The sequence below is a fragment of the Notothenia rossii genome (genome assembly GCF_949606895.1).
Source record: "Notothenia rossii genome assembly, chromosome: 11".
Lineage (NCBI taxonomy): Eukaryota > Metazoa > Chordata > Actinopteri > Perciformes > Nototheniidae > Notothenia > Notothenia rossii.
The window spans coordinates 35,340,570-35,411,872 of NC_136910.1; the positions used below are offsets into that span (position 1 = coordinate 35,340,570).

The 71,303-nt window shown below is 41.3% G+C and overlaps 4 protein-coding genes across 10 annotated transcripts; 1 reads left to right on the plus strand and 3 right to left on the minus strand.

Annotated features, from left to right (window-relative positions):
• Positions 1-5,161: 5,161 nt before the first annotated feature.
• LOC307024747 (uncharacterized protein) lies at positions 5,162-21,465 on the minus strand. Of its 4 annotated transcripts, none has more exons than XM_079659126.1 (31): positions 21,342-21,465; positions 19,191-19,393; positions 18,487-19,114; positions 18,255-18,358; positions 18,046-18,111; positions 17,389-17,616; positions 17,069-17,202; positions 16,866-16,960; positions 16,700-16,754; positions 16,460-16,594; positions 16,088-16,315; positions 15,423-15,486; positions 15,148-15,337; positions 14,948-15,057; positions 14,443-14,821; positions 14,156-14,290; positions 13,606-13,642; positions 13,388-13,501; positions 10,738-13,294; positions 10,458-10,606; positions 10,114-10,373; positions 9,489-9,552; positions 9,256-9,409; positions 9,037-9,154; positions 8,915-8,948; positions 8,718-8,822; positions 8,352-8,631; positions 6,887-7,100; positions 6,528-6,805; positions 6,189-6,402; positions 5,162-6,107 (listed from the first exon to the last, which is right to left on the minus strand). In XM_079659126.1, the coding sequence occupies exons 2-31, from the start codon at positions 19,385-19,387 to the stop codon at positions 5,994-5,996; spliced, it is 7,440 nt and encodes a 2,479-aa protein (XP_079515252.1). In that variant the 5' UTR covers positions 19,388-19,393; positions 21,342-21,465; the 3' UTR covers positions 5,162-5,993. The 4 variants fall into 4 exon arrangements, with proteins under 4 accessions (XP_079515252.1, XP_079515251.1, XP_079515250.1 ...); XM_079659125.1 differs by having other exon boundaries at positions 10,114-10,370; positions 18,469-19,114; XM_079659124.1 differs by having other exon boundaries at positions 18,469-19,114.
• An 808-nt stretch (positions 21,466-22,273) lies between these two features.
• Positions 22,274-30,634, minus strand: dab2 (DAB adaptor protein 2). Of its 4 annotated transcripts, none has more exons than XM_079656657.1 (15): positions 30,405-30,634; positions 27,493-27,739; positions 27,235-27,374; positions 26,963-27,061; positions 26,755-26,886; positions 26,553-26,636; positions 26,249-26,275; positions 26,115-26,165; positions 25,941-26,003; positions 24,526-25,137; positions 23,872-23,995; positions 23,124-23,762; positions 22,856-23,043; positions 22,687-22,770; positions 22,274-22,590 (listed from the first exon to the last, which is right to left on the minus strand). In XM_079656657.1, the coding sequence occupies exons 2-14, from the start codon at positions 27,623-27,625 to the stop codon at positions 22,705-22,707; spliced, it is 2,358 nt and encodes a 785-aa protein (XP_079512783.1). In that variant the 5' UTR covers positions 27,626-27,739; positions 30,405-30,634; the 3' UTR covers positions 22,274-22,590; positions 22,687-22,704. The 4 variants fall into 4 exon arrangements, with proteins under 4 accessions (XP_079512783.1, XP_079512781.1, XP_079512782.1 ...); XM_079656655.1 differs by having other exon boundaries at positions 22,687-22,773; XM_079656656.1 differs by lacking the exon at positions 30,405-30,634 and adding an exon at positions 28,657-28,805 and having other exon boundaries at positions 22,687-22,773.
• Positions 30,635-47,820: 17,186 nt separating this feature from the next.
• Positions 47,821-55,861, plus strand: c9 (complement component 9). The gene is made up of 11 exons (XM_079659128.1): positions 47,821-47,973; positions 48,080-48,170; positions 48,631-48,781; positions 48,861-49,002; positions 49,458-49,596; positions 49,700-49,924; positions 50,007-50,247; positions 50,336-50,455; positions 53,976-54,151; positions 54,698-54,923; positions 55,016-55,861. Exons 1-11 carry the CDS (start codon positions 47,906-47,908, stop codon positions 55,165-55,167), a joined length of 1,731 nt encoding a protein of 576 aa, XP_079515254.1. The 5' UTR covers positions 47,821-47,905; the 3' UTR covers positions 55,168-55,861.
• A 5,410-nt stretch (positions 55,862-61,271) lies between these two features.
• On the minus strand, positions 61,272-63,370 carry gas1b (growth arrest-specific 1b). Its single transcript, XM_079656807.1, has one exon. It carries the CDS (start codon positions 62,933-62,935, stop codon positions 62,162-62,164), a length of 774 nt encoding a protein of 257 aa, XP_079512933.1. The 5' UTR covers positions 62,936-63,370; the 3' UTR covers positions 61,272-62,161.
• Positions 63,371-71,303: the final 7,933 nt, after the last annotated feature.

Below are 71,303 nucleotides of genomic sequence, written 5' to 3' on the forward strand. Positions count from 1 at the left end.
GTAGGGCGCCGTCCGGCGATCATGTTGGCCTGCCTAACCCCAATGAACGCCGTCAGGCTCGGCTCCAGAGCGGGGGTGGTTGGGAAACCATCCTCCGTGAATCCCTCCACCTTAGTGAAGGGAACAAAGGTGGACACCGGAGCCCTCAGGGTCCTTGGGTTCGCCACCGCCCCCTCCTGGTTCCTCCTAATGGCGGGGAAGCGCGGCCAGACCGGATCACTCCTGCCCGTCTGAACCCTGGAAAAAACTCCGGCCATGTCGTCCAGAGCCACCCTCTCTCGACCTAGGGGAACGGGGAGACCTCTGCAGGCGGCCGCCCTGCAGATGATCTCCGGCAGCTCCACCATGATGCCACCTAACGCCGGCAGCGCCGAGGCGACGGAGAAGGGGACCGCGTGCTCGGCTGCCAAACCAGCACCCTGCTCCGACTCTCAGAGGAGGGAGGGGAGAACCGCACGGTGAACCATGGAGGGAGACGGGGTAGGAGTCGTCGGACTCCTGCCCGGCACTCAGCTCCAGGGACATGCTGCAGTCCACGTGCTCCTGGACGGGCCAATCGTCCTCCTCGGCCGCAGCAGCTAGAGCGTCCGCTAGGGGTTTAACGGTATACGTACCTGTACCGAAATTATTCGGTACGGGCCCTTCGGTTCGGTAGACGTGTGTACCGAAGTTTACCGAACGAATATAACGTTAAACGTAAAAAATTGAGAACGTGAACAACTTTTTGGAAGTAATCTCAGGTGCTGCGTCGCAGCATTCAGAGTCATTTGCTCGCATTGGGTTGAACGCGTCATAGAGCGAGCAAGTCATTTTATTGGACGAGAGGCATACTATGAGAGCTGTTCACAGGGATGCGTTCAAATGTAGTCAGTAATTTGAGGAACTGTCGAAATGGCGAACGCAGATAAAGTTGAGCTCGAAAATCCTCCAGCATCATTGAAGTCTCCGGTTTGGGAACATTTTGATTTCGCTGTTACGTACAAGGATGACGGACAAAGACAGGTGGACCGAACCAAAGCCGTTTGTCGGCATTGTTCAACTAAAATTGGTTACGCGGCTGGCAATACATCAAACTTGCACACTCATTTGAAAAGGCATCGCCCGAACGTGAATAGCACCGGTACCAAAAGAAAAAAGACTGAAGTGCAAACCCAACTCCCACTAGCATTTAAGCCTCCACCACTCGCAAAAAGTTTAGACCGAGCCAAAGCTATTACAAACGCCAAATATCCTTATGTTGCCATGTTAGCAAAGCGCTACCTGGCTGTATCTGCTAAGTTAGTGCCAGCAGATCTGCCATTTCGGCAAGCAATGTGGACAAGTTCATTTTTCTTTAAAAAAAAACATGAAAATACAATGACAAGCAAGTCATAATGTCAAACTGGCTGCTTAGGTACTAATGTTCAAAAACTGATTATTTCAGTTCATCGAAATGCTGCACCTTAATGTTTATTTTATTATATTTTGTATTTATTTGAGTGAATATTCACAGTTTAATAATAATTAAAAGCCCAAAACTAATAGTTTATGTTTTGTGAGTACTAGTACAGTAAAGTTCAAATACAGATTTCAGTTCAACGAAATGCTGCACCTTAATGTTTATTTTATTATATTTTGTATTTATTTGAGTGAATACATTATTCACAGTTTAATAATAACTAAAATAAATAAATATATATTTTATGTTTTTTGTTCATTTTTTCTGCTGTACCGAAAACCTACCGAACCGAACCGTGACCTAAAAACCGAGGTACGTAACGAACCGAAATGTTTGTGAACTGTTACACCCCTAGCGTCCGCTCTTCGCTTCCTGTCGGCTGATGGGAGACGGGCACAATGTGAGCAAGCGACCTGCTGGCTGAGAGCCGCGTCCGCGTGCTCTGGCCCCAGGCAGGATTCGCACATTGCGTGCTGGTCGTAGCTCATGATATATCCTGAGCCACATGAGGGACAATCTCGGACGCAGTTGTTGCTCTTGATGATTAATGGTTCTTGTTTCTGTGCTTCAGAAGCCATATACGAAATAGAACCGCGTTATCCAATGGGAATGGACGCTCACATTGCTCTCCGTAATACAATAAAGGGGACATTGTGGAAGCTATTCAGTATTTTTCACATTTATTTAATGAATTTATTTGTTATTTTTTGTTTTGTAGAATCAATTAATTTACAGCCATATTATTTAAGTCAAGTTGTGTTCCAGCTAAAATGCTTTTATTTTGAAGGTGATGGGTCAATTTGGGCACACAACTGGGTTTATTTAAGTCAATCAGGGCACAGCAGCAGTAGGAGGGCACCGGGAAGGTCTATGGTTTTTACCAGTATCAGGGCTGAGTTCAGCAAACATTTCAACACATTTTGCTCTATTGTTCTTGCCAAGGTGAAGCTAATAAATACCACAAAAACGTCGATGCCTTTTCTGGACAATGGACTCATTACCAACTCATTATCTGCGTAAGATCCACTATACCTGGTTCCTCAGTGGCCTTTTGAAGTTTTATTGTTGTTGACAAATAGCCACTACAGACATGATTAAATCGGAATATAATGTTCTTTTAAAAAACGTTAACTAAAGGGAACAATCTATTTGACACAGCTGAAGCTCTGGCCTTCCTTAAAAACGAACTAATTTAATAAAAATCACAGTTGTATTACACACAATGCACTGTTTTCGTAACTAATGCACCATAATACATTCTGACGAAAAATACAATTATTATGAGTACAAATAAAATAAAAGAAGCCGCCCGTGAGTTACTACAAGCTATAAAGTAGATTTTAAAAACGTTTTATAGAATAAAAGCTCACTGCTGGGCGTTGTAGAAATGCGTGTGTGCACCACGACAAAGCAGCCTCATTCACTTTACATTGGGGTTGTTTGCGGGGTGCAGACACGTAAATGTAGCAAAGTTTGTGACTCCACCACGCAATGCGGTGTTAACGAGTCGTGCATTCTGGTGAGATCAGGTTGGTCCAGCTGGAACCCTTCAGGGCTAAGCTCTATTAAGGTAACATATGACAAGGTGTCTGTTGTTGGAACAATGTTACCGTTGTGTTTGTCTGTCACACCCATGGTCACACCAAATGACATATTTTCTTTGATAGGTAACACAAGCAATAGTGTATAGAGCGATGGAAAAAATGTCCTGATGTAGTAATGGAATTCCTTGACAAAATACTGTATTGATAATCCACAATATCATATTTTCAAAGAATATTTTTTATGAGAGGTTTCTTGTTGAGAATGCTGGTTATTTTACGTTGTTGACATAATGTGTTGTGGAAATGATGAAGGATTTTTCATTGTATTTACACTATAAGAAAACTGTTAACATGTAGAACTTCAGTAGACCTTGAAAACAACTTCCCCTCTTTCAAACCCCCAAGTTCTGTTGCCCTTGGTTTGGACCACACCCATGTCTGAAGTCAGCTTTAATTCTGATGTCAACAACACACCTCTTGCTTTGTTTTATGACAAAACAAAGTGAGAGAGGCACACAGCAATGTTGGCAAGATGACACTAACATATTAAGCTGTGAATAATACAAGTTGTACATGATGTTGCAGCTATATGAGATTTTGCTAGATTTATTACCAGCCGCGACACACAGGCCAGACATAGTGTAGCAGGAAATACCACCAAGGCGGTTTTGAGTCTGTTGCCAGGTGATCGTATTTCTATCTGTCTGTCTTTCTATAGACATATTTTCTCACCCTGATACAGTTACAGCTGTTCCAGATGCAGACAGGAAACTTCCCAGGTGTGTACACAAATCAAAGTTAAAGCAGAGTTCAAAGATTGTCGTCCGAGCAAGGGGGCCGTTACCAGTAATGAGAAAGGGGTCCCCGGACCCCCAACTCGACATACACTTGAATACATTAAGGTCCTCTGGAGGTCCTCTGGAATAACAAATCAGTAACATCATACACATGTTGCCATTATTGGTATAATAAACAGCCTCAGCAGGGATTTTAGTTTCACAATAGACATCATTACTGTAACCCATTGGTTAACAGGGCATTCTTTTGAGGTTTACTGTGCATTACCAAGCTATGTGGGGGGTGAGGTACAATGGTACAGCTTGAGGGATCAGAAGGCTGCTGCATACTTCAGCCATGTTTTCTGAGGCTAAGCCATGTGCATGAGTAGTGATTTGGTTGTGGTCCTGAATGGTTACATAACATGTCACTTGTTAGACACTTTTATCCAAAGCAACTTGCATACTCAATACTGTTGGCAATCCCCACAGGAGCAATTTGGGGTGAAGTTTCTCAGGGACACAACGACATGCTGACTGCAGTGGGGTTTGAACCTGTGACCCCCTGATCTGAACACCAACGCACAATCCACTGCACAACATGCCTCCCTAACCTGTTGTTCACTCAACTGACTCTGAATAACATTACAAGGTTCGTTTGTACCATATTTAAATACCATCAAATAATAGAAAGGGCCCACTGGAGCCTAATGATGACAGGATTCATTGTGATCAACAATATAATAGGCTATGTATTAAACTGGCAATGATTAATGAAACCTAAACTATAAACAAATAGTTGATTTCAAGATATTAACATGTAAAATAAAATGATATATATATATCTTGAATAATAAAGAAACAATCATACAAACATTACTGTGCAAACATTATGTACATTTCTGAGATGTATGAATCATCAATGCATAAAATACAAAATAAATACATTTCCCCGACTAACCTGGATTTTATCGCTCATGTTCCCTCTGTACAGAGCCTCAGAGGTGCGCTCCGGTCAGCAGGCAGTACAGTGAGTGGGGGACTAATCTCACAGCTGACTGAGTCCCACAGTGGACCTGTGGACAGAGCGGTTACTCAACAGGGAGATCAACAGTCTTAAGCCACTACAAGAGGTTGCAGCATGAGGGATTAGTATCAATCCTTAGGTTTCTTTAAGTCAGCTGTATCACATGCAACAATGACTAGCTTCATTTACAATCATAATAGTATACCATACCCACTGCACATTAACAATATCTTACAAATGTGCCATTTACATAAACAAACAGTACTTTTAGTTTCTAGAGCTTGTATGAATCTGTAAGAAAATCTCAAATGAGTTCAATCAACATTACATTTTTTAGCAAACCAGCATCTTAGATGAAAGACTAAATGAAGCGGTGTTGGAAGAATACATTTTATTCAGACCTTACCTTACATGTGTTATTTTAATGAACTTATAAAACATAACAATAACACATGATGTGCCTTTGTTTCAAGTATCAAACATAAAAAGAATGCTTTGAATCTGTACAAGGACCTCTTTAACATTGAACTGAACAACATTATGTACAGTACAACAAAATGTCTCAATGAGAGCTTATTTTAAATACAAGTTGACTACCTTAACCTTACATGGGGTGTGTTTGTAGGAAAGGAAATTCAGTTTTCGAAATGGAAAAGCACATTTTAAGACATTGTTTTTTGTCAAATACAAAAACATGAATTAACATTTGCACAAAACTGAATACACAGATGAGGCATTATAAAAAGGTAATACTTTTTAAACGTATAACTGTACATGATGTCAAGTAATCCGGGTTTTTTCATGGAACAGATATGCAAAAGAACAATCAAAAAAGCCAGTGTGCAATATTTACATTTTCCCAGGTAACTAAAAAAAGGTATCTGAGGCGTGAAACATAGTGGATTATTGTAAAAATCCTCATTAAATGAAACAAGTGATTTACCAGCTTTTGAGTTATTAATTTGTACAATTTAATATTAATTATTTGATACTGGCTTTTTTAAAATAATTTTCAGTCAATTGGAACAACTGTAGATATTCAAAGTGCTTGTGTAAGTATAGCAAATATATCTTAATTTAATTACAACTGAGAGCAAAAGCAACAAAAACAACTTAGTTATAAATTAATCTATAACTTAACACAACAGAAATGTAAAAAGAGCAAACCACCCGCGGGTTCCTCCTCTTTCCCAGACTCTTCACAGCTGTCACCCCTCTTCAGCATCTGTAAAAATGTCACTTAGGAAGTACTGAGAAACACTGGTGGGCTCCTCCTCTAGAGAACTGCTTTCCATATATTCACTTGGCTGAGAAGTTGAACCCTGAAAGAAAAACGATATATTGGTGAGTTAAAAAAATGAACTGAATCAAGATGGCTCCCTATCCACCTCTGTCATCCTTACCTCAGCTGGACAAAGGGAAGTGCTAGGACTTTGCTCTGAGCGTGGTCGGCTGTGCTCTGAAGCATGTTGCCCCGGGTTCAGAACGGGTTTTGGGGTGACTTCACATGGTGTTGAGGCTACAGCTGCCGGGGTCGATTTTTTTCCTTTTGCAAGAGGAGTTTTCACCTTAGCGCTCTTAGAAGCTGCTTTGCCAGGGTCAGAATCCTTTGCTTTTCTGCAAGTTAAATGGAGAAAATAAATTAAGTCGCATCCAAGTACAATTGATATATACCAACATGAAAACTGGAGGATTTATCCAGATCTCAACCCAGGATTTTTCTTATAACCGTTTTTCCTCACCTATTCCGACTACTAGTCCGTGTAGTTTTTGCTCCTGAGCCGGTGCCCTCAGGGTCCACAACATTTGTCAGAGTCTCCTTTTCCACTTCTACATGATCAGCCCTTCCTCTCTGTGGCTCAGTGTCGTCAGAAGGCTCTAACTGCTCCGTGGTGTCTGTTTGGATGGGGAGGGACTCAGCATCTGTAAAAATGTCACTTAGGAAGTACTGAGAAACACTGGTGGGCTCCTCCTCTAGAGAGCTGCTCTCCATATATTCACTTGGCTGAGAAGTTGAACCCTGAAAGAAAAACGATAAATCGGTGGGTTAAAAAAATGAACTGAATCAAGATGGCTCCCTATCCACCTCTGTCATCCTTACCTCAGCTGGACAAAGGGAAGTGCTAGGACTTTGCTCTGAGCGTGGTCGGCTGTCCTCTGAAGCATGTTGCCCTGGGTTCGGACCGGGTTTTGGGGTGACTTCACATGGTGTTGAGGCTACAGCTGCCAGGGTCGATTTTTTTCCTTTTGCAAGAGGAGTTTTCACCTTAGCGCTCTTAGAAGCTGCTTTGCCAGGGTCAGAATCCTTTGCTTTTCTGCAAGTTAAATGGAGAAGATAAATTAAGTCGCATTCAAGTACAATTGATATATACAGTGGGTCAAAAAAGTCAGCCACCAATTGTGCAAGTTCTCCCACTTAAAAAGATGAGAGAGGCCTGTAATTTTCATCCTAGGTATACCTAAACTGTGAGAGACAAAATGAGAAAAAAATCCAGAAAATCACATTGTCTGATTTTTAAAGAATTTATTTGCAAATTATGGTGGTAAATAAGTATTTGGTCACCTACAAACAAACAAGATTTCTGGCTCTCACAGACCTGTAACTTCTTCTTTAAGAGCCTCCTCTGTCCTCCACTTGTTAACTGTATTAATGGCACCTGTTTGAACTCGTTATCAGTATAAAAGACACCTGTCCACAACCTCAAACAGTCACACTCCAAACTCCACTACGGCCAAGACCAAAGAGCTGTCAAAGGACACCAGAAACAAAATTGTAGACCTGCACCAGGCTGGGAAGACTGAATCTGCAATAGGTAAGCAGCTTGGTGTGAAGAAATCAACTGTGGGAGCAATTATTAGAAAATGGAAGACATACAAGACCACTGATAATCTCCCTCGATCTGGGGCTCCACGCAAGATCTCACCCCGTGGGGTCAAAATGATCACAAGAACGGTGAGCAAAAATCCCAGAACCACACGGAGGGACCTAGTCACTGACCTGCAGAGAGCTGGGACCAAAGTAACAAAGGCTACCATCAGTAACACACTACGCCGCCAGGGACTCAAATCCTGCAGTGCCAGACGTGTCCCCCTGCTTAAGCCAGTACATGTCCAGGCCCGTCTGAAGTTTGCTAGAGAGCATTTAGATGATCCAGAAGAGGATTGGGAGAATGTCCTATGGTCAGATGAAACCAAAATATAACTTTTTGGTCAAAACTCAACTAGACGTGTTTGGAGGAGAAAGAATGCTGAGTTGCATCCAAAGAACACCATCCCTACTGTGAAACATGGGGGTGGAAACATCAGGCTTTGGGGCTGTTTTTCTGCAAAGGGACCAGGACGACTGATCCATGTAAAGGAAAGAATGAATGGGGCCATGTATCGTGAGATTTTGAGAGACAGCCTCCTTCCATCAGCAAGGGCATTGAAGATCACCTTTTTAAGTGGGAGAACTTGTACAATTGGTGGCTGACTAAATACTTTTTTGCCCCACTGTACCAACACGAAAACTGGAGGATTTATCCAGATCTCAACCAAGGATTTTTCTTAAAACCGCTTTTCCTCACCTATTCCGACTACTAGTCCGTGTAGTTTTTGCTCCTGAGCCGGTGCCCTCAGGGTCCACAACATCTGTCGGAGTCTCCTTTTCCACTTCTACATGATCAGCCCTTCCTCTCTGTGGCTCAGTGTCGTCAGAAGCCTCTGGCTGCACAGAAGGCCCAGGAAGCTCTAACTGCTCCGTGGTGTCTGTTTGGATGGGGAGGGACTCAGCTTTCTTAGCAGCGGCAGTCTTGCTGGTTTGTTTCCTCTTTGTCGTTTTGGGCTTCACCTGCGGTTTGGCCGTTTCTAAGAGAATGGGGTACACGATGAAACAACATGTGCCCAATATGAGGATAGTGTATGTTATAAGTAAGTATTAAAGTAACTCATACCTCTTCTTCTAGTGCCTGTTTGTCTTTCCTTTGTCGGAGGAATTTCAGTCTCATCTTTATTCTGTCCAGTCTCTTGCACTGTAGATGGATGAACTGTAGTTCTCTCTGTTCCCATAAACACAAATAATCCACATTTACTATCAGAAATACATTTGTCATTCGTTAAAATAAATAACAGAATAAGGCAATCACCCTACCATGTGGGTCCACTTGATTCCCCTCAATTGAACCCTGGTGTGTGTGAGAAAATAAAAAGTGTGACACATACAGACATTTCATCACATTTTGGCTACAAGTGGTTCCTTGCAACTTCACTTACATCATCTGGGTCTTTCACATGTATGACGCCTGTCTCATTACTGTCCTCCATGGGCACAGGCACAGTGACATTAGGTGGAGGCTGCTCTTCTGCTGTTGCCAAACTCTCTCCAGGAACACTGATGAGGAGGGAGGACAGTTGTAGAATCACACATCAAACAGAGTCACATCTACGCCTGCATGAGAGAAATGACCATCTGATAAAACAGCAGGCACTAACCTCTGTTGCTCTATTGGAGCATCTGTTACAGGAAGAGAAGGGAGGGGCTCAGGCACACTGTCCACCCCCTCCCCAGATGAGCTGACTGGGATCTCGGTCAGAGAGAGGATGAAGAACGGTTCATCTGGATCAGCAGGATCCTGAGGCAACATCACTGAGAGTGAGAGAAGTGTTAGCCACCACCATGATGCATGTACTGTAAGTAATAAACATTACAATATCAACCAACGTACTGTCTGGAAATATTGTGAAGCTGGGATGACCTTGGGTCCCTCCTGCACTTGATGTTGATGCATCCTGGAAATGTGAAAGCAGAGAGAACCAATCAAGGATTCATCTTTTAATCAGAGGTACTTGACCAAGATGATATTCAAAGGTATGCCATATGATTTTGTGTAATAGTTGTATTGTTGTTGTACAGCGATCTAGTGGCTGGACTATTTAACCATTAACTTTTAGGTAACTGCTTTATAGCTACTATTTGTATTGCATTTTCAAATGCAACATCTAGTGATCAGTTGTTACAGCTGATAAAATAATTTTCTTTTGGTTCTTTAAAGAAAATACAGAATATTTTTTTAGTATAATAAACAATATTGTTTTTTCAAATAATTTGATCTATTCTACAATCTTTTTATACATAATTTACCAAATGCAGAAGTACCACCTGAGGTACAAGCGACTATTATTGGGATTCACTGCAATAAAATATAAACTGGGTTCAGAGACACATTGTAACAAAAATAATATTGCTCCATGTCATAAGCACGGTCAACTATCAATAAGGAATTTCAACGCAAAAATATACTGCAATCATAGTGCTCAAGATACAACTTTTCATGCATATCATTATCTCACCTGAGTACCTGAGTCAGGTACTAGTGTCGTGCAACCAGTAGACAATCCAGAAACCTCTACAAGGGGTTCATGTTGACTCAGTTGTTCAATTACTTTTGTTGAGCTTCCCAGTGAAATATCAGCATATTTTGGAGAGGGAATTGTGTTACTACTTTGATCAATGGCGCCCTCTAATGGTTTCAGGATGTCAGGTAGGACTTCAGCCACAAGTTTGGGGCAAACTGAATCATCCCCACCTTCTGAGAGAATACCAACATCTGCTGAAAAGAACCACCACAGGTGTTAAACAAATAAACTATAGGGTGATAGATTGCAGTAGTTTGAAAAGCTAAATGAGGTCAAACCTGCTTCTGCTTGTTGTGTATTCTTGACATGTTGTGGAGGCCGTCTGCTGCGTCCCAGGGTGGGTTTGGGTCTAATAAGTCGGCCTCTACGAGTCGGGGGAGCTTTTCCAGAGGGAGAGTCTGTTGGCTCTGGCTGTTTATCATCAGGGCTGTAATTGGAAAACAACTTTTATTTTCCGAGAATAACAAATCATTCCTTAATATTTAATGTAAAACAAAAGCGTGTAAATGCAACATGACAACAGTAGTTGAATATTCCGGGATATGATTCATTTCTTACCTTTTGACACTTGTTTCATTGGTTTCAGAAGATTGTTGAACTGCATCTTGACTTGGTGCCTCGGGGTCATTTTCTGTAGGTGGCTCCTGAGTGCTTTCTTCTGGATCTGGTGTGGAGTGTGTATTAGTAGATTGCATGGAGACAATTTGGGACTCTGTTGAACCATCTCCTGAAGACTGGACATCGGAAACTGTTGTTGGGCCATCCGTTGGTTGTGTAATTGTCTTTGTAGCTTTAAAGAACATGTCCTGTTTGCACTCACTTTGCAAACCAGGTCCTGCGTCATTATTATCAGAAGGCTGTTGTTCTGTGGTTAAAGAGGTTTTCATATGACACTGCTTTGCTGGTTTACAAATATCATTTGACTGCAGTTTTGAGCGTGTAGTTCTAAGAGATGATCCCAAATTGGGTTTGGGTTTGACCTTTGGAAAGCGTTGCCTTCTTTGTGAAACACTTTGTTCAGAGCCCTCTGAGCTTGATTCTATCTCACATGCAACATTTTTGTTTTGTTCTATGGTTTTAGGAGTGGAGTCTAATTCCAATGATTGTACTGATACTGACGCAGTGCTATGGCTAGGTTGTTCAGAAGGGATGGTACTGCAAGATGGCTGTGCCTCTACCTCTGCTGTTGTCTTGTCAGGTAAATTAGGTCTTGAAGTTGGGCTGGAGCATGTCTCTGCCTGAGGCATGGGTAGGAATGGGTCTTTAGTGACTTGAGGCTTTGACTGCGCAGTTCTCGACATCTGTGATAAGTTGCATCTGGGTTTGACTTGATGTAAACATATTCTAATAGTCTTACAAGAAGATTTGACTTCACTCGCTTCTTTCTGACTGACAGGTAACTCTATTACTGGTGTAACAGATGAAGCAAATTCTTCAGTTGACTCAGATGCAGGCTTTGTGTCTCTGGTTTCCTGTCCCCTACTGGGTTCAAACTGGGCCTCAGAGAGGTTCTGGGTTTCTGAGGCACTCTGTTGTGTTGTTGTTGAGCCTGATACAACTTCAAGGTCTGTCTCTTTCTCCTCAGTTGTAGACAGTTCCTCTGTAGGTTTAAGAGTTATCCCGAAATCCAATGATGGTCTACAATCTGAAGAAGGGCCAGGACTGTGACTTGGTTTTTCAGAAGGAGAGGCGGTGCAAGTTGGCTCCGCTTCAACCTCTGCTATTGTTTTTTCAAGGAATCTGGTATTTGGAGTCAAGTCTGAGTCTTTCTCTACGTTGTCTTTTGAAGTTTGGCCTTTAGAACGTACAGTCCTTGATGTCTGTGCTAGGTTGAGATTGGGTTTGATTTTCTGGAATCGACTTTTCCTTGCCTGACTTGTAGATTTGACTTCACTCCCTTCTTTCTCACAGACGGGTAACTTTTCAACAGGTGTCACACATGTAGCAGGATGGTCTTTGCTCTCTTGGACAGAGCCTTTGATGGAACCTTGTCCAAGCTGCAAGTCTGTGGCTGCTGCGTTAGATTTCAGTGGATTATTACATCTACTCTCAGATTTCACATCTGACATCAGAACTTCATCTGTCAACTCTGGAACATGAGGAACATCACTTTGACTTTGTTTTTCAGTTGAGGTGGTGAAAGTTGGCTCTGCTATTATTTTTTCATGGAATTTGGTAACTGGAGTTGAGTCTGAGTCTTTCTCTATGGTGTCTTTTGAGGTTTGAGCTTTAGAATGTATGGACCTTGATGTCTGTGTTAGGTTGGGATTGGGTTTGACTTTTTGGAATCGACTTTTCCTTGTTTGAGTTGCAGATTTGACTTCACTCTCTTCTTTCTCTCTGGCAGGTAACTCTTCTAAAGGTTTAACACATGAAGCAGGATAGTTGCTGTTTGATCCTTGTCCAATCTGCATTTCAGCGACAACTGTGTCAGATGTCAGTGGATTATTACAACTCATCTCAGATGTCCCAACATGAGACATCATATCTTCATCTGTTGACCCATATGTTGGCCTTGTGTCTCTCCTGTCTGGTTCCCTTCTGATTTCAAACTGGGCTTCAGAGATGTCCTTGTTTTCTGAGGCACGTCGCTGTGATGTTTTTGCACCCGATACACCTGAGAGTTCTTCTGTGAGAATAGGAGTAGAGGCTAAATCTACTGACGGTTTCATATCCAAAGCAGGACTAGGACAAGGGGCTTGAGAAAGGTCAGGAGCATCCGATGGGCTTTCTTCAGCTGCCCTTACTGTTGATGTTGCCGGTTGTGATTTTGACTGAGCAGTCCTTGAAGCTTGGCCTAGGTTAGGTTTTGGTTTCACCTCGGATAATCGTGCTCTCCTGGTCGGTGGAGAATCTGTCTTTGAGGTCAATTGAGAGATAGGATCCATATCAGAACCTGTCCTCTGATCACTGGATTCAAGAATGGGGATGTCATTATTGTCAATAATGTTTTGTAGCTCCACTGTGGTAACAGTTTCGGACGTTTCTGTGACTTCATTAACAGAAGTTGCATACATAACAGGAGTGGCACGGTTTTCCTTTACTGCATCAATCTTTGTTGCAACCTCTTCTTCTAGCTGTTCTCTGGTTTCATTCAAACTGTCTGATGTTGTCCCTGTAATTAAACATTGTGGCACATTTTAAATTATTTTGATTTAATCTTAATAGAATGCAATATAAAGAACCTCATGTCTGCTTTGTCTCTTACCTGTTAATTGATCTTCTATGGCTATTTGATTCTGTGCTGACTGTGAGAGGTGAGCCAGGTTCCCAATTGTCAACAGGGTTTGAGCAGCCTCATTGTAGCTCTCGTCCTCAGATACTTAAACAAAATAGGGCACCAACACATGTATGAGACTTTGACTTCTTAATATAAAATATTAATGTTTGCCACTGGGAACTACTCAGAATACCTGTTCAACCTACCTTCTGCATGGTCTATAGAAAGGAAGTCAATAACATCCTGCAAGGGAGACAAAAGAGTTGTCAGTCACATCAAAAGCATTCCAAATAAGCCAGACTAGTTGTGAAAGGATGTGATGTATATAAAAACATGTATTATAGTAGCCCCAGTTACACTTCTTTGTCAGTCTACATCATCTCTGTCAATTGATTACATCCGGACACCAAAATATTTCGTTGAGGTGATCCAGCTTTTGCAACATAGTTGAAACTTGAATGTCTTGCTTTTTCATTGAAACATTTACCAAAACTAACTTTGATGCCAACATAAGTGTCTGATCCAGGCATCCAAGTTGTGTTGTATGTATGTAACATAAATACAATAAAACAAAAAAAAGGAGATTTTCAAATATAATGACGTTGCATTTAATCAATGTTGACCCTTAATAACTAATCAAATTATGCTGATTGATTCAAATGACGTGTTTTTAAGATTAGATTTTAGAATTATAAGTGCATCTCAGGATAATGATTTAATTTTACTGGCATTACATTTGAGTTATAAGACACTTACAACGAGCAGGTCCAGCTGATGTTCGCAGGGTTCAGCTGTGCCTGTTTCTTTTTGTGCCCACTCGCAAGAGTCATCAGGGCAGAGTGCATTTTGGGAGATGCCCAACACATCAGGCATAGTGGCCAAGATATCAAGCTATATGTGGGATGGGGGGAGTCAGATTGGAGGGTTTGAATTATGGAATGAAAAACCATGCATAAAGAAAAACACAAAGATGCTAGTTATGTATGAAACAAAATTAATGGTGTGCTTCTGTGCAAGACATGATAGTAAACCGTTTTTCATACTTCCTCCATTGTCTCTTCCACTTCTGAAATGACAGGATGTGGGGAGCGCAGAATGGCAGGCACAAATACGGGGGCAGAGCTGTCCCTACTTGGACTGCATGCAGCGTGCTGCTCCTCCTCCAACTCTTCTTCCTCTCGCTGCTTTTCATCCTCCTCATCACTGTATTCCGACTGAGAAGCCCTGAGGGTGACTAATTTAGGCTTTTTGGACTCTTGGGATGATTGCTGCTTTGATGATCTTCCCCTCTTGGCTGTGGATTTGGGTTTAGGCCTGGCAGCAGAAGCAATGGACGCATCTGGCGAGGCAGGACTGGTTTCAGATGCAGCCTCCTTGGCAGAGTAATTCAAGGGCTTGGTGGGTTTAGGCACTCTTCCATACCTATCAAATGCAATTACACACTGATGAGCTGCTTATGTTTTTATTATATCCTAGTATTTTCTTTGGAAATAGTGTTGTTTCTGCATACCATGTAAGAAATCTGAAAATACAGCAGAGATATTGTACCTGGTAGGTTTTGGAGGTTGAACGGTTGCTTCCTCCTCTTCAGATGAATGACCATTATTGGCTGACTTACTATTTTGGTCTTGCCTTGAAGGTGATGCAACTTTTTTTACCTAAAAAGGTTAGCATAACTTTCAGTGAGCCAAAGTCACAGTATGAAGAAATATCTGATGACTCTCAGGTGAAAAGGAAAATGTAACAACCTGCTCTGTGGATGCTCCATCAATCACACTCTCCTCTCCTTTATCTGATGCATCATCGTTGGTCGTGGAGGGAGGTGGGGGCTTTTTACCCCTCTTTCGGCCCAACGGCAGCAGTGGTTTTGGTGCTCTACCTCGTGAAAGTTTGGCTGGCTTGATCGTGCCATCCTTGGCTCCCTCAGTCTTTTCAGACCTGAATATTGGGGCAGAACATGGACTTTAATGCCAACTGAAGATGCAGAATACTCTATTTGAAACAATATTTTAAGTTGTATTACATGTCTGATTTTGGACAGTCCTCAGAAAGTGCTGCCTCTATGTCTCCAGGTATAAAGGCCTCATCTGAGCATATGAAAGAAAAAGAAGAAATCCGAAGAAACATTTCAATTTCTGTGCCGATACAACAATCAGGGTTCATACACTTTTTCACCAATGATTTTCCATGACTTCTTCATGACCTTTGCCTACTTTTCCATGACCAAAGAAATTACTCTTTCTCAGCGGTACCACTGAAAATGGTTTATTTTAACATGGAACAGGAAAATAAGGTCTGCATATGAAACATGTTGTGCCTATCTAAAACAAATCAAATAGGCTTACTAGCTTCTACATGCTAAAGCAACTACAATCTCTCACCAGCAAAATACCTCAACAGTTAAATGCCATTTTACGTTTCATTACTATACAGTATTTATTATCATTATAGGATTACTATTTCGACGATTAAATAAAATATAAATGATATTTGATGCAACTTTAGTTACATTTCCATGAATTTTCCAAAACTTTGGGAAAAATATTGTTTTCCATAACTTTTCCAGGGCCTGGAATTAGCATTTTGAATTTACATGACTTTTCCAGGTTTTTAATGACCGTAAGAACCCTGAACAATATATATCCACAAGTTTCATCAATACCATTTTTATAAAATAATGACATGTACCTTGTTCATTGCTCTTTTTATCCGTTTTGTTTTTCTTGTCCTTTGGTTCCTCAGTTGAGGTATTCTTTATTTTGCGTTTTTTCTTCGACTCAACAGCAGTGGTTCCCGCCTCATTACAGAGGTCCTCATTCTCCTTCTCTCCCTCTTTCTCCAAATCAGGATTTTCCTTCTGCTCTTCCTCATTTTCCCCCTCCACAACACTCAGCTTCTTCCCAGCTTTCTTTCGGCCTGTAGAGGAAACAGATGATTGTTAAATTGAGACACACAAAGGACCAAAAGTGAAAAATGAAGCCCAGATGATGTCTTGTACAAAAAACGTTATGAGGATATAACACCAAACCCCTATTGAAAATAGAAAACAAGTATAATGACCCTTTTCTCTTTTCTTGCTCTCCTTTGGAGGTTTCTTCTCAACCATTGCCTTCAGTTTCTTCCTGTTTTTCTGAACTTCCAGTATCTTTTCTAACAGCTTAGAAAAATACTCAATGTCCAGTTTGCGCCTTTCTCCTGCAAAATGTGGCAGTAAATATGACATTGAAATAAATGCAGGTATTGCACATTGAGAACGATAGTAATTCAATATGATATTAGTATTGTTTACTGAATACTTACTGAAAGCTTTGTCAATCCTCCAGGAATTCTCTCGCTCTTCTTTTTTAAATTTGTTCTGAAAGTTTAAAATCAATGCAATTAACACAAACAACATTTTATAAAAGAGTAATGAGCAGTGCTTTGCTTCTATACATGATGTTTTATAATAGCTGTTATTATCACTAACCTTTATCTCTGATCGTGCTCTCAGAGGAAACAGTTGGCAAATCATGGAAAAGTCTGTTCCCACCATACTAATTGCCAGAAAGAACATGTCTGTCTCTGTTGGAAAACAGCAAACAATCATGACATCAAGGCATTGAATAAATGTGTGCTTTAAAAAAAGAATTACCATTCTTGTTTCTTTTTCTATTATCCATATCTTCCTACCTTCGCTGGACCAGGGTTTGCAGTAGGTCCCTTTCCTGAAGCTTGAGTAAGTTGTAGTGGAGCCACGCTCAAAGATGGGGTCTCGCTCATTTGCTGGATTTGGCCCTTTGGCTCGCTGGACTTCCACGGTCAAGCTGAGACACAAGTTGAGAGGTTATGATTAAGACCACAATAGATTCCTGCATCTGCATTATCTCTATATGGATGCATTTGTTGATAATGTTGGACAGTTCCTCTCAAAGTAATGAAACTGTTGAGTCTACAATAACTGAGAGAATGCAGTAGATAGATAATGATATGTCCTGTAGAAGTCTACCAACCTCTCTTCATCAATGATCAGTGTGCCGTCCTCTGCAACTTTGACCTGAGGAACCATCACAGCATCATCATCCTCCTCCTCCTCCTCCTCTTCCTCCTCATCTGCCACTGCCACTGCCACTGCCTCTGCCTCTGCCTCTGCCTCTGCCTCTGCCTCTGCCTCTGCTTCCTCCTCACACTGGCTTGGCATTTTTGGGACGAACTCGGGTTCCTGCACTTTCTCTGGGACACTGCAGGGATACATCGCAAACATCAGACACAGGGAAAATGTATGGAATGCAAACTACGGTCTAAAAATGTCCACACATCGAGTGTTTTAGTTTGATATAAAACATATCAGAATTATACAATGTGCATGTATCATTGGGTTTCTAATAAAATAAAAACACACTTTCGCATTTAATGGCTCTTACACTAATTAAACTCATTTGAGTTTAAAATATATTCTCAATTTCCACTTTTGTAAAGACCATGATGTATTTAAATGATTTTCAAGAAAACAGGACAGAAGAAGCATATATTTTTGTCATTGTGTTGATCAAAATAAGGATGTTAAGAATGAAGGTAACACTGTATGTAGGTGTATGTGTATCATCACATGTCCAACATCATTAGAAAAAAAGGAAATACATTTGATAAAGATGATGGGTTTAACTTACTTTTGTCCTCCTGGAGAAGGTGGGACCACAGTCTCATTCTCGACAACTGACTCTTCCAAACTGGATCTGGAAAAATTGCAAAACGATGGTCACACAGGACAAGGAACCAGAAAACAGCCTTCATGTGAAGAAAGATAAAGGATAATCAATAGAGAGGATGCATGGATTACATGTTACACAAGGTTGAGTAAAGCAGAGAAGACACTTACGTCATGGGGTTAGACTGTGGTAGATAACGGATGAGGTCCCTCATGGTCATTTTGGCAGGATCTAAATCAAATTCCTTTTCCCTTTTCTTAGATCTCTTGGTTTTCTGCAACATCAGATAATACACCAAATCAACATACAAGTCGAACTGTACAATAGTAATAAGTATGTAACCAACACTAAGAAAGTGAAGAAAATGAGGAGAACGATACTTACTGAATAATCTGAGTTTACCTTTTCTTTGTGCATCTCCTCTCTGAGCAGGTCTCTGAGTTTTTGGGCCTTTGCAAGCCTCTGTAAGTCTGAAGGGTCATTCAGGAGGCGACTCAGGGAGAACGCTGGTGTTGACAGTGACAGCCTACTCTTAGATGACATTAGAGTCCTGGCTTTCTCTGATATTGCAATAGCTTCTTTGTCTGGTAGAGAGAGAGGCACTTTATCCGGGAGACTGAAAGAAGCTTCATTTCCTTGACTGGCTGAAATGTTTTCAAATTCTTTGCCAGTGTTCGCCAGCAACGATTTATTTTCTGTAGAGTCCTCAGTTGTAGGTACAACTGAAGGCTCTGAAAGGATGGTGGTTGGTTTGGGTTGAATTATTTGCTGCTTGCTCTCTTCTGAAGGTCTCCGTCGCCTTGGGGACTGCAGTCTCTGAGGGGCTGATGCAGTCCCAGTTTGGCTGGACGTATTTGGCTTGTAATGGTCTGAAACAGGGGTTTCAGAGGCTGCCTTGACAGGGGTTCTTGTTTTCCGAGCAGCAATGGAGGGGCGGCCTGGGGCCACTTTAGGCTTGAAGGAAAACCGCTTCCTTCTCTGGAGGGCTGCTGAGGAGCTGGTACCTTCCACATGTTGGTCAATACCATCCCTATAAAGAAACAACAATAGTTATTGTTTGTAGATGACAAAAACATTAGGCGAGCAATGTCATTCTTATCACTCACCCTGGGACTGTAGGTGTTCCTGATGGGTTCACAGCAGGCTTGTTATCTGTAACAGCAGAAGCAGTGGAGCTCTCACCAACGTCCTTAGGGGTCTCACTGGTCTCCTGATTGGCTGAAGGGGATTCCTGAGCTGTTGATGCTGTTTTTCCTGTAGCACCAACATTGGGCCGGATACTAAATCTTGACCGACGGAACATTTTGACCTGAAAACACACAGGAAGTCAAAGCTGCATTGGTATTCCGGCAACAAAACCCTTAAAAGTGCAAATAAGGAGTGGAAAACATTTAGCCTTATCATGTGCTCAGTTCTTATAAGACACGTCCCCTAATATCTTATCAGCACAAGTATAACTGCTCATTTGACCACATTCAGATCACTAAATCAATACCAATAATTTTTGCAAAAATTTCTCCATGTTTTAACCTATTCAATTTACCACTGCTGCCATATCTTTCATTACATTACATTTAGCTGACGCTTTTATCCAAAGCGACTTACAATAATTGCATTCGACCAGGAAGATACAACCTTGAAGAAAACAGAATCATATAAGTACATCAGGTTTCATAGAGCCAAACATTTCCAGTGCTACTCAACTGGCTTTAGATAAGCCAGCCCTTTATTAGTATATAAGTGCTTTGTTAGTAATTCTATCGCTCGAAGTGGAGTCGAAAGAGATGAGTTTTCAATCTGCGCCGGAAGATGTGTAAGCTATGTGCTGTCCTGATTTCAATGGGGAGCTCATTCCACCATTTTGGAGCCACGATAGCAAACCCACGAGTTTTTGCTGAGGGGAACTTGGGTCCCCCTCGCAGTGAGGGTGCAGCGAGCTGTTTGGCCGATGCAGAGCGGAGTGCACGTGCTGGGGTGTACGGTTTAACCATGTCCTGGATGTAAGAAGGGCCAGATCCATTCGCAGCATGGTACGCAAGTACCAGTGTCTTGAAGTGGATTCTAGCAGTTACTGGAAGCCAGTGAAGGGAGCGGAGGAGTGGTGTGGTGTGGGAGAATTTAGGAAGGTTGAAGACCAGACGAGCCGCTGCATTCTGGATGAGCTGCAGAGGTCGGATGGCACATACAGGTAGACCAGCCAGGAGGGAGTTGCAGTAGTCTAGGCGTGAGATGACGAGAGCCTGGACCAGAACCTGCGCTGATTTCTGGGTCAGCTCAAACGCATGTAAGAAGTAATAGTAATTTGTTTTAATAACAACTTTTCTGAAAGATTACATTTAACTTTCACGGGATTTACACTACATAATAAAACACACTTTGTGGTAGCACACTATTAAGTGGCTCATTGAAAACCAACAGTGTCAGCACTGATATGTGGGTGTAGGTGTGTGTATGAGTGTGTATTGTACATTTTTTATTTATTTATTTATTATCATGACTTGCTCTTATCTGTATTCAGTGATGTCATCTATTGTAAATATGTACAATGGTATAACAATGTTGTGGTATTTTTATTATTGCTTTTAGGATGTCTATCACCATCTGGCAAAGGGACTATCGATGAAAACTAGCCTTTTGGCTAATTTGAGTACTTTTACATGTTTGTAATATGTTGATTAATGTACACTGTCCGTTGTTTTAAATTTTAAAAAAAAAATGTAAAAAGAAAATAAATCCTCAGATATACTATTGAAATACGGACTTATGCATGCAATATACACTTTCTTTCCCAGGGGCCATTTGTATTATTCTAAGAAATTATGACTACGGACTATTGTTTTGATGAGGATTAGCTTGCATTTATTTAAGCATGACTACATAGTGTGACAAAGTACTGTTACCTTATGTTAGCAGGAGCAATAGCGAGAATACATGCAGCTTTCTGCAAGCCTCAGCTATTCTATCAGCGGCAGGACTAGTGACGTTGACAGTTTGTAAAGATAATCACAAGGAAATACGCCCCAGCAGTTTGAATACGTTAACACAACCTAAACTCAGTCAATAAGTATTACAACGAGACAATAATGCGAAAACAATGCGAAAAGTGCACAAAGCTGGACTAAAACTCGCTTGACAACACTTTTAGTAAGCGGGTCCTCCTCACTTGGACCGTTGTATTCTTCATATTTTAAAGCTGAGGCAGTTACATTTATATTGAGTTACGTCAAAAATAATTAAATCACCTTGAAATAACTTACCCGTTCAAAAATATCTCATTTGCTGGGAGAAATAGGCTTACATTTATCGAAGATAGCTACCTGGTAGCGGACCCCATGCACAAACTAATCCGCCATGTTTTTCATGACGTAATACTTTCGTGAGGGAAGGGGGTTGTGGGAAATGTAGTCAGCTCGCTGCAAAACGACTGGCTGAGGCAAGAGAGTGAGGTTGTTTTGCAAGGATTTTCTTAAAGACTCTGAGCAGCAATGTTATGAAACTCTTTGAAGGCTTTGAAAACATTAACTGTAATATCATGCTCAGTATATAATAAGTAATTACAATATTTTTTAAGCAAAAGCAACAATGTACCAATCCAAAAATAACCCTAACAAATCGCGTGTTTTTTGCTTGAGAAGTGCAGAAGAATTAACAATCCAATGTAGCTACATTTCAAATTAGGAGGTTGCTAATTATGATAAATATATATGTAAGCAGCTTTTGGTGTTGGTTATTTTACACACAACTTATATTTCATATTTGAGCCTACCACTGGAGAGATCATTGATTGTGTTTTTTTTCCTTATAGTTTTCCATTTTATTCTAACTTAATTTACATTTAGTTAAAATGTCAGAAAGATACTTTCTAGATATAGGCCTAATGTGTTCTTAAAAAATATATACATTCCCTATTTTGTAGTACTTTAACTTTAGCACAATTTAGAGATTGCATAGCTTTAATAAAGAGCATTTCCAAATGGGTTGTTTTTTTTACAACCTGAATTTTTCTTGTTTCAATGTATACAACCCATAAGGCGGCTATTTGCATATGCTTGTATATATCCATATTTATTTTGTTTAATAATATGGAACTTCAGTGATCGACAAAGCCTATGATCTAAGTCTGTTGAACCTTAAGTGGTTTCCAACATTACTTCACTAACTCAGTCTGAAAAAGTCAATGAACAACTCATTATTGAATTCTTTTTTTTTTAATACAGACAGCATCAGCAGTGAAACTCTTTGGACGTGCTTTTTTTTTCATACAATACATTTCTATCTTCAGCAGATCAGGACAAAACATTTATATTTTTTAATCAGTGGTCTTTACACATGGGGAACTACTGATTGGATAGTAAAAGCAACACCATCAGAGGTCGTGGTGTAAAGGAAGGGTGGGCTCGGGACAAGAGTTAGAAACGCTCATCATTTGGATTGTCTTGCGCACGTTGTAGCAGCTTGTCCCAAATATTTTATTTGACGTGAAGATCTCCACTAGCTCCATTTTAACTGGAAGGGCAGAGAGAAGAAAAAACTGTGAAGATAATATTTATCCTCTTTAGATTAAATACATTTTGTAATAATCAAACATAAATGCAAACTTACTTATAGATAAAGTTATGGTCAAGCAAAGGGATTTCCAAAAGGATCCCCAAAATCTGCTGTTGATCCAGAGTTCAGCACAGCAGTCTGCTGTCAAATAGAGAACAGGAATTAAAATTAATTACTGAGAATCTAGAAAAGTGTGTGTATGCATCTGTGTAAAACTCTGTACCATGGCTACAGGCGGCCCTCCAAAGAGACTCGAATCGGGGGCCCCAAATGCTTGATCAAACATGTCATGTTTGGGTCCCTGGGCTTGGGCTGAATTATTTGCAATGGGAGCAGAAGAGAAGGCGGCATCTAGCAGGCCGGGGTTAAAGCTTGGAGCTGCAGCTGGCACAGGAGCTGGTTTAGAAACATCTAACAACAGACACATTACAAGGACACTATTAGTGACAAATCTCACACATAGTCAGCTTCCAAAATGTTAGGTGATTTACCATTTACAACGGCGGACATTTGATTGATATCAAAGTCATCATGATCAGCATTATCCTGCGGCAGGCCCACTTTATTGTTAAAGTACTGATCGAATGCCCCGGCTTCGTTGCTGCCTGGGGGGGGAGCAGCGTTTGACACTAGGTCTCCTTTCCTCGCTGGGATGGCAGGGGGCTTGGCAATCTGGAAGTCCTTGAACATGTCCTTTCCACTCTTCTTCTCTCTATCTCCAAGAGGGTCCAGAGATGTGAAGGCACAGTTCTCTACCTTTGGAGGGGCTTCCTTAACAGGTGGCCTAGGAGGGGGGCGTGCCGGACCCTGCTGGTCACCCATTCCGGGGAACTGGCCAGGCTGGAAAGGATTGGTCATGGCGGGCTGACCCCAACCTGGAGCACCTGGTGGAGGCTGGCCCCAGCTGAGGTGAGGCGGGGATAAGGGTGCAGCGCCGAACTGAGGGGGCATCTGCTGGCCCCAGGCTGTGGGAGGAATGGGTAGGCCACCGAAGGCAGAGGGCTGTGGATAGTTAGGCCTCTGGCCTGGAGCTCCTGGCATGGGGAACATGGACGGTGCAGCGGCGGGGGCCCCCCACATGCCTGCAGCAGGGACGCTTGTGATAGCTGGAGGACCTAACTGAAGATTCCCTGGATATAAAGAAAAAGGGATTTCAAAGTTTAAAAGGGAAGGAAGTGTAAAGCCTAAAAAAATACCGTATATCTGAATCAAACACAATGTTTCCCTCTTGTGTATTACCCAGAGCAGCTATGGAGGAGGGGTAGGAGTTGGCGGGCGTGCTGTTGAAATAGTCCCCTGAGGAGGGGGGTGCTTCAGCTTGAGCAGCAAATAGCTCTGCTCCAAACAGATCGCCTGCTGCGGACTATTCAAGAAAGTTATAAAATAGTATTATATACTTTATACATTGTAAAAGTTTCATTTCACCTCGTGACACAGTTGTAGACATGATAACTCATAAGATAAAAAGTATAGTAGAAATTAGGTTTAAACAAAAGTTTACTGCAATTATGTAGTCGAAAGTACTACATTACCTGAACATTGATACGACACATGCTTTGCCACTTACCACTGCGTTTATCGCTGATGCATGAAGGTTAGAAAATAGATTTAGAGCAGAAATGACAAAAGGTAAAGTGGATTGTTCAGCAGCACAGTCAAAGTGTCATTTATGCAAGACAGTTAGAGAAGCATGTGACCACCAGTGCATGCACGAAGACAGAGTGGATCCAACCAGGAACCCTTAACCTTATCCAAACGAAAGCATCCTGTCATATCCTGTCAGACACCAGTGCATAACCCAAGAAAGGGATGTGTTAGCAACCTGTGCATTCAGCCCATTTAAGGCATCACACATGCAAATCTAGCATGATTCATCTAGCTATGGAATTTCACCTTTGCACTCCTTCGACCTCGTCCAGCCTTAGAGCTCTGCGGAGGCGGACTTATGAAAACTGAATCCTTGCTATGAGCCAATGGGGGTTGTGGGGGAGGAGTTATGTCATTAGAGACAGGGGAAGTGTTTAATGATGATTCAAAAAAAGGGTTTTTAGTTGAGAGAACTGTTCCAGATTCATCCATCATGGTGATTGTGTTGCTCTGAGTTATTTTGCCCCCTAGTGGCCACTGTCCGTTACTGAGAGCGAGGATCATGGTTTTACTGGATAACCCATTTATCTGCTGACTGAGGTGTTTGGGGTCTCCATTCAAACCACTGTTAACAATTGTTGTGCAAGTGATGCCAGCAGTGCCGTTTAGGTGATTACTGGTGGGGGGGGAGATCTGTGAGTTATGGGGTTCTGACCAAGGGGGTGATAGCGGGTCATCTCTGAAAGGGTCACTGTCTGGGGTTGGAAAGTAGCCAAATCTTGATGAAAAGGGATTCTCTGTTTGGGGAGATGCCCTATGGTCAGGGGCAAAGGAAGTTACAAAGGACGGTCCCTTTATGCAATTCTGATTGCTGTCAACTTCAGCAGAAAAGTCCAGCAAGAGCATATCATTAGATTCCTGGTTAACATGAGAGGGGCAGAAAAAAAGAGAATTATGAATCAGTTCTGCAGAAGGAGAAAAACACATGTGTTAACAAAATGAAAAATGAATCACATGGTGTGAAAAGACAATTTAAAGCTGCTACCTGTAGAATATTTACCTCAAAATGAAAAAATGTCACGGTAAAGCAAAGTCCAATTGAAAAAATTGACTAATTGCTAACTTGCCTTTGTCATCAGCAAGGTTGAAGTCAGCACTAACTCCATGATCTGAAACTGGGCTTGTGAATTTTCCCAGAAGTATTACCCTTAGAAGACTCCAGGTGACACAAACATGTCTTACAAATAGATTCTACTTGTAGCAGCTTTGGAGGTTTGATGAACAACAATGAGATTGGTACAAGAAGTTAAACTCAATTCTTAAAAGATCCTCATGAACTGTCAAATCTGATACAACTGATGATTAAACAAAAGTGTAGCCTTTTTAGAATTGAGTTTACACACATGGAATGATCTGGAAAGTGCTGAGGCTATTGAATGGAACCATATTTTGTTTCCTAAATCAGATTTTAGAAACAGGTTTTCAACATGAGGCAGCATGTAGCAAACTTTATTCTATGAATGCATCTGTACCTGGTTTAAAAACAAATCTTACCATAGAAAATAAAAAATGTAATAAAAGTTTTCAAGGGCCTACAGTCAACATTAAGGTGCCTGAAAAGTATACACTGAAAGTGGAAATGCCCAGCTGCACTTAATTTCCTAAGCATAATTCCACTATGTTGCCCAGCTAAAGGGAACATTTTATGGCACCACACTTACATTTGGAGCCCGGATGTCTGGAGGGGTCGACATGTCTCCAAAAAGGTCAAACTGCTCCACTGGCTGGATGTCAAAAAGAAACAGAAACATACAGTATTTATCCAGCTACTATAAATCAGAGCTATGTTATTTAATGTTAAGCACTTAACAAAAAACAGGAGCGGACAAACTTACTTGAGCAGTTTTTACTCCACCATCTACACCTAGCAAGGCATCACTTCCATTCTAAAAGAAGAACAGAAAAGCAAAAGGTTAAGGCAGGAGTTAGAGAAATCATTTGGGGAAAACAAGCGCTTCCAAGTGCTTACCTCAACTACAGCGCTGCCATTTTCCCCCTGTAAACAAGAGGTAGACTGTTAATGATTAACGTATTTTCGTAATTCAGTGAGACACGTGTCATTTCACATCATTTCAATGGAATGTCTGAAGATGTGATTCATTGAAAGAACACAGAGAGGCAGTGTTGACATTCAGGAGGTTTTACAGTGTACTGTATACCCTTCCCAGATGGCCACATTCAAATGGTTTTCTCTCAGAAAGAACAAGGTCTCACAGTCCAACTTTTGAAAGGAAACATATTTTTCCAGTTTTAAAGTCAACTGCTTCCGTTACCTTCTGTGAGGCCTCTGCCTCTTTCTTCCGCAGGTTGAAGATGACCTGGAAGAGATCTTTCAGGTCAATGACCAGGGGCTCTGCCTGTAAGGGGACAGAAACACATTGTCATTGTTGCACATCTGTCTTGGTAGTTTTTTTTATCTTCACAAAGCGAGTGTCAATGCTTGAGTTTTTGTGTCTTTTTATTTGCAAATGTTACCTGTTGTGCAGTCTTTATGGCAAAAAACTGATGCTGCCCTTCTGCTCCACACACATATCCAAACGCCCTGTTATCTGTGACATCTCTGGCGATGAAGGAGATCCTGTTTACCATGTGCTCATGTTCAATCACCTTATGAGGACAAATGCTTTATTAGCAACACAATCTAATAAACCATGTGATGTCACTGTAAAGGAAGGAGACTTACTCCCGATTTCTCATCGATGATCTTGATGCCCGACATGGAAATGTTGACCCAGATCCTCTGTTTGTGTTTGCCTTGGGACCGAGCAGCTACTGCCATACCCTAGTATCAAATAAACAATACAAACTATTCAGATGTTCTATCTTTTGTCATAAACAACCAATGTCTGTTCATGATACCAACCGCAGATGACATTTAAATCGCCAACTTTAAAAACACCATCCACTAAATACTCCATTAATCTTATAAATAGCAGGGCTCAGTCCTTTTTGTACCTTAAGTTTCATCATGGAGTCCTGGCTCATCTTGTCTCCTCGGGCTTCTGAGACATCATCGACTCCAATCAGCTTAGCCTTGTACCTCACCCCATCCCCCTGAAACCTGCCCAGCAGGTATTCATCTGTCTTTTCTGGAGCTGCGAAAAACATCAAGAAAGGATGATTTCTACAACATACGACCTCAAACATTGAACAGTCAAATGGATGTCTTGATCACAGCACAATAATCTCAAAGTGTGTTTTTAAATCACTCACCTTTCTTCTTATCTTTCTTGAATGGGACTTTGGATGTGGCTGTTGATGGGGAGGTGGGAGGAGTGTTGAGGGTCGTTGGGGTGACGACGCTCGGATCGGCAGGAACCGGCGCGGTCTCCACCTCAGCAGACATGGTGTGGAGAGAGGAAGGTCGGGAGTAAAGCAGGCAGCAGCTCCTGATTCAGGGGCAGCAAGGTCAACCAAACAGAGAGTCCTAGCACCCACACATGCTTCTCTTGTTATTTGTCTGGAGGATAAAAAGAGAAGTGCATGTGAGGAGAGGAAAAAAAAAGAAGAAGGAGATAAAAAGGTAAATATGCACTTATTCTGGTCAAATTAAAACAAAATACTGTGTTGAGGAGGCATAAAACGATGAGTGAAAATACTTTTTTTTACTGCTAAAGGTTTGTAGGTAGCTGCTGAAAAGATGTTTGGCACATCATAAACAATCAAATATGTTAACAATCCACAGTAAACATTTACAACCATAGAGACACCCTTCAAGGAGAGAGGCAAAGCAGACCCATGACCTATAAAACATCATAGGACAAGATCACAGAAAACACACTTTAACCCTGCTTTATTCATGCTGTGTCAGATGTTCAGCCCCGTAAAAAGAGCGTATTATCCTAAAGATAAAAAAGATCCAGAAAACAGTCACCTCTTTACAAATATTGTTCTCCTGCCATCCAACGGTACATTTGTTTAGGGAAGCTTTTTCAGGACGCGTAACTAGGACAAAGAAAGACGCATTTTGAAATACAGTCACATGATGCGAGTTGTTGTCAGACCCATACAAATGCCATCAAATAAGCACGATGTGAAACTATGACAAGAAGCAACATGCTAGTCGCATTCATGTGTACTGATAATCAACAATAACATCATTAATGTATCTGCCAACACACTGAAGAATCATGAATACCTTGGCACTCACTGTGCCGGAAACACAAGGCAATGTCACATGAGGCAAAAACAACATCACAGAGGACTGCAGCGGACACCACAGCAGCTGAGATTCACCTATATATCCTCAACTATGTTATGTGGGACGGATTCTGTTAAATCAAACAAGCCCAGCCGAGTGCAAACATTCACATGCATTCGGCACATCAAGTAGAATACAAGCGAGGCAAACATGGCTCTGCTGGGACATATACGTACCCTTAAGACCGGCACCGGACGCTCCACTGCCTGCACTGAGAGTAAAGAAGATGGGAGCACTGTAGGACGGGCCAAAGGTTGATGGTGGGCAAAGGTTGGGCGATTACCTGTGGTTAATCTTGCGCTAACAGAGCAAAAGACCTCGTGATTCCCAGCTAAGCAACTATAAACACAAATTGCAGTTGCAATAGCCTTTGGAATGATGACTTAACCACAGCATTTCAAAGTAATCTATAAAGCCAACACTTATAGATGATGTGGAATCAGGGAGAAATGAGTCCCATATGACAACAAGCAAAAATGCACCTGTGGGATCAGTTTTCATATTGTGAGAATATTCAAAACCAGTCCAGTCCAGAGGTACTGTTCATGATGAAATCGATCAGGCCGGTAAATGTATTTGATTCAAAAAGGAAATTAGAGCCATACGGATAGGATAACTGATGGGATCGCTGAAGTCATCAAGTTCCAACTGTTGCCTCTATGAATGTCAGAGTATGAGAGTATACAGATATTCAGTAAGGGAAATCAGATTTAAAATACAGTGGGTGAAGAAAGGCTTCCAATTGAGTGCATTATTTTAAGAATGAGCTTGATTGCTGTTCGAATGAGGGTTTTATCCTAAGAGCTAAAGTCCTGCTGTAAAACAATAAACTTATTTTCCTCCATCAGTACCATATTTGAATTTGAGACAGACAAAGAAAATAAGCCCTTTTCTGTTTTGTTTGTCATGTTGACATTCCTGCAACCGCACAGATTCTTGCCGATATGTGGGTAAGTGTTTTAAAACAAGACATAAGCCTAAACACTTGTTGCTCAGTTTACACATAAGTGTGACACAGGATTGCACTTCTAGTGGTGTCAGAGTCCTACCTGGAGGAAAGGCTAGTAAAAAAAAAAGTGAAATGTCAGCGATTCATCGCAGATTTAAGTTAAAGGATTACTTTGAACAACTTCCTCAAAAAAGGTAGCCAGTATGTTACCAGATGAAGGGGAAGAAAAAAAAGCTTTTTATAGAATCCACCACTATCCCGAAACAAATAACATTTAGCCACAGAATTTACACAAGTGAAAATTCATATTTGTCAGCAGAATAACTGCAGTGTAAGGGCAGACATGTCACAATCCTTGGCCGTCAGGAAACGTAAACTACTGCACATCTGGAGGAAATCAGGGAATGACTCAGTCTGCAAGTGAATGAGATGGTGAAATACCACAGGCCCACTGTGGACACAAAGGCCATGCAAACACTTTCATACTAAATTGAAGTTGTTTTGCACTTAAACTACGATATAGCTTGGCCTATATGTATGTGGACAAGAGATGCAATTAAAAAGGTTTCGAACATCATGGTTTCCTAATGGCTCAAGTTTAAACACGGAAATGTTTGTTAACAGGATGCTGCCACAAGATTCTCCTGGAAAGAAAACTTGCAGAAAAGAGATTTGAAATGGTTTGTTATCCCAGCAGTTGGGACAGGAAATGAAAGGAGTCCAAATGAAAACATGGAATTAAGTTTTACCTCCCGCAGAGATGTGTAGGAAAGAAGGAGTTAATGCATAATTGATGTAATGTCTGTTTGAGACAGAGCAATCCGCACAAAGCTGCAACCCGTTATACGTGTGGCTTTTACAGGCAAAATCAAATGGAAACATTTATGTAGCTACTTCAAAATGACTACCTCTAGTTCTTTGCTGGATTCCTTAATTAATGCATGGATGGAAAATGTTACCAGCACAGAGACCTACCTGTTTGAAAGCGCGCAGTGTGATGTTACAATCCTGCTGTCGAAACACTGACTTTTGTCCCGTAATGCCTCCGCGGCTCCGGCTCCGGCTCCGGCTCCAAAATGAGTAAAAGCCAAACACAGCTTTCGGAAAAGAGTCAGATGTTTTCCGCTAAATGCCGTGGACAGAAAGGAGAGACTGCTGCAAACTCCCAGTTTAACCCTTCACTGACTGACAGACCTAACTCTCTGCACATTTCAACTGGCCGGGGGGGGCGGGCTCTTTACGTGGAGGAGGATTTCTCCACCGGTCATATGACCTCACAGCGGGTCGTGAAAGATGTTGTGTCATAAGAAAATAGATCTGATTTCCTTTGCTTTTTTTGTAAAACACACTTTTAAACAATTTTGTCGTGCTTGCATCACTTATTTAAAAGTCTAGTACCTGCAGCTTTAAACACATTAGGTTCCTTCTTAGAAACATATAAATATGTTGAAAATATTTGACAATGTTGAAGCAACAACAATTATTACAGATACATCAATCATATTTTTTTGTCAAATTTTATTTTATAATTCCAGTAAAGTGTAATTCCTCAGGGGGGGGGGAATCATAGGGGCCTGGTTCTTCCTGAGCCTCTGCTGGTCAGGAACCTTCTTTCCAACATTATCCTGGAGTCCTTTATGATTATCCTAGCCTTATTCTTGCAGAGCCTGGTGTAAATTAGTGGGCTGCACATTTCTGTCCAAACCTGACCCAAGTCAGAGAGAGTATATAACCAAGCCCAGCCCGAACCCTACGTGCATTATAACATTTACAAACAGTAGGTCCTTAAATTACATTTTTACACTATATGTTTAGAACTCAAAGCACCATGATAAGTAGGTGGAGCCTGATAATCATTTGTAAATGTCTTTACTGATGCTCCTTGCAATAGTAGAAATTCCTTATTATTTAAGGGGATACACGTTTTATTATGGCTCTCTGTGATGTGACACCACTCAAAGCTTTACATGGACACATTGACATTAAGGGGGTTGTAACCCCTTTGTTTCTTCCAAAAGTGTTCCTGTCAGAAAGTCAGGACCCAGATGCACAGTTGTCATTGAGATTTGTGTCAAGCTTTGGGAGATCTGGTGTTGAACTTGCTGTAGTCAATAAACAGCATGGTGGTGTGCTGGATGTGTGCTGTGGTGTCTCCTGTGGATTGGGTCCAGTGTGCTGGCTATGAGAATAGATGTAGTGTTGACCAGCTGTTCAAAGCACAATTAGAGCTGTTCACTCCAACACATCAGAGGTGAGTGATGGTGGGAGGGAACATTCAGGCAGGCTTCTCTGTTTTTTTGGGGCACTGCAATACTGGTGGGCATTTTGGAACACATTTGTAGGACAATACTGAGCCCATGACATTTTTTGACAAGGAATTGCTTGATACAGAACATTAGCTGTCAGCTTCCTTTAGCTTATTGTTTTGGTTTTAGGGCCTGCGACTCTAATGTTCCTGTTTTGGTCCACAGTCACCGTTCTCATTTAAGCAGTAAGCCCTGAAAACACTCTGTATGGTATCTTGCTTGGCACCAAACATCAGTCAGAACATTTAATGACCTGCTGGTGAACATAGTGGAGCATTCAGATGCTAAAGAGCCAGATATTTTCCTGAGGAGCTGGTGGAGAACAAAAACAGCTATGAGTTTAACGTTAAAGGAGGGTACATACAACACTTTTAACTTTGAACATTTAAGTTGGTGAGATACATTAATCCATATTTATGCTAATGTAGTCTTATAGATCTGTAAATTAGGCAGTGTTATTGTTTTAAATCTTTCGGTGTTGTATGAAATGTGAAATATGGTAATCAAGGCTAAGAAGAAGCATCGTGCTCTTGATACCCAACATCTGTTTTGGAAGTTGACTTAAGCGTTGAATGAGTTTCAAATTTTAAATTCTCACTAATATGTTTTAAGCCATTCGTGCACTAAACATCATATCATTAAATGTTTAAGGAGTGAGGGGAAGTCCAAACCAGAGGGGATACTCTTCTTTTGCTAACACAGCACATTTTCTAAACGAGCAGGCACTATATTTCCTCTGCCATGCAGTGTTAGTGCATAACTGTAGTTATATGGTTGAAAATGGGTCATCAACTTCCTCAGTATAAATGCCTATTTTGCTTTTCGATACCATGCAGTGATTAGGCTGTGTAATGACAGTTTTTATGTTTGCTGTTCTAAGCACTGAGTGCCAGTTATGACATTCCCAGGAAAGTCACACAGGAAGTGCTTTGTTCACTGTTTGCAGAGGCATTAATATATGTTTGTTTGGCATAATTAAGAGAAGTATGGGTTGTTAGTATAAACAGGGATAGCCTCAATTAAAAAGATAAAGCGCTCTAGCTGCTTCAAAAGAAAATCCTAAAAGATGGAAGCAAATTATTGGAAAAGGATTCACCAACATACTGTATATAAGCACTGCGATCAGCATTAATATATGTAGGGATGTCAATGTGGCTTCTTCCTGTGTACTGGTAGTAGGTTTCACTTCTGTAAATACATGTTTATGGTGAACCGTCACCTAACAAGAACTTATAATGCAATTATCAGGCAACTTTAACATGACTTATGGTGATTGAAACACCACTTAAACATCCCACAGCTGGTGTCGGTTTCACTGCAGCTCAATAAAAGCTGAGCCATCGGCATTATTGGTTTGTGATAATGTTACTGTTGGCAGCATGCTGGAAAATACTGATTAAAAACTGAGAAAACTTTTTTCCTATTCTAATCCATTGAAGCAGCGTCAGAGAACCAGTATTCATTCTTACATTATTTAAGACATTTCTTCACACACTATAACACATCAGCAGTAGGGTCAGACACTAAAAGGATGAGTACATTTAATACAAAATAAAATAAAATGGACCTTTTTATAGTGTTACATTTACAACATTGTATAACACAAATCATAAATAGCAGCAGAATCCTTTATAATACAAAGATTTGGTTTGTTTGGTATTTTTCCCCTAATTGTCCAAGGTGAGTGTTTGAGGAGCCAAATAAAAAGTGTCCTAATTAGTCTGATTAGTGAAAGTGGTAGAAACATCTGGAAGTTATCTTGCTGCTTACTGTTTAATGTCTTTAATTGAATATTACCAACCTGACTTCACTGCATCCCCTTTTGGGTGTTAGGGGGCTCACTATTGGAGATTTAATTCTTTTTCAAGGAAAGCAAATAAATAACTCACATATTCAATCCCAGATTAGCAATTATTTTATAAACTTGATTATGCGTTAAAGACTGAAACATGATATCAGTCACAACATGAGAACAGACAGATGTATTCATTACATCTGAATGTACTTAAATCTATCACACTAAAGTAGGTTTTATATGAAGTTCTGGCACCACAAAAACTGCAGGAAATGCAATTTATTAAGCAAAAAAATTCAAATTATATTGTCTTATGTTAAAAATATTTACAGTAAAATGTATGTTGTACGATGCATGCTGAGAAATGACAGAGAAAGGGACAGAGGAAGGACGTCCTTCCTGCCTTTGTATCCTGTGTTCTGCTGACAGGCAATTTTCAGGAGATGAGCTCCTCAGAAGGCAGATAGCTGAGCAGTCTCTTTTCCCCTCAGTCAGACCACTGGAATGATCTTTTTTCATAACCTCTTATCAAACATTTAATATCATCTGATTTTTGTTTAGAATTGCCGAACCCCAGACATAATAGCTGACATTGAAAATGTTATATTGTGCTTTATGCCTTTAAATAAATAAATATATATATATATTGTGTACATATTCACGTGACTTCTCAAGATTATGAGGTGGTCATCCTTTTTCTCGTCAATGACGTGCCTATTTGATCCAGCATCACTGTCTGATGACATTTGGTTAAAATTATGAATTCCCTGTTCTGCTGAAAATGATTCATGTCTGTTTTGATCAGTGGCACACCCAACGCAGCCACACATCTGCATACAGGACGACATGTTGGATGTAAAACTTGATAGTTAAGGAAAGTCAGCACATGCACATTAGTTATTTTTATGATAGAATGCTGACAGAGACTATCAAATGGGAAGTGTCCTTTTCCTCAGTTTATTACAGGAAGGCCACAATCCAAACATCCAGCATTTAGGGCGTGAATGCTGGAACCGGCTGCCACCACAACCAGAACCTAAGATAGCCACTTATCTCCAGTCCATAATTGAGGTAGTCTTAGATTGTATCCTCTCTGTCCAACTCTGTTCTTTGAACTCCCAACTGCCTTCACTACTCTTGACCATTTCAGTCTAAAAATAACAACATAAAGCAGTAAGACAAGTGGCAATACGTCATCATATTCTGTCTCACAAGATGACAAAGTCAACAAAATGTGTGAATTACAGTAAAGCGAGGCTGTTCCACAGTGTTTCCAATCCACACAGTTCCAACCTTCCTCCCCCCTAAATAACAGGAAGTCTTTTTAGTCAGGAGAAATATTGGCCAAGCACCTTACCTACCCTCTGGTTTCCTGAGAGAGCTGGGAGGAAACCGCCGAACATTGTAAAAGTGGTGACCTTAGCACATATTTGTGCCTCTCCAGCGGGCCGTGACCACATAGCCCCTCGACTACCCCAGCTCTGCCTGCAGATACAAGGAAAGAACCGGCACAGGGCGGCCCCCAGGTTGACTTTGGAGAGATCAGGGAAGAGTCCCAGTGTTTATTTAAGTCAGCAGAAAATACAAAATCACCATGCTGAATACTAAGGACTTAAAAATCTGTTTTATTCTCTCTAATGGATAAATATGAAGGATTTTTCACTGTTAAACTTCTGTGTTCATGAGTAATAATTCACATGATTATGATACATTAGCTAATTTGATCCTATTCCTAATGAGCCAATCTATATATTCACTATTGTTTTCATTTGTGTACACTGAGAAGTGTTTGGTTTTCTCTTTTTTGTAATTTAAACACACTGCACTCCCTCCTTTTGAAGAACAAAGTACTGCAGACTCAGCAGAAGCCAGCAGATCACATGACAGATCATTATGTGCAACAGTTTAAAACTTCCTGTGCATTGTGCAAGGTTCGGTTTTACTATATGTATTTAAGAAAACAGTGTTGACTTGCCAGAGAAAGGTATCAGCGCGACTATTTGTTTACGTAAATTCTTAAAGTCCTTATATTAGTGTGTTCCATAGCCCTGTACACAAACAGTGCTTGGTTGTCACTTGTCATGAACACACAGTACTACAAACTGCTGTTCTCGGTTCGATGTTGCCACCTTGTGGACAAAGGGCTGCACTTCAGAATCTGTGCCAGTTTTCATAACAACTTGGATCAGTGCAGTTACAGGGAGTGTGTGTACGCGGTTGGTTTTGATAGTTTCCCAATATCACATGTTGACCTAAATGTGCACTGAAAGTCCAGCCAAAACGGCTCCTTTAAATATTTGCTCTGCTTTCCTACAAATCTGCCCGAATGATTGCATAATCCTGAAAACACAGAAAATAACAGATTGTCTCCAATGACTGCAAGCATTCTTAAAATGAAATGACCTTTGGCCTTTTGTTTAAACCGTGTGCCTACACGAAAAGGGACATCATTATATTTATATACATTATATAAACACATCTTTACACATGTGTACTGCCATGTATTGCAATGACTATGCTTCACTATTTGCAGTGCACATTTAAGACTAAGAAAGGAATATGAAGCATAGTTATTTGCCGTTGAATCACTCATTGAAATAGTAAAAGCATTAGAGCAATTTTTTTTTTCATTTATATCTTGTGAAATGTTTCAATAATTATCTCAAAAAATATGTAATGCTATGAGAAACCTTAAGATTTTCAGTCATATTGTTTTGCAGCTACTCCTGGTAATAGGGGAATGGTATTTTGAAATCACAGTAAACAAGAAACATAAACTTCAACATATAATTTCGCAATATTTAGTTATAGTCAGTTTTGTAGAGTTTGTATTCTTATGTTTTGTTGGTAAATGATGGTATGGTTTAATAAATCCTCTTAAGCCCCAAGCCTGTTTTTCAGGTTTCAGGCTCAAAAATGACATTCCCAGAACTAATGACCATATCTTCCCTTCTAAAAGGGTTAAATTAATAATCTTTTTTCTCAAAGTAATGATAAACCTGTGAGTTGGATGTAGAAAAGTCAGAATCAATATAGATGTTTTTTATTTTAAAGAAAATTCAGATTGAACATGGTAAAAAACTGTAAATGATAGTGTCCGTCCAAAAGATATTTTGTACTTATAGTGAAAACTAACCTTGGATGATGGGTTAGTAGAATAAAAGCTTTAGGAATCTAAAGTACAACATATAATAAGTACCCTGTATCAAGATTGATGCAAAACAAGTGATATTTGAGCATTTTAGACAGATTTAGCAAAATAAACCTCTTCTGGGGCCATTTGGGTAGATTTTCCATATCTCTGGCCCCTTCTTCGATTTTGACATGTGACATCTCTTTCTGATCGTTAGAGCCAATATAATCGAAGGGAAATCGTCCCGCACACACTCATGTTAAAAAAAAAGATTGCGTCTTCGTGCATTCAATGAAACTTCAGAGCTTAGGAATGGCCTGCTCTACTATTTTAAAGCAGAATTGCAGTTTTATTGCTTATAGATTATCAGAACATTTCAAAGGGGACACAGCCACATTGGATATTAATCGATGGATTAACTACATCATCGTTGTTATCGTTTTAATGCCATTGAAGACCAGTTCAGAAAAGACAAAGACGAAGGTAAGCCATGTTAGCGTTGTGGGCTACCTAGCGCCACTTGTTTTGATGTATGTTTTTGTTGATAACATCGCGAGTTTGTATCTTTCAGTTTTGAGGTGGGCACCGTTAGATTCTGTGTCTTTACGATCATAAACGATGTGTTGGATGTGCAGCTAGGATAAGTAATAAGGGAGCTCGGAGTGATTTTCGGTGAAGTAATAGGTTAGCATTTGTCGCTCGGGGCTAATTCAGAGGCTCACTGTTAGCATTTTGTGTTTTTTTTGAAAAAAAAAATGAAAAAGATAAGTTATTAGTTTTTTCCCGTTATATGGATATAAAATATTCATAGTTTATTAAATATTAAGGTTCCTGTACATTGAGGACCCATTGTTGACTTACCAGGAAATAAACATGTTGATCGCCTCGTTTGTTGTTTACGTTCATCTTTTGCTATATCTGCCTTCCTAAGACGACTTTGATGCACATTCAGTACTCCTATGTGAGCTTGTGGGGGAGAGGTCGATATCGTAACGCTTACAGGGAGGTATCGAACATTACAAAGTAGGTGACTGTGTGGATGCCTGTTCAAAACATTGCAAACTTGAATAAATCATTTAAATTATATATTTGTGTCCGACTTTCATTTGTACATCGTTCTTAATGTGATGTATAGTAGCTTTGATAGCTCCCCATACCTTCAGACAGCCTAAAACTAAAACACAAGTCGTTTATTCACAGCCCGAACGCTCATCGAGATGACTGGGGGCCTTTCTCACTTCTCTTATTTTTCATTTCCTCGCTCCTCGGTCTCGGTCTCACCGGAAGTTGATTTGTCTGCGCCATCTTGACTAGCGTCCCAATGGCCTTATTTTTGTCGGAGGAGCGAGGAGCGATAATGGAGGAGCTATAATCGAGGAACCACCAGACCATCCTCCGATGAAATCCTCAGAAACTCGCCCCGCCCCCTTACTGTGTATCGCTCACTGATTGGACGATGCAGTGCATGCACTGATGTGATGCTTCTTGACATGAGAGCAGTTTCCCAGCGGAGTGAAGAAAATACATGAACCTCACGGGAGTCACTCCTCAGTTTATACCGTCGTTTGTGTCAATTAATGTATCACTTAGTTACAAATATGTGATATATCTGAACAACAAAGTGGTCAAAAATCATTTTATTCATTTTTTGGAAACATTTTCATGATGGCTTTTTTCGTTTTACATTTTCATTTATTATCATTTCCATTCAGTCAGTCATTAAGTGCTATTTAAAATGTTAATTTGCTACATATCCAAACAAACGAACAAAGTGTGCAATCCAATGAATGTTAATCTAACTGGGTTTTGATATATGACATATCTCTTTTTTTTCTCTGAATTATTTTATTTATTTTGTGCACTCTAATCAATATTAATCAAACTATTGTTCGTTCATACATTTTAAGAATGGCGTTTATCTTTTTTGAGAATTAGTTCTTATTTTATTTTTATTTATTTGGGTCTACAACAGATGATACAAATGTTTGTGTCAGTAAATGTGTACTAACAGCTAACACCACATCTCCCTTTCTTAAGAAAACAGAACAGACTGTCACATTTATATACTGTGACTCAGAAAATGCAAAATCAGGTGATAAACTGAAAACTCTGCAAGAACCTCAGAACATGTCATCACACTTCTTCCTGCACAATCACATAGCTATTTACTCAAAAATAGAACATTGCACTCTTAAGGCTTCTCATGAAAAATAACAAAAACAACCACTGAGACAGGCAATATCTTTGTGAGCATAAGTGATCTAAACATCAAAACACAAAATTATTCAACATTCTTCCCTTTTCACATTGTCTTTTTTTTAACACTCATTTGTCTCCCCCCCCCCCCCCCCCCCCCCCAGTTCACAAGTCCAGTCTGTGAGGTTTTACCACCACTCTGCCATACCTAGTGGGTAGGGCCGTGTGTGTGTGTACGGACAGATGTGTGCCCCTTGGGAGTCTGTGTTGGTAACTCAGGGTGTTCTGGAGAACCCAGTGTAGGCTCACCTGGTTGGGGTGGTGTGCTGGGTGTTGGAGTGTGAGGTGTGTGTGGTACAGTCTCTGGAAAAGGGACAAGATGGTGTCTGTTCCACCTGATGGTGCCTGAAGGCCCGTCCACTATGTAGAAACGTGGAGCTGAGTGCGACGAAACCACTGTGCCTTGAGACTTTGTATCTGTAATCCACACTGGCTGACCTGGTGCTGACTTAGATCTCTCACACGGTGCCTTTTGCTGAAATTTGCAGTGTCCTTCACCCTCCTCTCCCTTTCTTTAGCTGCCACAACAGTGCTGTCTGGAAGCTCTGGGGTGAGTAGAGAGGGATGCTGGGGCACTGGAGTGCGTAATCTCCTGCCCATGAGGAGCTGGGCAGGACTGTAGCCATTAGCAAGTGGTGTAGCTCTATAGGCCAACAGAGCCAGTTGCGGATCCTTAGCTTTCTTTAGCAGCTGTTTCACAGTCTGAACGAGACGTTCCGCCTCCCCGTTACTCTGAGCGAACCTAGGGCTACTAGTGACATGTTTGAACCCGTAGGCTACTGCAAAGTCCTTGAACTGTTGACTGGAGTACTGGGGGCCATTGTCAGTAAAAAAATTCTCTGGGACCCCATGTCTCGAGAATATTGATTTGAGACGAACAATAACATCCTGAGATCGTGTATGAGTTAGTTTGGCAATCTCTACATACCTAGAGTAGTAGTCCACTACTAGTAGGTAGTTATCACGGTTGAGTGTGAATAAATCAGTAGCTACTTTTGGCCATGGTCTCTCTGGGAGCTCACTGGACATTAATGGCTCCACAGGATTGCCACGCTCTTTGATGCATGTTTTGCAATTTCTCACCAGCTCGTTTAGTTGGCCGCTCAAGCCAGGCCACCATACCGTCTCTCTGGCCCGCTTTCTGCACCTGGTCATCCCCTGATGTCCCTCGTGTAGTGCATCGAGGACAGTGTTGCGCATCGCTGTGGGAATGACAAGTCTGGAGCCCATGAGCAGGAGTCCATTATGTACATTAAGTACAGCTCTATCAGGCCAGTAAGCTTTAACTGGACCTGTGAGCTGGCTGCGGTCAGGCCATCCTCTCTGACAGTATGACATGACCTCCGAGCAAACACTGTCTTCCTGCAGTCGCTCTCTCAGTTGTGCCATGTATGTTGAGCTGGCGGGCATGCTATTGATGATTTCATCCACATAGATGTTTGTGTCTTCCATTAAGTCATTGTCTGTCAGTTTTGAACTTGAGTTTTGACTGACAGGTGAGCGTGAGAGAGTGTCGGCTGTAAACAGGGCTTTGCCAGGTGTGTGTGAGATTGTGTAACTGTACCTCATGAGTCTGAGTCGAAACCGCTGGATCCTGGGAGGAAGCTCAGTTAGTACCTGGTAGGGGTTTCACCAACTAATCGACTAGTCGACTAGTCGACTACCTTTACCACTAGTCGGCGCTGTAGGCCCTAGTCGACTAGTCGTGAAAGAAATTGAGGTAAACGAGGTGCTGCAAAATGCTCCAAAACACGTCCGACATTCTTATGTATGGGAGTACTTCAACGAAGATGTAACCAACTCCACAGTGAAGTGTCAGTTGTGTACAGCTGTACTGAAGTACAATACAAATGCATCTGCTATGCGCAACCATCTGAAGATGAGACACCCGCTGCCGACAGCTAGCACTAGCAGTAATGCTAGCACCAGTGAGCAACGGACCGGCGTCAGCACTGAACAGAGGCAAACGAACAGCAAGAAAACACGGGTCAACAGTGATGCGGATGATGAGCTACGGGATTACTGCCAGCGGACACCGCATATCCCCACAATGGATAATCCACTGGAGTGGTGGGCAGAAAACGTGCACCGCTTCCCCCGCTTTCGAGGAGCTACCTGGCTATTCCAGCCACAAGCATCCCGAGTGAGAGGGTTTTTTCCCTGGCAGGCAACACTGTTACCCGAAAGCGGTCAAGCCTCCTTCCCTCACATGTCGATGCGTTGGTGTTCAAACCAAACCAAAAATATGGAAAGGTGGACTTTATCGTGGAGGACAGCGAATAAAGTGTTGCGCACTGGATTTACGTGGCATTTATGTAAACAAGAGTTTTTTGCTGTCGATTTTGGTGAGTCCAGTTACTGTTTGTTATTTACTCAGCCATTTAACACAAATTAAAAGGCAGTGTTTAATGTTACTGTATGAGTTCCAATATAAAATACAGTTGTACACCTCTCTTTGTGTGTCTTTATTATGACGTAACGACTAGTCGACTCCTACTATTTTGAAAAATGTGTCGACTAGTAAATATTGGTAGTTGTGAAACCCCTAGTGTCTGGTGAACTAGCAGGCTGACAAGTGGCTTGTGGTCAGTTTCCATGGCAAAATGTCTCCCAATTAGGAAGTCTCTAAACGCTCGCACCCCCATGTCGATCCTAGTGCTTCCTTCTCCACCTGGGCGTACCTCTGTTCTGTCTCTGTCATAGAGCGCGATGCGTACACGACTGGTTTCCACTGCTCTCCCTCCTTCTATAGGAGGACCGCACCCAGTCCGTAGGAAGAGGCATCCGCAGACAGTTTCAGCTCTTTGTTGGGGTCGTAAAGTGTCAGCACTGGAGGTGATGTGAGATCATTTTTCAGCTGGTCAAACGCTTTCTGTTGTGCACGGCCCCAGACCCACTGATACTTCTTTGAGAGAAGGTCTCTCAGCGGCTTGTCCTTTTCGGCTAGACCTGGAATGTATTTTCCCAGCTGGTTTAAAATTCCCAGGAAACTGCAAACCTCTCCTGTGTTGGACGGCTCTCTCATGGACATGACAGCCTTTACCTTGTCTGGGTCTGGCTGCACACCGTCAGCTGACAGAATATGACCTAGGAGCTTGACTTCACGTTTGCTTAGCTCACACTTCTCCATGTTTAGTGTGACCCCAGCGTCTTGGAGATTGTTGAGGACAGTGTGTAGTCTGATGTCGTGCTGCTGTTGATCTCTCCCCCAAATGAGGACATCATCCATGTGACATACAACCCCCTGCAGCCCGTCGATAATCATTGACATGCGCCGCTGAAAATGTTCTGGGGCTGACGCTATGCCGAAGGGCAGTCTGTTAAAGAAAAAGCGCCCAAAGGGAGTTATGAACATTGTGTACAGTGACGACTCGGGGGATAATGGAATCTGCCAAAATCCTCTGTTGGCATCTAACTTGCTGAAGATCTGGGCTCCTGCCAGAGATCCAATTGTCTGCTCAACTGAAGGCAATATGTATTTCTCTCTGCGAACTGCTTCGTTGAGGCGGGTGAGGTCGACGCAGATGCGCACTGAGCCAGTCTTTGTAGGCACCGGAACCATGCCCGAACACCAGTCGGTCGGCTCTTCAACTCTGGAGATGACCCCAATGGGCCAAATAGTGGTCTGTCAGGCTTAGCTAACTGTGTGTTGCTCTCAGCAATGGCATACTAGGTCTGGGCTGGAATAACTGAGACATCAGCTCCTGTGTCTATCTTAAACCTGACCTTATGGTCCCTTATAGTTAAATCAGCATACCATGGGTCTAAACCTGCATCTACTGAGCCTAGGAACAAGGGAGTGTCATCATCATCATCATAGAAACTTTCTGTTTCTACAGCATTTACTGCTTTGGTAGATTTACATACTTTACTGTAATGACCTCTCTTTCCACATGCATGACATGTCACCTCTCTGGCTGGGCACTGTGCATTTGCATGACCAGGGGACTTTCCACATCTGTAGCATGACTGGCTCAGATGATGGCTGTGGTTTTGTTGATGGGTGCATTGGTTGATGAGGGGACTTTGGGGTGAATGGGTTTTGTCTTCTGCCTTTTGTTACTGCATCAATGTCCATTCTACCCCCTCCTCTGAAGTCTGTTTGCTGCCTTTTAATCACTTCGGACTGTCTGGCCATATTGACTGCTTTTTCGAGCGTCAAATCCTTGTCTAACTGCATCCTCTCAGCTAGACTGGTGTCTCTCAACCCCACTACGAGCCGGTCTCTTATTAACTCGTCGCGGAGTGCTCCGTATTTGCAGTTTTCTGCTAGGGCATACAATGCAGTAATGAAATCGTCTACAGCCTCATTTGGTTGCTGCACTCTCTGATTGAATCTTGCCCTCTCATATATCACGTTCTTTCTAGGCACAAAGTACGTTTCAAGTGTGGCTTTTACCGAAGTGTACTGCTGTCTTTGTGCGTCGGATAAATCATGACCCCGTAGGACGTCGTCTGCTTCATCCCCCATGCAGTAGATCAGTGTGTTCACCTGATTAGCTTCTGTGCTAAGATGGAGGTTGCTGGCCAGTCTGAATCTATCGAACCTGCGTATCCATGGCTCCCAGTCCTGAGGCTTTGCAAAGTCGAATGCTTCAGGTGGTTGGATGGTGAACGTAGCGCTCGGAGGAGCGTTAGCATTAGCCTGTAGCTGGGGAGGTTGTGGAGGCAGCTCCGTCGTCGTCTAACATCTCGCCGCTTGAAGACGTTAACTTTCCACAACTCTCTTTCCAACTTCAACCTAGCTCTTTACCGCTGCCCACGTTCTGACACCATGTCGTAGTAAGCGTAAAGTAATACAGACGGTTTAGAGCATGGTGGTTACTTTATTCAGGCTTGTACTCTCCATGTCATTTGGTAGTAGCATGACTAGTCGTGTCCACATCCGGTCTCATCATCCTGTTAGCTCTATCACAATAAAAGCATAATAGCTAACACCACAGTAACCAGTGTCAAATATCTTATAATATAATATATTTAATGGTAAAGTAACTCTTATTTATAACTTAATTAATGAGGATGATTTTTTGGTTTACAATTGTTTGAACATACTTTGAATTGAATAATAAAGAATATGTATAATTGAATCAGCTAAATTAACTGAGCAGATCATAATCATAAATCTAATTGTGTATATATGTGGTTAATGTCCCGATGTGACATCAGTGTCACAGCAATATTTATGGCATTTGTTTCAGATCAATTTCATCAAGAAATGTTTCTACAACAGGTTATGTAATCAGAATCAGAAAAGAGCCGAAGACAGCTTAATGTTTAACAAATGACATGTCATGTAAGCATTTGTATTCTTAAATGGCTTGAATGTTAACTTTAGCAACAAAAAACCTTTCCAAATGTAGCTAGTTCTGTCACATGTGTTAGCCCGGCACATGGACATCTTGGACATGTTGTTATGGGAACACAAAAGCAAATGACAAGGACCACCAGACTGTTCTGTGTGTGTCACTTAGGGACTTCATGAGATAAAAAAGGCTAAAGCTGTATAAGGAACTTTCCAGAACATTAAAAGTTAATGTGACCAGGGCCGCCTTAATGCACGGGCTGACCTGGGCTGAAGCCCAGGGGCCTACGGAGATCGGGGGCCTATCATGAGCCAATTAAAAAGTTTAAAAAAAAAATCTTTTTTTTTTATTTCGGGTGTTTTTTTTTTTTTTTTAAATAAACAAATTCTTGGCTTTCAGAATAGGAAACTTTCATTTCCAAAATCACACGATAAATACATTTTTGAATCTTGTAAAGGGAAGACGACAGCTCTCCCTCGCCACTCTGCTGTTCCACAGCGCCGCCCCCCTCCCTCCACTGAAATTATTATTGTAAGACGTAGAGTAATGATAGATAACACAGCAAGGTCCGTTACAGTTTGTTTTCATCTGATTTTAAAAAAACAAAGTCTTGGCTTTCAGAATATTAAACTTGTTTCGGCAAATTCAGATGATAAATACAACTTTGAAGCTTGTAACGGCATAATTACAAGCGGAGAACGGAGTAACTTGACGTCACAGCAGGCATAACAACAGCCGGTGTTTCTCGTGAGGGTTTTCCCCGGGAAACAAACACAATACACAAACGCAAATATACACAAACACACACACACGTCAGAATGAGAATATGTTTCACATGTGACTTATTCAAATTGCGAGTGATTGAGTGAAGAAAAAGTTTGAGTGGCGCTCGGAAAAGGAAATTGTTGAGGGAAAAGGAGTTTCGAGACAAGCAGCTGTTACAAAAAATGCCGAAGCTTACAGGTTATTTTAAACCTGTAGGCCAGGATGAGGAGGAAGGACAGATGAGTTCTGTACCGAGCGGCAGCGGTGCCGGTCGCGGGGCCTCGGTGCCAAGTAGGCCGTCTGGTTCTGATAGCGATGGAGTGGCGGGAGAGGAAAAACAGACAGGAGGGACATTATCTGTTGGAGGAGATGGAGAGGACGACGAGGACTTGCTACGTGGAGGGGAGCCAACGGCAACCGGACAAATACATGAGGGAGGCCCGATACGTCACTCATATGGAGGAGAGGACCAGGCGCGTGTAGAGCAGAGTGGAGAAGTGCGATCACAGAGCCTGCCGAGGCTATAAATGACTTTGATTTGTTGTTTAAATAGGGGGCCTACAAAAACTATCAGCCCCAGGGCCTGATGGCAGGTTAAGGCGGGCTTGAATGTGACACCTGTGTCTTAATTCTGTCTGCCTTCCGTGTTGCACCACTGATATAAAAATGTTTAACTGTCTAAGTTGCAACCATGCACTTTTTGGAGGGCTAAGAGCCAGCTTGACATCTCTTTGGCTTCATTTATAGAAGGAAAGACAACAGTGATAGTTATGTTTCAGAATAACATTTATTGGAAATTGTTAGAACAATCTCACTGGTCCCCGGCTTGAGCTTGAATCTCAGGATCCATGTATTTGTGATCCTGTCCAGAATGGAAGTAGTCATCACATACAGAGCATCAACTAGTTCCTGAACAGTGTCTTTCACATGCTGATATCCAAGAGAGGGAGTTACACAGTCACAAGATGGAGGAATAGAAAGCAGTATTCAATGTTTACTTCAGATTAGCTCCACGTCAGAAAAGATCATGCTTGTCATATGTCTATCTCCATAGAGGTTGAATCATCATGTTAATCACATAGCTATCATATGCCTCGAACAGACCTGATGCTCTTCTAGGTAATCATACATCCTGTCATGTTCACAGCTACAGTTGGGATACCTTTGTTTTCATGTTACTCTTATGTTGGAAGAGGACATTCAGTATTTTCCCAACAGAAATAATAAACTGTGTGTGTGTACACATACAGATACATACATACATTTTGGAAGTAACTTGCCCAACACTGCAGATGATCCAGTCATCTCGATGCTGCTTTCGGGCTGTGAATAAACAACTTGTGTTTTACTTTTAGGCTGTCTGAAGGTATGGGCAGCTATCAAAGCTACTATACATCACATTAAGAACGATGTACAAATGTTTTATATGTATTCAACGTGTGCCCCGCTGGACTTACTTTTCTGTGGTTGACCGTTACTGTGACATATCAGTATTAGCCACGAAGATAGTTTGTGTGTTTCATTCCCATGCATCAAGGTTATTTTCATGTATGTAATTGTTTTTCCTGCACAGTGTAGAGTCTTGTTGTGATGAGAGGGATACAGGTATTTCATAAAAAAAACATGCTCCCTGGAGAATAGCTACAGAATTGATATCACAATTTAATCGGAGCTGATCACAAGTTGTCATAGATGATCCAGTCATCTCGATGAGCGTTCGGGCTGTGAATAAACAACTTGTGTTTTACTTTTAGGCTGTCTGAAGGTATGGGCAGCTATCAAAGCTACTATACATCACATTAAGAACGTTGTACAATTGAAAGTCGGACACAAATATATAATTTAAATGATTTATTCAAGTTTGCAATGTTTTGAACAGGCATCCACACAGTCACCTACTTTGTAATATTCGATACCTCCCTGTAAGCGTCACGATATCGACCTCTCCCCCACAACCTCACATACGAGTACTGAATGTGCATCAAAGTGATCTTAGGAAGGCAGATATAGCAAAAGATGAACGTAAACAACAAACGAGGCGATCAACATGTTTATTTCCTGGTAAGTCAACAATGGGTCCTCAATGTACACGCCCCGGTTCCTATGACGAAAATAATAGAATGTCGCCAGTTGTCATGACTCAAGTTATACTGCAACACCGGGTCCGTGGGGCCTAAAGGCCCTGACACACCATGGCGAAATCGGCCGTTTTCGTTAGTCGGACGACGAAGCGTGCCCTGTCGCCCAAACTCAATGGCTGATAGCTCCAGTACCGCATGAGGCATGTTTTCGATGGACGAGAGTGAAAATGGAACGCACACGCTATTTGTTGTTTGTTTATATCACGTATTCTGTTCTTCTTTTCTGTCTTCCGCTTGTTGCCTGTTTTTAATGACGAATACACACTACCGCCGCTTGCTGTTAAGGAGAGTTATTGCCACTCACGCATGCACAGTTCGTACGTACTCGGCTGAAGTCTTTGCGGTGTGTTCCAGTGCGACACATGGCCAAGACGCAGGAGAACACGCCGACACAACAGTCGGCGTCGGCATCGGCGAGTTCTCTGGTGACTGCTTGGTGTGTAAGGGCCTTAAGAGGTTGATCAGCACATAACTAAAGGAACAGTCAACAGTTAAATAACAGTTTTGCAGAAATGAGAAGAAATGAATTATCTTCTGATTATCATGTTTTTTGGGGCTTTGCATAGAGTTTGAAGAACTAAGACTGGATAATGATTCAACTCAAACAAACATTTCAACACTGCTTTTTGGAGTTTCCGAGCAATGAGTCAACATGAAATCCAAACTATTGACTTCAACTTGGCCCTTTTGCAGTTGAATAATCATTGACAGAGAGGTAGCTTTAAAGACTCATCAGGGACAGACTCACAACACCATTTGTCTCTTCAAAGGTTCATCATGAGGACTGCTCTGCAGCTGGGCTTCTGTAGCCTCTGTCTGACTCTAACACTTCTGGGAGAAGGAATGTATGTATATTCTTATTTCATGATTTTCATTTGAAGGATTTAATTTGTATCACCTTAAGATTGGGTACAAGGCTAAATGTTGCACCACTGAATATGTGTATTTCAGGGGAGCGGATCTTCCTGACCCAACAGCAGTGAATTGTGTTTGGAGCCGCTGGTCAGAGTGGAGTCCTTGTGATACCTGCATGAAAACCAGAGTGAGTCCGTTAAAAGTGTCAGAGACTACAAAACTCCACATTCAACTGAGTCTAATGAAAATATTGTTCTAGCTGGCATGTGAGTGCCTGTATAGCATAATAGCCAAATCCCAGTAACTACATGGTCAAAGTTGAGTTAAAATCAGTATTTCATTTCCTGACATCAGTTTTACCCAAAAAACCTATTTCATAAAAAGCAGTGGCTGTAAAATGTACAAATTTAACTAACATAATTCAATAATTTACTGATTTTTTCCTATTGACTAAATAGTTGCATTGGTAAGACATCCTGAATTGTGCGTGTTTTCTGTGCCTTGTTTTGGCAAAGTGCCTGAATTTTTTTTTTAAACGTTTTTCGCAGCTTCACTGCTTCTCCACTGTTTTCCGCTTGTAATAAATACACAAAACAATTGTTTAACATAGATGCTTAACAAAGTGCAATACCATGTGTGCCCCTCAGAGGCGGGCTCGAGGTGTGGAAGTGTTCGGTCAGTTTGGGGGAGAGTCCTGCAAGGGGTCCCTGGGGGACAGAGAGGCCTGTGTAACAGACGCTGCCTGTGAGCTGCCCCCCCCCTCCAACTGCTCAGACTCTGAGTCCCGCTGCGAGTCAGGTACTGCAGCTGCTTTTTACTCACCTCTAAACAATACCTCTATTTATTTTCAATGCCTATAACATGCCTATCAACACAGGAACTTGCATCAAGAAGAGATTAATGTGCAACGGGGACTATGACTGTGAAGATGGATCAGATGAGGACTGTGATCCTGTGCACAAACCGTGTGGATCATCCGTTCTGGACAATAATGAGCAAGGCAGGACAGCAGGATATGGGTAAGAGTTATTAAAAAGACGTTTCAGTTGCAATCAGAGTGAATATACAGTAATATGAAAGTTAAATGAAGGCATTGTTACTGCAGGGAAGAACACTGATATTACATTATATCGGTCCATTTATTGTGACAATACGGGACTCCTATTAATCAAAGTATTAGTCAGTGGAGATGCTTTCTTATGTTTTCTAGTTGTTTTCAACAAAAAAGTGCTTTGCAAGTAAATAATAGATAAAACAATAGTGTGACATTTTGGGAACTATATGTAGTCACTTTCTTGCAGTTAGATAAGAATAAATATCAGATTATTTTTGGCATAAAAAGATTGAAAGCAGGAGAAAGCCTCACTCTGTCCAAGTGTAAAAATGTCCCAAAACTTTAAACTATTCAGTTGAATGCAAGTAATAGATCATGTGTCCTAAACTTTTGTAAGCATGAACTTTTTCCATGCACCAGAATCAACATTCTGGGTGCAGATCCTCGTATGAACCCGTTCAACAACGATTACTTCAACGGGAGGTGTGATCGAGTGAGGAATCCCAACTCTGGGAAGCTGGATAGAGTTCCCTGGAATGTCGGTGTGCTCAACTATCAGGTTAGCCCAAACCGGTTCACCTACTTTACCCTGAACATGTACGTGCTGCCAGAGACGATTTGATAATTCTGCACTCATAAAATGTTGTCTCCATGTTTTCCAGACTTTAGTGGAAGAAACATCTTCTAGAGAGATTTATGAAAACACACACAGCCTCCTGAAGGAAATGCTGAAAGAGATGAGTTCTAAAGTTGATGCCGGACTTTCTTTCAAATTCAGCCCATCTGAGGAATCCATGTCAGAGGGCACATCATCAAAAGTGGGTTTAGAGTATGAGTATGAGAAGAAAAAAATGATAAAGGATGTCTCAGAGATCTCGGTCATCAAGGTAAAAAAAAAAACACTATTGTGTGACCCATCTCAAATAGATCCCATGTGTATTTCCTAATGCGTTTCTCCTGCACACACAGAACCAGAGCTTCATGCGGGTGAAGGGCACGGTGCAGCTGAGCACCTACAGGATGCGCTCCCGTGAACTGAAAACGGCCAATGAATTCCTGGACCATATCAAATATTTGCCTTTGCGGTATGAGAAGGGTATTTATTTTGCCTTCCTGGAGGACTATGGTACTCACTACACCAAAAATGGGAAGACAGGCGGTGAATATGAGTTGATCTATGTTCTCAACCAGGACACCATAAAGGCCAGAAGTATGTGTCTCTACTCAAACCAAATGTATTCTTGCACAATGTTAAAAAGTAATAAGCACTCATCCTAAATACTTCATAATTCTTGCAGATCTGACAGAGAGAAAGATTCAGGAATGCATCAAATTGGGCATCACCGCAGACTTTGGGGGAGAGGTTGAGGGACACGTGAAAGGCAATGAGTGTGATGACGTAACGAACAAAGACCAAGGTCAGCTTTCCCCGTTTTACCTGATCATAGGATTTGTGAAATATATCTTAATACAAGACGATACTCACATGCCATGTACGTTGAGATTTGTATCTTCAATCATTCCTCCTGTCAATACTGACCATACAATAATTCCTTGGTAGTGGGACTACACTGCACTGAGGACAAAATACACAGCCATGCTTAAATGCAGCTTCACTATAACTTAGGCAAATTGAGTGGGTATAGTTGTTTTGTTAGCTGCTTTAAGAAGTATTCCTCTGACAAATCTCAGCAAGGAAAAGCTTGGAGAATTTTGTGTAAAAAAGGCCATAACTTAATTGTATTTAAACACACCTGCAATAATCTGAGGCCACGTTTACACGGAGACGAAACGGGTTGTATCCGCTACAGTTCTCTATCGTATGGACGGTTCATCCACACGAGGCCGTAACGGAACCGCGGAAACGTAGCCCTCAAACGATAACGGCTCTCAAGGTGGGTAGATCTGTGGACGAAATGCTCTGGGGGGCCAAACGGCTCCGTGTGTACGTCCTATACGATCTTTTCCTGATAACGATGACGCCATAGCCCTGCCTCTCCCCACCTCTGCTGCTCACCCCCACATCACCCGCGTCATTGCTGATGTGTTTCGCCAAAAACAATGGCGGATCACAGGGTTGCTTTCGTGCTCCAGACGCTACTGACCATGCTACAGATCTTAGTGCAAAATCTACAGCTCCTCTACCACAACCATCAGCAACAAGTGGACATGGAGAACTACATGAACTACATGCATACTTGCCAACCTTGAGACCTCAGAAATCGGGAGCATTTCAAAACCACCGCGGGGGGGGGGGGGGAAGCTAGTGGATCGCCGGAGATGTATTAACATGCTTATTGTAGTTGTAAGTGCACTGCCTTGCGGCCTGTAGCACCATCCTTGATAGAGAATATGTGTGGGCTGGACCTGTATTTTACAGGAAAGGAGTGAGCAGAGGGTAGAGTTGTCGTTTCTTGTTCTGTTTTCTGTGATATATCTCAGACTTTCATTTTTCCATAACAGATGGGTATGTTTTGGTGAACAGGAGACCCTTATTTGACTGTTTTAATGGCTTATCAAGAACATAAAAAACATAAAGAACATCACCCGGACTGCATTCTTTGTACTGTCTTAAAACCTTTCCTTGGAATATGTTATGAATTGTAAGGTGTCCTTGGGTGCTTTGAAAGGCGCGCCTAAATAGAATGAATTATCATTATTATTTATTATCTGAAACGATGTAATAACTTTTAAAACTTTTTCCAGTCACTTGCCCCATGCATTCAGCAGCAGCAGTCCATTCACTTTGATTTGATCCCGTTATGAAATGTCATAATTTCGACAATAAATAAACGCTACATAAACGTTATCTTGCACATTTTATCGAACCATCTCCGTTTCTAACTTTCAAAATATTTTAAGAGATCTCTCTCTCTCTCTGATCTGCGTGCAGGGGCGGGGCCTCACAGACACGCTACATCTCTCTCTCGCTCACACAGACATGCTGCAGCGCTGTGCAGTGTGCACACAGACTGCCGGTAATGAATATTAGATTTTGTGAAGGAACTTTTCCTCCAATAATTCCAATGAGTATTCCAAAATGTATTCACTTCAGGTTTACGAAAGTAACTGTAATTAGATTACTCGTTTTTCAAATGTAACGCCAGCTGAATAGTTTTTTATACCGTGGATTTTTGTATTCTGATTACGTAACGCCGTTACATGTATTCCGTTATGGTTACAACCCAACCCTGCTTCTAGGCTACTGTCTCGCAGCTCCTGCCTCTGTTGGACTGTCGCAGCGGGCATACTGCTGTGGTGCGGAGCGCGCTGTCACTACCCGATCTGCAGGGTTATGGCTAGAAAGGATCCGTCTAGTGTAAAACTCTCGCGAGAGTTTGGCTGAGTGTCACGTGGCTGAATGTTTACATTTAGCAGGCAGCCTTTCAGTTACGATCGTTAACATCAGTTGGCCACAGCAAATGATGGTGAGAAGCTAAACTATGTATTAATTATGTCAATGACAGGGAGTGTGATTGTTGAAATAGGGTGTTAGCGGTCTTGTTGGTGTTCAAAGAAGAATGACAACACTGTAGATCACCAACACTATGGTTTATTTTTTATTCACAGGCAAGTCAACGTTGTCGCAGTAAAAGTCCCAAGATAGCTCCTGGTGCAATAAAATGTTCCCTTGCAGTGTTTTACTATTAAGTCTGATGTTTCTCTATTAATATTGCTGCTGCATTAATGTGTATGTTGCATCATGTTACTGCTGTAGATGTGTTTCCGAGCCGCTCCGATTACAACGAGAGTTACAACGAGAACATGACGTCATATTTACACTAGACGGATCCTTTCTAGCCATAACCGATCTGCAGCTCTGCCCGATCTGCAGTGCGCATGTGCGAGATGGTCCGCCATATTGGACAACTCCGGACGGCAACCCAAGTAGGACAACATTGACACAGTGGCTTTTGGCAAAGCTCAAAAGGAAAACTCGAGAGAGATTAGTTATTGTTATTACAACGTGACTTCACTATTATTTAACAACTCTTTTTATGGGGTTCTTTTATTTGGGGTTAAGCACATTGTCAGAATAAGTGAGAAATGAATTTAACTTCTGTTAGACAGCTATCATACTGAATACATATTTACTGTGAATGTGTGCAAAAATGTATGGCATATAGCTGTCTAACAGAAGTTAAATTCATTTCTCACTTATTCTGACAATGTACTTAACCCCAAATAAAAGAACCCAATAAAAAGAGTTGTTAAATAATAGTCAAGTCACGTCGTAATAACAATAACTCATCTCTCGTTTTATTTTTGAGCTTTGCCAAAAGCCACTGTGTCAATGTTGTCCTACTTGGGTTGCCGTCCGTAGTTGTCCAATATGGCGGACCATCTCGCACATGCGCACTGCAGATCAGGCAGAGCTGCAGATCGGGTAGTGACACACACAAAGCAGACTCTTCACAACGAAGGATCATTTCTTCTTCTTCTTCAAGGCATGGAAGGTTTCGCAGTACGCAGTCTACTGTGCCGCAGCTGCTGCCTCTCTGTTGGACTCCGGTACTGCACCTTACTCACGAGACGTTGTAAAAAAAAATGGGTGGGGGGTGAACGAACGCAATAAACGTAAACACTCCGCCAACGCCACAGTCACCCCCGTCGTGCGGGCTGGATGAGAATGTCTGGCGGGCCGGATGTGGCCGGCGGGCCGCCAGTTGGTGGTCACTGTACTACAGCGTCTCCAGCGGGTCGAGCGGTCTCGTGTGGACGGACACGTTTCTTGAGCCGATTCCGTGTGGACGGAATACTTTTTGGATATCGACTAAGTTTCGTTTTCGTCTCTGTGTAAACGTGGCCTGAGCCTAACCTCTAAAACCAAGCCTTGTGAGTAGACTGAGAGCACAGTAATCGTGATGTGTATGAGTAGGGTTTATGGTAATATATGAGTGTGAAAGTCACCAAAAGTGTTCCCCTGTTGCCACACAGTTGAAACTCACGGAAAAGCAGTGGTGGACAGAGTGCTGACATCGGTCAAAGGTGGCACTCTACAAAGTGCTGTGAGTATGAGGGCTAAATTGAATAAGGAAGGAGTGATGGATCTCGCTACGTATCAGGAGTGGGCCCGGACCATCGCTGAGGCCCCTGCACTGCTGACCAGTGAGGTGAGCATGGTGTGCTTTCTTGCATTTCTTCTGGTAGTACGCACATGGTTGAATGTGATCATAAGACGCTCGGGAGAAAACATCAGCTAAAATAATGGAATGTTTCATAAAAGAAAGATTGATTGGCATAGTGTAGCTGTAACAGTAACATTAAAGATGTCATGCTATGATAACAATGTAGGGATGGTAAGGCCATCACTCTGATACAGACTACACTATTGCAGCTATTGGATTACTTTTTAACAGACTTCTTGGTTTTCCAGAGGATGAGTTTAGCTTTCCTCTGAATTTGAATCTTGCACCACCAACATGGCGTCAAATGTATCACTTATCCTATGAAATATCTCAACTCGATGAATTGGCCCAACATCTGATGCTTGTAGTAAAAATCCTCAACAGCTATTGGATGGATTTTCTGTGCGGACATCCGTCTCCCCCTTCGGATAATTTTTAATAACGCTGACTTGACTTCATGCCTTTTGAAAATGTTCTGTTCCTTATATCATGGCAAGTTCAGTGATGCTCCTTTTGTGTTGTTTCTGACAGCCTGAAAACATCTATATGTTAGTTCCATTGGACATCCCAGATGCTAACTACAGGATATCCAACCTGAAGCAGGCCACCACAGAATACGTGGCAGAGTACAACGTGTGCAAGTGTAAGCCTTGTCATAATGGAGGCACTCTTGCTCTGCTGGATGGGAAGTGTATCTGTCTGTGCCCCCCCCTGTTTGAAGGCATGGCCTGCCAGAATTTCAAGTCTACAACCCCAGGTAAGGGTAAACAGAACCAGTACCACATGTACCAGCAAGGCCTTAATATCCCTTTAGGTCATTACATTAAACCCTTGGGAAATGTTTTGCAGCTCCTGCTGTGAATCAGGAGGGTAATTGGTCCTGCTGGTCCAGCTGGTCCAGTTGTAGCGGGGCGAAGCGGGCCAGGACACGCAGCTGTAACACCGACGGGCTTCCTGTGGCCATGTGTAGAGGAGACATCAAGAGTGAAGAACACTGCTGAGAAAATACATGTCAACAATGTCTCTGACACACACATGGACACAGACCCTTTATGTCTTAGAGATAAAAACAAAGGAACATTTTGGTCTTAACACGCTTAGTTAGGAGATAAGAGCCAGATAAGAGCCATCTTGACGGTAGTAGATGTATTATCTTTTCAATTTACACACGGCATCTATTGCACGTCTGTCCGTCCTGGGAGAGGGATCCCTCCTCTGTTGCTCTCCCTGAGGTTTCTCCCATGTTCCCCTTTAAACTGTGGGGTTTTCTCTGGAAGTTTTTCCTCGATGTGAGGGTCTAAGGACAGAGGGTGTCGTATTGTCATACTGATATTCTGTACAAACTGTGAAGTCCACTGAGACAAATGTAACATTTCTGATATTGGGCTATATAAATAAACATTGATTGATTGATTGATAGTAATTGATAATATGGTTAATAAAATCTGAGTTTTTTTATCTGTGGATAGATGTTTCTGTTTAGTTTTGGGATTTATATGTTTTTTGATTACCATTTAATTGTGAATATGTACACATACTAGAAGAAAATAAGATCCATGAAACCTACATTAACCTAACACACAGGTCTTCTACAGATGTTTTAGTACAACTGTTACTCATTTTAAGGAAAGTTAACAGCTACAACACAAATATCAAGTGTAACGTGTATAATGTATTAAAGATGTTGCTTCAGTCCTCTGCTCTATACTGTACATTTGAATCATACCTGCTCTATTGTCGGAACAGTAAACTATTTTAAATTCTTTCCCCAAATCATTTTATTCAAAAGTCTCTGATCTTTTACAGCGCTAAATGTGATGGAAACTTCTGAAGCAATGGAGACAAAACTCAGAGAAACACAGGGAGAGCAGGAACTTTGATGGAAAACACTGATGGTTTATATGGAGCTTCGACCGGAGAATTCACAAGACATGTGCTGAGCCACGAGGTGACATAGCGGTTGCCAAACCAATTCTGAAGATCTTTACCCCTAGACCCATGTATTTACCTAGTTCTGAGAGAATAATCAACATTGTGCATAACAAGATGAAGCTCTATATCACCTCTATCAGCTGACGCCAACAGGCAGGAACAGGGAGACAGAAGACAGAGCACAGCAGTGGATGGTTGCAAGCCTGTGCTCAGTGAGGGTAGGACAAACTGATAAACTGGGTCAAAGTTGTGAGCCCAGGAACATATTTTCATCAATACTACATATCAAAAAGTGCATGTCCTATTTAATCATTAATCAGTCAGTCGTATAGATCCAAAACAAAGTTGTGGATATTTGACTAAAAACAACAGAGTGTCTCAACACATAAGTTGAGTTATAATAGTTTTGTCTGAGGTACATACTAATAGGCTAATAACTCATCTTTAAAAGCATGAACACATTCCAGGCTCTGCAAATGAGAACCAGATGAGTAGAAACAGGGAGGACAGAAAACGTATGGAGGACAACGAGGGATTAAGGTGTTGGACATGAACATGACAAAACATATGTGCATTTTTATGTATTTACCGTTCCTAAATGCACTTTCACATAGGCCTATGAACACATGAATCTTATCTGCTTAGAATTAACGGAATTTATATGGTCAACTTATGCTGGGACAAATCATTAAAGTTCTAAAAAAAAAAACTGCAAGAATTTAAGATAGAAGAAGAAGAATTGGAGGGATGAAACCCTCTTTAATGGTCACACATGCAGAGCACACAGCACACACAGTGAAATTGTGTTCTCTACTTTGAACCCATCCTAGTACCAGGAGCAGTGGGCAGCTATTGTACAGCGCCCGGGGAGCAATGGGAGATGGAACTAGAGTCTATATCTTTAATATTAGAAAAACACAGGTGTAGATAATAAAGTGTCTATTGATAAAAGGGTTTATTAAAATCATTACCATTGTGATATGGCTTTCATGCTTGTAAAGTTGCTCTCATGATGGACAAAAAGGATGAATGTCATATTTGCTTAGCTTAACAGCTTTTGATAACCATGTTTGCTCATGGATTTAGTCCTTTAGCTCCAACACTGCAGGCATGACTGGAGATCCTCCTGCCAGAGGACGCTTTGCTGAGCAACTGCTGACAGTCTCACACAATATATAGGAATGTGCACAGACCTGTAAAAGGGAAATATGCTCGCAAAATCTGAATTGCTATGCCTGAGTGTGTGTGTGTGTGTGTGTGTGTGTGTGTGTGTGTGTGTGTGTGTGTGTGTGTGTGTGTGTGTGTGTGTGTGTGTGTGTGTGTGTGTGTGTGTGTGTGTGTGTGTGTGTGTGTGTGTGTGTGTGTGTGTGTGTGTGTGTGTGTGTAGTGGGGGGTGATGAATGCATACTTGAGAGGTAACCATTGGGGGTGGCAGCCCCTGGCCTTTAGGATGTCAGCATAATGGAGTAAAACTTTGGGACCTTATTGAGCTCCAGGGAGACCCCATTCACTCCGGACAGCACCTCAGCCTCGGGCCATTATCTTAGCCTAAAATGTTTTGTTCTTTCTTCAGCCTTCAACAGAACAGTTAGCACAAAATAATGAACCCCTCTTCATCGATAGACTGCCCAATTCTCTTTTTACTAATATTACCTCATACTAGAAACTGAGTAACAACTGAAAATGTAAAGATAACATGATCTCAAAAGTCAGAAACTTGTGATACTTGAGTTTATTATTCAAATATAGACCTGCTCTATTAAGTGGGTGAAACACATCTCAATTTGTACATCTGAACAACTTATTTTCTAAATAATGTCCTGAAAAATATAAACATCTTAAAATGGGTAAAATATGTAGGCAAACAGAAAACATGAAGTTGTTTTAACTTTAAAAATCCTAAAATTCCTTGCTTTGCAACTGGTCAGCAAATGAATTCACGGTTAGCTCTCAAAAGGGGAACCATTGTTGTCTCATCTCATAAACATATAGTCCCTGCTTTCTATGAAGAAGTGGTAAGGGATATTTTTTCAACAAAAGCCCTTAGAAGGGTGTGAAAGGAGCCCCTTCGCACTCCTAAACGCCTAGACACAGTTGGAGGTGCCCCCTCCCCACTACCCTGGGTCACTAAAGGCATTGAAGTTTTAGAAGGCTGCTACGGCAGATTACTCCACACAGCTGCCCCAGCACCGTGGAAATGAAGTTATGCCCCCTTGTCAGCTATGTTTTGTGTTCCCCCCTCCTCCTCTTCTTCGCTCACTCCCTAAAACCTTACACCAGGAGGCCACCTTTGGATGCAGGAGGGAATCAGGGGAGGAAACGGACAACTCCTATGCAGCCATGGCAGATAGAGAATCTGATTGGCTGATTAAATATTCCCTCTTTGCATCATTATTCAGAGGCTTGAAATCCCTGACATTCAACCCAGCGCAGCCCCTCTCCCATACCATTCCCTTCCCCCATTAAACCTCAATCATAAATCAACCCTTCCTCCACCTTTCCCACCTCTAAGCTCAGGGTACGGCCTGCCTCAAGTCCACCCCCCAGCCTTCAATTATTGTGGGTCACTGGGGTTTTTCACTTCACTTTGGCTAAGTTTGTTTATTTTCAGTCAATTTTTCCAGTCAAAAATAAGTTTGAAATAAGAGTCTGGTAATCACACACTTATTTCAAGGATTACAAGCAATACAACTCACGCTTGCTAAATCCAATATACTCAGAAGTTTTGACTGCTACAGTTTGATTTTGTACGGTATGAGTATGACCTAATGGTGGCTAATTTGGAGCTAACGTTAGATACTGATAAGTCACTAATTTCCCTCAACCCTCTATACTGATACACTATGTTTATCACATCTTACACATACATTTCAATGGTTCATTTAGAAAACCACAGGATATTTATCTATCAGTATCTTTTGGGGAAAGTAGTCACTGTTCAGCAAAAGTAATTTAGTCTTGTTTCAAGACAGTTGCCAAATGGGCGTATTTTCTTTTAAGTTAAGATCTTATAGAGCTTCAATAAATGGTTAGTTTTTTTTTAATAGACTTATAATTTATTCTATAAGATATAGAATAATAATAAGCGCTTCAGGATTTGTCTTGGCAGATGAGAAGCGCTAAATAAATTGAATGTATTATTTATTATATAAGAACATAGAAAAAAAATGCTTTATACAAGTTCAATAAGACTAAGGAGACGATTTTTTGTTTTGTCCGACGAACAGAAACCTAAATATTACTTTTATGATGATTTGAAAAAGATACAAACAGAAAGCTTTAAACATTTGACTTGCTGGGATAAGCAAACATGTTTTAAATTATTTTCCTTTCCAAAAAATGATAGTAAAATCTAACAATGAAGAAATCCAACACTAACATCATAGATCAACAACAATGGTCATGACAGTACTACTCCACTATTTGCACGAAGGGTCTGTGATATAACAAGTTGAGAGAAACTGACAAAACGAAGTCCCAAAGAATTTCTCTTCCCAAAAGCTTTTATAGTCATTTTAATGTACATTCACTGTGATAATAAAATGACGTAGTAGGGGGAAATAGTGAGTAACACTCCCATTGCACCAGTGGCCAACAGAGAGATATTGTCTGCAAAGACTATCCAAAGTAGGGCTGCCTGTTTTTCCTTGGTGTAACCTAGAGGAGGACGGTTTGGGGCGGGGTAGAGGGGAGGTGGGCCAAGCACCACTGTGAGTTATGATGAGGCAATTTTAATGATGTTCTGGTCCCTGCACCAAAGGCCCCAGTTGACTCTTTTCTGTTTCGCTATTGGAAAAAAAAAAACATTCCTATTTCCTTTGGTGCCAAAAGTTAATTGAAAACATTTCAGGGCAAAGTATGGTCTGGGGCCCCATATGATTCTCATCCGTTCATTATCCTCAACAATGATAAAAAGGCATTACAATTAATGGTTGGAGCAGAGGCCTTCTCTCTTAAAGTGACAGTGTCAAGCTTTTGCTTCTCATAACAAAAGGCCTCGAAATGCCTGCACTCCTTCACTTTGTTGGTATTTTTCTTACAATTGCTGCCATAGCAGGATTTATTATTTGGTTCTGTTTTTATGAAGACTGTTTAAAGACTGATGATAGCTTGTGTTTTTCAGTTGAGTCATATAGTATAATAAAGAGTGCAGAATATGTTAGAAGTGGGAGAAGACTTCATCTAATTGTAAGATAACTAACTGGTAAACAAATGTATCAGCAGGAGTTGGACTGAGCAATAAAGCTGAACTTTCTCACATAACTCCTCTGGGATAGCTGTCTCCCCGTGCTCCCCCACTCCCTGAAAAGGGTGACAGAGTGAATGAAGTTCCCCAGCATTGTGCTGCTGCACCATTGTGTATTTTTCATCTCCATAATAGAGGTGCCACTCGACTTCTCTTCCAATAAATGGGCTGGAGGGCCCATCTCTTTTCCTTGAAAAGCAACATGGCTGCCATCAATAGTTTCAAGACCCATTATCACAAGTGAAGGAGGGGACGCTGGCTTTTCTGTGAGTATAGAGAGCTGACAGACTCATAACAGGAGTCACAAGCATGTAAACAGGCGGATACGCCATCACTGCTATCACTTATTTCAAAGAACATCAAACTATGTAGCTTGAAATCTTTAAAAAAAAATCCATTATACTGTAAGCACTGTTTTGTAAAAGTAATCTTTCTTTGGAACCACCGTGTAGAAATGTTTTTTTTGGAACTGTTGTTGATTTATCATACTTTAGGGTTATTTTTAAGATTTTAAAGCAGGTAAACACTTGATACCTAAGTGCATGACAGTAAAGCTTGGGTAAATATCAAGAACATCTAAAGGACTTTGACTTGTGAGGAATGTTTTTGGCTAAGGCCGCTAAAAGCAAGTAAGCAAGTTTCTGACCTGGTGAATAATTGTGTTAAAGGCTGGTCCAGTTATATTTTCAAATCCTAACAAATTGTCAAATGAAAGCAAAAGTAAAACAAATCTGATTTTAACTTTGTAAAACTATTACTGTGATCTTTAAACACACCTTAGTTACTTAACTTTGAGAAAAATAACAGATTAGTGTAAATAACCCTTTACAGTTCTAAAATCAATGTGTCAAACCTGACACTTTCAAATGAACTGAGAAATAAATGTACGATCAAAAGTTAAAGACAGAGCCACAAAGAATCCAAATGAATTATTTAAAAAAAACCTCTCTTTTATTTAATGTGCATGTACATTCAGCGGAGTGTGTTCATAATGGGCACTTAACATCTCCACTCACCCAAACACAGACATTTTCTTTCCCTCAGTGTGTCTTTGTGAAGACTTCAAACAAACACACGGGGTGAGGATAAACAAACTGAGCCAACAGCTTCTTGGCTCCATTTGGGCTGCAATCCCCCAGGAGGAGGGGTCTACCTTTTCTCTCGTCTGTTTGAACAGTTTTTAAGAATTAACACTTGATACCTTAAGCAAACATCCATGTTTACGAGGTCAAGTGTATCACTCTCAAAAGCTTCTTGTTTCAGCATTATCCTTCCTGGGATTTAAACACATTGCAGGGGCTTACAGAAACTTTGTTTTCATTAAAAACTTGACGTTTTGAATGAAGGGATTGTGGAGAAAGTCTTTGTAAGGCGGGTAAAAGAAAATTGCTCTGCTTTCCCAGCACACCTCTGAATTGGTCAGGATGAATAAACCCAGTAGTAAAACTTTCAGGCACAGTTATTTTCTTTCCTCTGTGATCATAATGCAGTTAAAGAGTGGAGCTCACTTATTCATACAGTGCAAATCTCTTGTCACTCATATAGAAATATCTTGACAAAAATATGTTTTATACAATATACTGTACAATTTATCTTTACATAGCTAATAAACACAGAATAGGCTCCTTCAACATGGTCATTTTCGTCACTTAAACATACCAAATGCTACTAAGTGATAAACACTGTCCTGAATTTTATAAACGTATGATACAAATCTGAATTCTACCGTTGAAAGTAAAAGACCCAAATGTTAGTTTACGGGAGAAAGACCGTTTCTAGGGAGCTGATTTTGAGCAAGACCACTGACTTTCTGCTTTTCAGATAAATTTGGTCAAAACCAAAATGGTGGTCAGGATATTTAGAACAGTCCGACAAGGTGGGGAGGCACTGGAGTTTTCCTCATATAGATATTCCTCCTGGTCGATATAATCGTCCTCAGAGTCTTCCTCAGTGTCTGAAAATCCGCTTCCCGCGAACCTATCACTGGAATCGGAGCAGAATTTTTTCATGCTGACTTTTATGTACTCGCAAATGTTCCTGTCCGTGCCATCACACACACAAGTGTCGAGCTGCTGCGCCTTCGGCATTGTGCGCATGTTGGAGATCACTCTGCGGCAGTCTTCCGAGCACCTTTCCCCTCCGAAAAGTTTCCTGCAGTGGAATAAATAGTCCCTCATGGCGGAGCTGCAGTGGTGGTCCCCCTCGCACTGCCGCCGGGCCTCGGTGCAGCCCACGGTGCTGGTCCGCGGCAGGCACGGCTCGATGGCCTGTTTGGTGCTCCTGCACACCGGATCCGTGGCGCAGTCGCAGTCCTCCAGAGCCGGGCCACCTTGGGTCATATTGAGCTGGATCAGAGAGGATATGCAGTGGCTTGGACACTTCTTGCAGTCCCCACTGAGGACAGAGGAACAAGCATAAAGGTACTGGTCGTAAGCGTAATGGCACTCCGTCTCTCCGTGGCACTTCAGGATGGCTTTCCAGCAAACCAGCCGACGACTGTGGTTAGGAGATCCTACACAGAGGCCGATTATTAGGAGTAATACGCTGCATATCAACACTGTCCGCTCCATCAATATGGAACGACTTGCCATTTCCAGGAAGATTGATTCTTAAAAAGGTTAGACTTCATGTGGGCTTCTGTAGTTCCATCACGCTGCGTCAAAACATAAGATACTCCCAGACGGTTTCATATCATGTCACAGTTGGGGACTTGAAGTCAGCGAGACGCTACAAAGTCAGCAACAACACGGACGGCCACAACATGATCGAAAAGTTTCAGAGTTCAGAAAAAGTTTGCCGGTGCTCGCCAGTCCCGGAGGTTTCACACTCATAGGAACAACTATGTCGTTCAGGACCGACAAAGACGAGGAAAAGTTAGGATTCACTTTCAGACCTTTTTCCCAAACTCCTCCAAAGTACCGCAATTTATCCCAAAGTCACCGCTTTCTTTTCCAACTCGCATCCAGCCTCTGAGTAGCAGATCATTGTGATGAGGCTGTGCTGATGGGCTGATAAGGGTACTGCAACCCTCGCCTCTGATTGGTCCAAACTACTGTTGTGATTCTGTCGTCACACACGGGCGCGGTGCAGAAGCTAAACTGGAGTAAAAGGAAACTTTCAGCAACTAGCATTAGTTTGTATCATCTCATCATCATAGAAAATGACTTTTTGAAGGCCCACAATTTAAATGAATGATTCATATATATTTATAGGGTTATAGCTATTTTTCACAGTGATAGAGGAGGAAGTCGACTCAGATTTCGATATAAGTAAAAGTTGAAATACTAAAGTGAAGAAATGCTTCCCAAGTAAAAGTCATGCTTTCAATGAAGAAAAAGCAAAAGTACTTATTATGCAAAATTGATTTAGTCTGTATTGAATTACAATAATTGCATGTTGCAGCTGGTAAAAGTGGAGCTAACTTTAACTACTGTATATACAACTTGGTAGCCTGTCAATGTTGCATCTTGGGTTAATAAAGTATTACATTTTATTTTAATCTATAATCTGTAATGCTAATATTATTATTCAAAGCAGAGGGTAACTATAGAAGTATAAAGTCCACAAAACCCGCTAAATGTACTGGGTTAAAAGTAGATAGATGATCCAATAATCTCTTGCTTTTTAATTATGCTTCTACAAAGTTTCTAATTCTCATTATACACAGTTTGACTGCTGTAGTCTCATTCTTGAATAATTGCTCATCCTGCACTGAGAGCCGTATATAATAAAGCACAGATTCTCTGGAAAACACTAGCATGGTGTTGCCTCCCCGCAGGGAGAGACGACAGCTGTTATAACACATGCAGCTCCTGTCTTACTCTTTCCACCATGAAATATAGCAAGCCCTTATTGTGTAGCTATTATACAGCACTGCACATACACATTTGCAAACACCAATAAAGACGTGACAGCTTGGAGTTTTAAGACCAATGGTTTCCTGATATGGAGCTGGGAAAGAACCAGAAGCCTTCACATGATATGTAAAAAGAATAAAAACACATTTGGCCGTTTTTGTACTGCTCCTCAGTGCAAATGCAAGCAGCGGTGTGAAATCCTAATGACCTAGTACTTTACCTTTTGGTAAAGGGTATTTCCTATTTCCTAACAATAACACTTAAGGTTGTGAAGAGGAATAACAACTACAACCACACACTGTAAACAAACATGAAGCCGCAGGGAGTGAAAACAGAATGGATCTGCGGCCTTGAGGCCAGCAGAACAAAGATTAGAAAAGAAAAGCCCTCAGTCGTTGGTATAACTGTTCTTTTGACCCCGTCACATCACCACACTATGACCACAGAGATCTGGCAGCTCTCAGGGGACCCTCAGACCCCCCGATTCCAATTAGAAAGATTAGAGAGGAGTCAAGACAAGTGCAGAAGAGTTTCTTAACCAAACAACCCAGAACACCCCCCTCCACCTCCTCCAGCTGGCATACCACAGCAACCGACTGCAGACTCAATTTACGGCTACATCAAAGTGGAGGTTGGAGAATGCCCAAATGGTGCATGGGTCCGCATTAACTACAAAGGGCCTGACATCCGAACAGACTGAGAAGGCCAAAACTGGATCCTAACAGACAGATATGGCTGCTCTGTCACTGCTGTAGACGTGACGATTAAACATGTTTTCCACTTTAGTGCAACGTTTAGAATCAGAATCAGAACTACTTTATTCCTCCCACAAAGGGGAAACTTGCATTTTGGTATCTCTAACTTTGCCCTCTGTCGAGCAACACACTTGTACAAAGCTTTCTTTCAACAACAAACCAAAGAACACACCCTGGCCTCAATCGCATTGTACTTTCAAGAAGGAGCTGATAATGCTAGCAGGACCAAAATCCCATCAGTGTTGGAGGGCATCCAGACGAGAACAACGGCCAGATTCAGTGGAGCCAGTGGCTCTGTATGATGGAGGAGGCAAACTGCTCTCCCCCAATCTGTACCTCTTAAATTACTTGAATACTTCACTAAGATTCTGTACTTGTACACCAAAGATTGTTCTCAGGGAAATATGAGGCCAGTGTCCTTTGCAGTCTTGTCCTCTATTTATTTCAAACGAGTACCTCCGGATGTGCATCCTGTACATGCGGTTGTTCATGGCGGCTTGCATATAATAGTGTTTCCAGAATTGGAATGCGGTTCCTGAGAGTGGATTTGTAAATGCAGAGACAGACATGCTCTTCAGTTTGTCTCCACTGCTGTCAGAAGTCATTACACACAAGCTGCTATGCCAGAACAATTCACTGAACTTTGTATTCAAGTGCTTCCAAGCTCAGAGAGAGGCAGAGAGAGGGGAGGGAGGAAAAGGAATCAATACTAAACCTGCTGACTGTTTTTCTGCCTGTATTTATTCATTTTTCTGTGGTTCTTGAAAACCGCTCAGATGTCTGCCTTCGACATACTCATATTTTGTCTCCATTCTTTTCACATGAAAGGGAACATTTCATATGCTTTTGGTGAAAACAAGAACATAACTTGCATGCATAGTCATGAAGAGCAGTATAAGTGTCCCCTTGAATCAAGTCAAAAACAAGACAATGCAGTAGTTTGGTTTCTCCTTAAAGATCAGACGAGAGGGATTGGATCACATGGTTCAAAGATCATTTAGCCACATAGCATCATTATGTCAGCCTGTCGATCAAACTACAAGTGGATTGATTGCAACATTGTGTACAGAAATTCATAATCTCCTGAGGATGGATCCTAATGACTACGGTGATGCTTTGAAGTTTGCTGTAGCCCACATTGATATTCACATTCGTTTTATTGTGGGAAATGTGTCAACTACTATTAAATGAATCATCATGACATTTAGTAAAGATGGTAGGATGAAGCTGACTTTAGAAATCCCCAACTTTTCATATAGTACCACCAAATAGCATAAGATCTACAACATTAATTATTTTAAATGGCATACAGACATTCTTTGTTCCCAGAAGATACATCCAAATGACTTTGGTTAATGTTCTTTCTGCTATCAATTCTATATTCTTGGCAGGCCAACATAATATCCTCTCTATGTGGTCCGTATGTTGTCTTTCCAGACTCTAAGACAACCCATACTGTTATCTCAGCCGAGATCTTTCAGGATGGTACCACATCTAAGAGAGCATCTCTCTGGGGGAAGCCACACACCATAGCAGGAATTTGAACTCACAGAGGAGAACAGAGCCACAAGCTCAAACATCGGACATTGTGGCTGTAAAGAAGGCAAGAATACTCGGAAAGTTTTTTGTTTTGTTGTATTGGTTTCCAATCAGCAAGGATTTCAGATTCCTCTGGCTTGTATCGCAGAAAAGAATAGCATCAAGACAGGGAGTAAAGCTGGATAATGTTACAAAAAGATGAATGTTCTGGCTGTTTCACTTTAGGGTTCTGCAGAAAAGCAGAGGGGACTGTAGAATAGATTGGAACAGGGAGTAAAACTTCAGATAGAGAGGAAGACACTGGTTTTGTTATCACAAAGGCTGGTAATTGATAGTGGGTGCTGTAGATGTAGTAAAATGTGTGTTATAAGGCACAATGGAAACTCTCCAGGGACTCTTAGGCCTGCAGTAAAGAGACACTTATAACAGTGGTCAGGCAATGATAAGATAACAGAGCCATTTCTCTTCAAAGAGGGGAAGATAATAAACCCATACAAACTTCATCACAGGTAATGAGAGGATACGTGGGTACAAAATCAGTGCGGTAGCTTTTACGAATGGAAAAAAGACTAGTTTGAAACATGACCTCTCCTCTCTAAACTCAAATACTGTGTCTAAAGTCAGGAGGCTTGTTTAATTGACTAAGCGATATCAGTGCTATGTCATGTTCAGAAACATAAAGACAGACATGTTCATCAGGCACCACAGCCTTTGCTGTGGCCAAAATAATATCTATGAAGGAGGACATTAAAAATAGACAATGTTTGGGATCGATGTAAAGATTGATTCCACTTATATTAGTCAAAAGTTAAAGCTGTGTTCCTCGGTTTCCTGTCTTTTTGCTACATGTGGCTGCTGCCACTCAACTCTCACCCTCAAGTAAAACAACAAACAAAAAGGTGATGTTTTCCTAAAAGATATGAGATACTTTAGTCACAGCGAGAAGGGATCATTGTGGGATTACTACTCTGAGTATACATATTGCCAGTCTTTCATTTTTGTGGAGCATTCTGTAACAGTCCCTCTGGCATCCTGCCAATGTTGGGCACATTTGTGCTCAATCTGTAAGGCGTAGCTACTGTTTTAGGAGGACAAAAACGAGATGTAACTTGAGGCTTCACTGACATTTGACTAATCACAATGTTTAAGCAAAATTGAAGAAGTTTGATGAAAAGAATGTGCCACCGGTACTAGATCATCTTCCTGCCTACCTCATAAGTATTCTTAGGACTTCAGACCAGACATGGGAAACATGTGGGCTGATTTTCTGCTGAACAATTGCAGATGCATTTGGAAAAAGTGTATATCATTTCGTCTCAGTGTAAAGGCAGAAAAATATCTTTAATACCTGCAGAAGTGTATTACATAGGAGGAGTTATACATCTCTCATGTTATCCATACACATGCAAACATATTCAAGAGCATCCTTTGGTATATATTGTGTTTTGTTCATGTATTTGAAAGGCCTATAGTTTGGTGGTAAGATATCCTCCATTTACACAACAGTTATTTTTCCTAAAATGTAACACACATCCTACAAGCGGAAAACTCTGGTTTATGAAGAGTCTGGTGGTCAGAGTCCAGATGAGGCTGTCTTCAGTGACAGTAACCACATGCTCTTAATCCAAACACACCCACACAACCCTTAAGGTACAGCACCAGCGGTGGTCCGGTTTTATTGTACCAATCACATATATCAAGACAAGAAGGATAGATTGGCTTTTTCCCAATTATTTTAAATATCATGGTTACTACTGTTCTCGATACATCATAAACAAAACAAGAAATATCTTCTTAGAATATCATTTTGCTCTGTCCATTGCCAGCTATTTTGCTCAGATTCTCTTTTAAGCAGATGCTAAAGACATGCATGAGAAAATGGACATTTAATAAAAATCTGATATCAAAGGCAAACATGAGAGGATTTACTGGCCTAGCTTTGTGCAATGCAAGCATTAATGTTGCCTAGTAACATAACTTTGTACATAACACTTCACTTGGCTTATAAACTGCAGTAATGGTTTCTCCTATCCAACTTGGCTTTATTAGACAGTTTTGGTTACAGTCTAAGACAAGAGTTTTCTCCAAACCAACATTGGAACTATGGGTAACCAGAGACTCTCTCAGATGTCAGTTTGAATTTTATACTTTGGATGTACAAAAATATAATGTTTTCTACGAAGGGAAATTGGACTGTTAACTCCAAAATAACATCATTTCACAGGGTTGACAAGATAGGGAATGCATGAAGTATAAAGTAGCAGGTACTAATATGGGTTCTTTCTGGCTGAAGGTTGAGGCATTATTTGGCTTGGCAGTTAGCTTCAGTCAGGGTGGTCTTGGATACAGTTTATGTTTAATTTAAACATGGGCTTTGTGGGTCTGCATACTGTCTGTGTGCTGAGAAAACCCATGCTGATGAGTTGAACAAGAGGTGGGATGCTAAGTCAAATGTGTGGTCTGATGACTGAAGTTATAAAACCTTTTTATGGTAATCAAACTGGCAGACAGAATCTTAAATAGTTGAAGTCTCTGGCTGGATAGATAAATATATAGTTACAGTTAGGAATATTTGTTGCATGTCCTGCTCATCTCCATTTCCTCTCACGGCTTTTTAACTCTGTAATATCTGCAAAAAGTATTAAAACTAGAATAGAGCCTATACAGCCATAGCTGTTTGGGATAGGCATTTTGCTACTTTGAGCTAAACGCTAACATCTGCATGCTAACACATCACAAGGGCAGTGGTAACAAGCTGATTTTCAAGATCTTACATTAGCATTTTAGTATGCTAACTTTAGCTTTTTAGCAATACATTCAAAGTACCACATTTTGAGGTATTTCCCTAAATTCACAGATGCCAACCTTATAGTTTAGCTACAGGAAAAGTCAGAGGATAAAAGTCAGTAAGATAAGATAAGATAGTACTTTATTGATCCCAATTTGTGAAATTGTTTTGTCAGTAAGATGAATCCTCTGGAGACCATGAATGCCTGAACATCCAACAGTTGTTGAAATATTTCAGTAGTGACCAAAGCCAAAGTGATGGATCGACTGACCGCTATAGCTTCAAAGATAATCAAGTACTGTATTTTTCCAATATTCTGCATAACCACTAATTGGAGGATATATTGTCTTTGTGATCTTTCTTACAATCCAGCTAAATGGACGTGGGCTGCAGAGAGGGGGAGGCTGTTGAGTAAGCTGTCAGCTGCACAGACACACCACAGACGCACCACTATAACACTCTTCATCAGAGTGTAAAGTAAACAGAGCCTGTCTGGACATGGACTGGATATCAGACAGACAAGGAAGGGCTACAAAAGACAACAACAGGTACTGACCTGTCATGAAGCAGAAAGGGAGGACAAAACAGTGGTGCTAAGATGATATTGTTTTATATCATGCATTATTCATTTATACTAAGAATAGATTAGTTATCCAATATTATATTTTATAATAGGTATGCTTCTACAACTTTTTTTTTAAAAACCATGTTATTTTAATAAGACATTGTTCTGCTTTTGTCTAGGAAAGACTAATTGTCGGACAGCTGATGCAGGGGGGGGGGGGGGGGGGGTGCAGGAAAGGCCTTACTATAGAATACTGTTGTGCACCGACAGAAATGTTAGAGAGGTTCATGTTGCTTTATGTTTGTTTTCTCACTCACCATTTATCTCTCATTCCAGGCTTCCTGATTGTTTTCACCTGGCATCCTTTCTGTGTCTCCTGTGCTCATCAGCGTCGGTCCCGCCCCTGATTGTTCCCACCTGTTTCTCATTATCATGAGTTTAAATTCCCCTGTCTCCCAGTGTTCCTCGTCAGTTCGTATTGTCTCTTGCTATGGTCAGGTCTATGCTCCTTGTGCTTTTGAAAAGTTTGATTCCTCACTACGTGAGCGCTTTCATTTTTTGTTCTCTATTTTTGTCATCTTGGCTAGAGATTTGATAGTTACCTTTTTTGTTTGTCAATGCTGTATTTGGAAAATAAAGTATCTTACAAATACTTTACCTCTGTCTCCCGGGTCGTGCAATTGGGTCCTACATCCTAAGTGTCTGAGATCGTAACAAATTTGAAATAGTTAAAAGGTAGGGGGTAGATAAGAATGGAGAAACCAGCTCGAGTGCGCTAGAATTTGAAAGTACTTAGCTGAAAAAAATCTGCCCCTTCCTTCAGACTTCCTTTCAGAGCCCCTCCTCCAACGCACATGATCAACGGGTGTGTGCACGAGATGGAAGGCTGACAGGCAGGTAGGCCATCCAGTTATTTTAGCCAGGCCAAGGCAGATGATTGGTCGTGCTTTTTACAGCGCCACGGCTTCCACAGATGACATTTTTTTATGTATTTATTGTCAAATCATTTAATGTATTCATTGCTATCGGGATGTTAAGAGCATTCCATGGAATATAACAAAGTGTTTCTGAAGTGAATTACCTACCCCACCTTTAAATAGTATGATTAATATTCAAACCAAGATATCTCATAACTTCTAGTTCTCTATATATGAGCACACACACACAAACATAAACACTCACATACACAAACCACACACACAGTAGCAAGGGGAAAATAAACAGGCTGGGTTTTGCTTTTCCTGCTAAATCTAAATATTGACTCAGTAACATATAATCATACACGGTCTGAACAAAATCAAAAATAAACAAGTGTGCCTGTAATGTGTAAGTGTTTGTGTGTTTCATGGGCACTGAGGCCCTTGAAAGCTGACACTGACAAATGCACATAAAAAAGTGGACGTGGGTTCAGTTTTAACTGGATACCAGACGCTAGGGCTTCCATCCAGCTACATA

Coding starts and splice junctions, on each gene's coding strand:
- LOC307024747 (XM_079659124.1), bottom strand. CDS start 19,387: ATGTTCCGTCGGTCAAGATTTAGTATCCGGCCCAATGTTGGTGCTACA. Junction 8,949..9,036: donor ATGTGAAAGACCCAGATGAT/GTAAGTGAAGTT, acceptor CACACACACCAG/GGTTCAATTGAGGGGAATCA. Junction 8,823..8,914: donor GAATCAAGTGGACCCACATG/GTAGGGTGATTG, acceptor TTATGGGAACAG/AGAGAACTACAGTTCATCCA.
- dab2 (XM_079656655.1), bottom strand. CDS start 27,625: ATGTCTGCTGAGGTGGAGACCGCGCCGGTTCCTGCCGATCCGAGCGTC. Junction 26,276..26,552: donor AGGCAGAGGCCTCACAGAAG/GTAACGGAAGCA, acceptor TCTTGTTTACAG/GGGGAAAATGGCAGCGCTGT. Junction 26,004..26,114: donor GTGGAGTAAAAACTGCTCAA/GTAAGTTTGTCC, acceptor TTTGACATCCAG/CCAGTGGAGCAGTTTGACCT.
- c9 (XM_079659128.1), top strand. CDS start 47,906: ATGAGGACTGCTCTGCAGCTGGGCTTCTGTAGCCTCTGTCTGACTCTA. Junction 50,456..53,975: donor CGTAACGAACAAAGACCAAG/GTCAGCTTTCCC, acceptor GTTGCCACACAG/TTGAAACTCACGGAAAAGCA. Junction 54,152..54,697: donor CTGCACTGCTGACCAGTGAG/GTGAGCATGGTG, acceptor TGTTTCTGACAG/CCTGAAAACATCTATATGTT.
- gas1b (XM_079656807.1), bottom strand. CDS start 62,935: ATGGCAAGTCGTTCCATATTGATGGAGCGGACAGTGTTGATATGCAGC.